The sequence below is a fragment of the Hemibagrus wyckioides genome, linkage group LG24 (genome assembly GCF_019097595.1).
Source record: "Hemibagrus wyckioides isolate EC202008001 linkage group LG24, SWU_Hwy_1.0, whole genome shotgun sequence".
Taxonomy (NCBI): Eukaryota; Metazoa; Chordata; class Actinopteri; order Siluriformes; family Bagridae; genus Hemibagrus; species Hemibagrus wyckioides.
The window spans coordinates 18,602,648-18,674,736 of record NC_080733.1 but is presented as its reverse complement, the minus strand read 5'-3'; the positions used below and the strand labels follow the sequence as shown (position 1 = coordinate 18,674,736).

General features: G+C 40.5%; 2 protein-coding genes and 1 long non-coding RNA gene across 11 annotated transcripts in view; 1 reads left to right on the top strand and 2 right to left on the bottom strand.

Moving 5' to 3' along the window:
• The window catches only part of LOC131344719 (NACHT, LRR and PYD domains-containing protein 12-like), a 42,669-nt gene extending 24,653 nt beyond the window's left edge, over positions 1-18,016 (bottom strand). For all 9 annotated transcript variants that reach the window (XM_058377177.1, XM_058377175.1, XM_058377176.1 and 6 more), the window contains exons 1-9: positions 17,876-18,016; positions 15,833-15,949; positions 15,287-15,403; positions 14,431-14,547; positions 9,938-10,054; positions 9,392-9,508; positions 8,536-8,652; positions 3,608-3,661; positions 1,619-3,412 (exon numbers count right to left, since the gene is read on the bottom strand). In XM_058377177.1, coding sequence (XP_058233160.1) covers positions 1,619-3,412; positions 3,608-3,661; positions 8,536-8,652; positions 9,392-9,508; positions 9,938-10,054; positions 14,431-14,547; positions 15,287-15,403; positions 15,833-15,900 — 2,501 coding nt within the window. In that variant the 5' untranslated portion in view covers positions 15,901-15,949; positions 17,876-18,016. The remainder of the gene's footprint in view (positions 1-1,618; positions 3,413-3,607; positions 3,662-8,535; positions 8,653-9,391; positions 9,509-9,937; positions 10,055-14,430; positions 14,548-15,286; positions 15,404-15,832; positions 15,950-17,875) is intronic.
• Positions 18,017-33,402: 15,386 nt separating this feature from the next.
• Positions 33,403-60,006, top strand: LOC131344725 (NLR family CARD domain-containing protein 3-like). The gene is made up of 12 exons (XM_058377187.1): positions 33,403-33,488; positions 36,694-36,792; positions 45,115-45,231; positions 45,952-46,068; positions 46,686-46,739; positions 47,684-49,465; positions 52,645-52,818; positions 53,811-53,984; positions 56,147-56,320; positions 56,996-57,169; positions 57,854-58,007; positions 58,190-60,006. Exons 2-11 carry the CDS (start codon positions 36,743-36,745, stop codon positions 57,990-57,992), a joined length of 2,955 nt encoding a protein of 984 aa, XP_058233170.1. The 5' UTR covers positions 33,403-33,488; positions 36,694-36,742; the 3' UTR covers positions 57,993-58,007; positions 58,190-60,006.
• An 8,057-nt stretch (positions 60,007-68,063) lies between these two features.
• LOC131344759 (uncharacterized) lies at positions 68,064-70,519 on the bottom strand. Its single transcript, XR_009203383.1, has 3 exons — positions 70,123-70,519; positions 68,436-68,548; positions 68,064-68,264 (listed from the first exon to the last, which is right to left on the bottom strand). It is a non-coding gene; the product is annotated as an uncharacterized LOC131344759 (long non-coding RNA).
• Positions 70,520-72,089: the final 1,570 nt, after the last annotated feature.

The following is a 72,089-nucleotide window of genomic DNA, read 5'->3' as shown; positions in this document are numbered from 1 at the left end:
GAACATACTGTAATGTGTTTGTTGTGTTTACTGAATGTATATTAGAGACATTTATACCACAGAACTCTTGATTTTAGATTCTGATCAGCTAATTCACCGTAACCGGATTCTTGGAAGATTTACATAACACTATGTTAAACATGAATACATTTAGAAATCTGCTATTATAATAGAAAACCTATTTTAAAATAAACCTGTATATAATGGTGATATGGTGTAGATTTCTGTATGGTGACATATATGTATCATGTATTATGTTAGATTTATGGAAAGAGTCTCCAGTTTCAGCACTTTATATTCAGTAAGTTTTTTCAAGTTTTAGAGACCTTTATACCTTCTTTTTTATCGTATTAATTTCAAATAAGAAACTCTGGGGTTGTGGCCTGACATGAAATAGTGTATCAACATACTGAATATTGTGTGTCACTACACTGAATATCGGCTGTGATTCGGCTGTAGACTTGCTGCTCATTGGGGCCCACAGTGATTTGTACATTTCCATAAATAGTTCTGGTGAAACTGACTTCACATCTTCCTTTTCATCTTCATCGGATGAGCTTTAATATTTTAAGTCAAAAGGTACACTTAAGGAAAATGAATGGCTTGCCATGTCCACTGATGATGTCACTAACTCTAATGTAGTAATGATTTCAGTGTAAAAAAAATCAGTAGACATGGAATGGAATGTGATGAACACACAAGTGGAATTATGTAGTTTTTTGTTTTATCAAAAGAAGAAAGGCAGCTGGTGCATCTACATCAGTTACAGCAGTAACTTGTTTAGTGGGTAATTTATTTTTGTGTAATAAAAATTATGTACTTTACTGTAAATAGTACCATAATCAATAAAAGATCATTTCAGTTACACTGCTGCATGTTGGTCTGCATCACAACACCCTTCACCACTACTTTCTTCTAATATTATGTAACACTTTGTTTTATTCCATATACAATTTACACTATTAAAACCCCACTGAACATATTTGGGATGAACTGGAACGCAGATTCTACCCCAGACCCCCTCACCATCGGTGTCTGATGGCTTAATGAACACAAATCCCCACAGACACACTCCATTATGTAGTGGAAAGTCTTCCAGAAGAGTGGAGCTCATTATGACATCTACAACACCAAGGTCATCAGGAGGGTCCACAACATTATCAAGGACAATACACATCCACAACACAGCCTTGTCACACTTCTGTTGTTGGGGAAATGCTACAGGATTGTGAAATCAAGGATAAAGAGCTAAAAACAGCCTCAGACTCCTGAACAACACAATCAACAATAATCTGTTTATATTTAAATAATTCTATATTTTCAAATATCATATTTCCTTTGTATTATTAATTATTTTTTGTGTAAAGGGAGAAGTGCAAATTAAGGATTTCATTGTATGGTCTAATCCACTGTGTTTTCACTGTGCACAATGTAATAATCCTCTTCAATCAAAGGGGAATGAATCTGGACAAGCATCTGTGATGTTCAGGTGCCCACAAACCATTGGCTATGTAATGTACTAACAATTCCTATGTTATTTTATCAGGTCTAAAAAAGTTGTTTCTTTTCTGTATGTATGCTGTAAGAATGTTGTAACAGTTTATTCAGCACTACTTACTCAGCTTTTCTGAAAGTTGCAACCACAGGCAGGAGCTTCAAAAGAACCTGGTCTGATGTACAGTGTTTGGTAATGTATTTATTCAATACAAACACATCCTGTTTCTGCACTGAGGTCAGTAACACAAACACCACAGCTGACCACTGAGATGGAGAGAGTTCAATTTGTTGTAAATTTCCAGACTTCAGGTAGTGTTGGATTTCCTCCACTAGAGAATGATCTCCCAGCTCATTCAGACAGTGGAGCAGATTGATGGATTTCTCTGTTGAGGGATTCTCTCTGATCTTCTTCTTGATGTAATGAACTGTTTCCTGGTTACTGTGGGAGCTTCTTCTTCTGGGTTTCATGATGGTTTGTAAGAGGATCTGATTGGACTCCAGTGAGAGACCCAGAAGAAAGCGAAGGAAAAGATCCAGATGTCCATTTTCACTCTCTAAAGCCTGATCTACAGCACTCTTGTGTACATCTGAGACTGGATTTTCTTTCAGCAGTACCTGCATTTTAGACAACAAACTCTGCTGAAGAACATTTCTCTTTTTATTCATGAATTTCAGATGCACATACAGAGCTGCGAGGTGCTCCTGAACGCTCAGATGAACAAAGCAGTACACTTTACTCTGGTGAAGTCCAAACTCCTCTCTGAAGATCTGAGTACACACACCTGAGTACACTGCTGCTTCTCTCACACCAATGCCACACTCTCTCAGGTCTTCCTCATAGAAGATCAGGTTTCCTTTCATCAGCTGCCTGAAAGCCAGTTTACCCAGTTTCAGAACCATTTCTTTATCTGCCTCTCTGCTCTCTGTGTACTTTTTCTTGATGATGTTTGTCTGAATGATGAGGAAGTGTGTGTACATTTGAGTCAGAGTCTTGGGGATCTCTCCACTCTCTGCTTCACCCAACATTCTCTCTAGAACAGTGGCTGAAATCCAGCAGAAGACTGGGATGTGGCACATGATGTAGAGGCTTCTTAATGACTTCAGGTGTGTGATGATTCTGTTGCTCAGACTCTGATCTTTGATCCTCTTCCTGAAATATTCCTCCTTCTGTGGGTCATTGAACCCTCGTACCTCTGTGACTCGATTAATCCACTCAGAGGGGATTTGATCAGCTGCTGCAGGTCGGGAGGTGATCCAGATGAGAGCAGAGGGAAGCAGATTCCCTTTGATCAGGTTTATCAGCAGCACATTCACTGATGCTGATTCAGTTCCATCACACACTCTCACTGTGTTCTGGAAATCCAGAGGGAAACGACACTCATCCAAACCATCAAAAATGAACAGAACTTTGTACAGGCCGGAAAGGTTTGTTTCTTTCATCTCCTTAAAAAAGAAATGAAGAAGCTCCATCAGACTCAGTTTTTGGTCCTTCATCAGATTGAGCTCTCTGAAAGGAAGTGGAAATATGAGATGAACATCCTGATTTGTTTTCCCTTCAGCCCAGTCTAGAATGAATTTCTGCACAGAGACTGTTTTTCCAATGCCAGCGACTCCCTTTGTCAGAACGCTCCTGATGGGTTTGTCTTCTTCAGATAAAGGTTTAAAGATGTCATTGCATTTGATTGGTGTTTCCTCTGTTGCTGCTCTCCTGGATGCTGCCTCGATCTGTCTCACCTCATGTTCATTATTGACTTTTCCACTGTCTCCTTCTGTGATGTAGAGCTCTGTGTAGATCTCATTGAGAAGTGTTGGGTTTCCCTGGTTTGTTATCACCTGATTTACATGCTGTAACTTCTTTATCAGATTTAATTTGCATTTTTCCTGAACATCAGTTCCAGCAGATGAAGGTTCACACCTGTAATATGATGGTGTGGGAAAGAAATATGGTGAGACTTTCAATCACAAGCTTGTATTTCAATCAAAAATACGGTGTAAATTTCAGTTATTCTCATCCATTGATGGAAATAGAGGTTTATTAGAATAGCAGAAAATGAATGGAAAGAAGCACAATAACAGGAAGTGATTGTCATGAGGATGGTCATGATCTTACCCTGGATCTGTGATGATCTTCTTCTCCTTTCTGTTTCCAACCCTCTGCAGAACACTGTGTACAACCAACAATTAAGTATTGTGTTTATTATCTTCAATATTAACATATTAGAACAAATTGTACATTAGAGTTAAAACTGATGTGTTTTGAAATGTTTTGAAAGGATCCCAAAGACCTTTTTTCATTTAGGTGGTAAGTTTTTCATTTGGGTGGTAAAAGCAATGCAGTTGTGTCATGTACATGTCAATTAGCCTAAAACACAGACACAAAAGCTATAATTCCCAGCACACATCACTGTCATGTTCCCATTCACCAGATAACCAATAACACACACCTGGTTTTAATCTTACACTTTGTGTCATTAGTCTAAGTATATAGTAAAGATATTTGAGTGTCACTAGAATACTATTAAGGCCACTCATCTCAGGATAAACTCGTGTTGTTTATCTGTAGTGGCTTAACTATAGGAAGTCATTGCTTTCAGAGGACTTCCCATAGTTGGTGGACTTCCCATAGAAGGTGTCCAGCTTTGATTTACAAAAGTATTATTCTTCATGGAGACAAAGTTTGCTAGTGGAGTGTTTCTTTATTTAAATCAGACTTAAGCAATAAGAAATGCCTAAGAGTGTGGTTACACTGCATATTAGCATGAATGTGATTCAGCTGTAGGTAATCACAACATTTTTAAAATGAAAAATTGCTTTTATACAACAGATCTATGAATAGTAAATTAATACTGCGTAACTGTCATTTCAGAGCCAATATGGCCACATGTATTGTTTATCCCAAAGAAGCTGCATTCCCATTACAGCACTGGTGCTTCCAGTAAAATTGGTTTCACTTTTTCCCTTTCATTTTCATATTATTTTGAAGTCACATTAAGTCACAGTGTAGTTACAAAAGTTATATTAGCCAAAAATGTATTGTTTGCCTTGTCTGCTGATGATGTTTTTAACTCTACTGTAGTAACTTTTTCAGTGTAACAAACTGCTAGAATTGGAACGTGATGAAATGTGATGTTCACTCTGAAACCTCCTTCAACTTACATTTCTTCTTCAATAATCATTTACATATCCCAGCTCTCACCACTAAATGGTGATCAAGGGGTGGAAGAACACTGGACCTACAAGACTCTGGATGGCTCAGACTGGGACATGTTTAGGTGCAGCTCTGATGATGTCAACGAGTTTATGGAAGCAATTGGGGGATTTATCGGAAAATTAGCAATCATCAGAACATTTCCCAATTAGAAGCCGTGGGTGGATAAATTCGTCAGCGACGCCCTGAGATCCCGCTCCACCACGTACAACATGGGGCTCACCAGTGGAAACATGGACAAGTATAAGGCTGCATCCTACAGCGTGCGCAGAGTGGTGAAGGAGGCGCTATGGAAAGAAACTAGAGTCACAATTTACAAGATACTTTGGTGGTGGGCCTGATCTCCTAGAGGAGATTGAAAACCTGGAGACATGGTGCCAGGACGACAATCTCCTCTTGAACATCAGCAAGACTAGAGAGCTGATAGTGAACTTCAGTACAAAGCAGGAGAGGAATTATCAGCCCCTGATTATCTATGGCAGCGTCTTTACCACCTCAGACGCCTAAAGGACTTTAAAATGCCCTCAGAGGTGCTAAAGACATTCTACACCTGCACCATTGAGAGCATCCTGACAGGAAGCATCACAGCCTGGTTTGGGAACAGCACCAAGCAGGACAGGCAAGCTCTTCAGAGGGTGGTGCGATCAGCTGAGCGTACCATCTGCACTGAGCTCTCAACCGGGAGACTATATACAGCAAGCGGTGCTGGACCAAGGCCAGGAAGATAATGAAGGACCTCAGCCATCCCAACAACGTGGTTCTCACTGTGCTGTCAGGGAAACGTTTCCGTTCCTTGAAGGCAAATACAGAGAGAATGAGGAGGAGCTTCTTCCTGCAGGCCATTCGGGCCCTCAACCAGAACACCTAGAACCTGGACTTCATGGACTTTTTCTCTGGACTTCCTCACACATGACATTGCACATACAATAACTGCACTACTCTGCACAGGTCACACTCACTGAGCATTATATGTATACTTGTTGTTGCACCGCCATTTTACCCCGACATTCCTGTTATAACCAGATATTTATGTTTATGTGTATGTATATATATATATACACACTATATTGCCAAAAGTATTCGCTCACCTGCCTTGACTCGCATATGAACTTAAGTGACATCCCATTCCTAATCCATAGGGTTCAATATGACGTCGGTCCACCCTTTGCAGCTATAACAGCTTCAACTCTTCTGGGAAGGCTGTCCACAAGGTTTAGGAGTGTGTTTATGGGAATTTTTGACCATTCTTCCAGAAGCGCATTTGTGAGGTCACACACTGATGTTGGACGAGAAGGTCTGGCTCTCAGTCTCCGCTCTAATTCATCCCAAAGGTGTTCTATCGGGTTGAGGTCAGGACTCTGTGCAGGCCAGTCAAGTTCATCCACACCAGACTCTGTCATGCATGTCTTTATGGACCTTGCTTTGGTCACTGGTGCACAGTCATGTTGGAAGAGGAAGGGGCCAGCTCCAAACTGTTCCCACAAAGTTGGGAGCATGGAATTGTCCAAAATGTCTTGGTCGTCCATCAGACTGCCAGATGGAGAAGCGCGATTCGTCACTCCAGAGAACGCGTCTCCACTGCTCTAGAGTCCAGTGGCGGCGTGCTTTACACCACTGCATCCGACGCTTTGCATTGCACTTGGTGATGTATGGCTTGGATGCAGCTGCTCGGCCATGGAAACCCATTCCATGAAGCTCTCTGCGCACTGTTCTTGAGCTAATCTGAAGGCCACATGAAGTTTGGAGGTCTGTAGCGATTGACTCTGCAGAAAGTTGGCGACCTCTTCGCACTATGCGCCTCAGCATCCGCTGACCCCGCTCCGTTAGTTTACGTGGCCTACCACTTCGTGGCTTCGTGTTCCCCTACCCCCTATCATGATCAAGTGCTTTTAAAGATTCTCTTATCTGAAATTTTGGCTTCAGCTATCACCATTTATATGCTTATATTTATATATCACTATAACAGATAAAAAGAGCAATCCATTACCTATGTCCTTAACTCTGCCCTGAGTCATTTTCCAGTCATAAGTAACAAAAATGGTCAAAGAGTGTATAAAAAAGTGACAGTGAAATAATGGAAATTAGATCAGTCCAAAAGTTTGCATGTCCTCCCTTTGCCTTTATAACCTCCTCCAACCTCTTTGGGTAACCTCTGAGCAGCTTTTGTATCCTCTCAGGTGTAATTTTAGCCCATTCCTCATGGACATACATTCCTCATGTATTTGTTACAAGTCTACCAGATTGCTTGGCTGGAGACTGGGAAGGCCATGGCAAAACATTCACCCTATTTTTTTTTAAACCATTCCATAGTTGACTTTGCTTTGTGTTTTGCATCATTGTCTTGTTAAAGGATCCACTGCCTCTTCATTTTTAGCTTTTTGACTGAGGGTGGAGGGGTTTGCTTTAAAATCTGTTGATATTGGGCTGCATTCATTTTCTCTTCCACTTTATGCAGAGCTCCAGTGCCTGATGCAGATATACACCACCAAAACATCAGTGAGCATCTGCTGTGTTTGACTGTGGGAATAGTGTTCTTCACCTTATAGGCAGAGTTTTTTTCACACCACACTTACCTCTGCAAATTTTGACCAAATAATTCGACTTTAATCTCATCAGACCAGAACTCATTTGGTTTGTCCACATGCTTTTTAGCATACTCTAAGCATGCTGCCTTGTGTCTAGAAGTAAGCAATGTCTTCCCGCATGCTTTTCTCCCAAACATTCCAGACTTGTGCAGACCGCGCTTGACAGTGGAGATTTTTTATTGCACTTGCTTCTAAGAACTTTTTTAGGCCCCCTGCTGTTTGTTTTGGATTCTTATGTAGCTCTCGCACAAGTTGCCTAGCAGCTCTTTCAGTTATTTTTCTTGATCTTCCACTCCTTAGTAGAGTCTTAGTGTGTCCATGTTTCTTCCATTTCTGGATTATGGTCTTCAAAGTTGGCACTGGTATCCCTAAACGCGTTGAAATTTTTTTCCAGTTTAATTTTAAGGTCTTCTGACAGCTGTTTTCCTGATCCCATTGTTGCTTGAGACTGCTCCTGGAGATCTACCCACTTGCAAATATAAAATTCATGCCTAATTTAACACACCTGGAAACACTCATCAAGCATCAAGGGTTGATGATGTTTTTTAAAGGATCAGACACCCAATTTTACATATTAAAGTTAAATACCTATAGGGTTTATCAAAGGGGATGTAAACTTTTAAGCTTGCTATTAAAGATAAATTTGGACTTGGACTCAACTATTTTAACATTGAGGCCATACCATAAAAGGTTTTCGGAGGGGAATGAGTGTGTGACTCATTCCTGGAAATCACATTCTCCTAAACCTTATACTTAACCCTGTGCCTTTTCGAAAAACACAGAGGTGGTTTGGCCATTTAGCATGGGATTAATATAAAATACTGTTAATAGTTTCTACATTTTGTATATCCACTGCAATTGCTTACAGCACCAATAAGCATAATACTGTATCAGGTCAGTGCACTGAAATTAGTTCCCCCATTAGTTCTGCCTGTCTAAAAGCAGTAACTAAAACAACAGGCTTGCTTGCTGTGTATGTGTAGACAAATCATTATTAAATAAAAAAAAAAAACTGGCTTTAAGATTAAAACAATAATTTTGCTTGTTTGTGTGGACAAATCATTATTACGTTTATAAAAATAACTCTAATCTTTGAGAGTTACTCTTAGTTTTCACTGCAGGATGGATAACATTTATTTGAAATTTATATTGTGTATGGGTAAGAAATGTTACACTACTGCACAGCACTGGATAATGCACGTTTTATTATACGACCCAACAGAGTTTAAGAAAAGTGATTATTACCTGTCACCAGGTGAGGGCGTGCCACCTTTAAATACAAGAGGAGGATCCATAGACTCACGACTCTTCATGGAGACACAGCTGGGTAATGGTGAGTCTGGTCTCTTTATCTGGGTTACACTGAACAACAATATACACACAATGTGGACAAATGTAGTTATTTTTTTACATTTTGAATATCAGTAACAGACACTGGAAAACAAAGACATGATTTAGCCATTTATCATGGGATTAATATAAGATTCTTTTAATAGTGTTGTCCATTTTGTATATCAACTGTAATTGCTTACAGAACAATTAACAATTTGGCATAGGTCCCCTGGTGGACCAGTTGCAGGATCTCACACTCTCAGTGTTATAGCCTGGGTTCATTCACTGGACAGTGAACTGACCCAGCCACTGAGGGGCTAACTGTCAGTGCCAAGCCCAGATAAAATCATAGGGTTGTGGCAGAAAGGGCACCCGGCAAAAAAACTGTTCCAGATCAAAGGTATGGATCAGATGATCCACTGTGGCAACTCCAAACTGGGTGCAGCCAAAAGAACATTGGATAAGCAAGTCAATTCACTAAAATGAATCCCCCAAATAAACTGAAAATAAAAACAATACCCACTGCCCGTGTCAGTAACTAAAACAATAATTTTGCTTGTTGTTGTGTTTTATGACATAAATTATCATTAAGTTTATAAAACTGACTCTAATCTTTGAGAGTTACTCTTAGTTTTCACTGCAGGATGAAAAACATTTATTTGAAATTTATATTGTGTATGGGTAAGAAATGTTACACTACTGCACAGCACTGAATAATGCACATGTTTTATGATATGACCCCACAGAGTTTAAGAAAAGTGATTATTACCTGTCACCAGGTGAGGGCGTTCCACCTTTAAATACAAGAGGAGGATCCATAGACTCATCACTCTTCATGGAGACACAGCTGGGTAATGGTGAGTCTGGTCTCTTTACCTGGGTTACACTGAACAACATCATACAACTCTGGTTGTTTCTTGAATTTTCATTAAGAGACAGAGGAAAACACATCTCAAACAACAATTCTGCTTGCCATATGTGTGTAGGGGAATTTTTTTTGTTTATAAAACTGACTTTTTTATTTTTTGATTGACTTCCACATGAACCAAAAGCAGGAGCATGGAGACTTTATGGCTAGACACACAACATTTATTAGAAACATCTACTGTGTATTTTAAGAAATGCTATTCTACTGCACAACACTGGATAATACACGTTTTATGACGTGACTTGTGTCATTTAGTGAGAAACATTTCAGCTCATTGACTGTTTTGCAATGTTTTCTTATAGGGCAGGGAAAATTGATAAATATGTAAATAAATGTAAGAGATCCCCAGAAAACAAGATAAAATAGGACAACTCAAAGACATGTTACCTTTGTTCAGGTGGAGGCTCTCCATCTTTGAATTTAAGAGGATGATCCATAGACTCATCACTCTTCATGGAGACACAGCTGGGTAATGGTGAGTCTGGTCTCTTTACCTGGGTTACACTTGTTGCAGGAGAGGAAAATAAGAGCTGTCACTTTAAGGGAAATAGTTGTGGGTACCATAATAACATGGCCACATGTATTGTTTATCCCAAAGAAGCTGCATTCCCATTACAGCACTGGTGCTTCCAGTAAAATTGGTTTCACTTTTTCCCTTTCATTTTCATATTATTTTGAAGTCACATTAAGTCACAGTGTAGTTACAAAAGTTATATTAGCCAAAAATGTATTGTTTGCCTTGTCTGCTGATGATGTTTTTAACTCTACTGTAGTAACTTTTTCAGTGTAACAAACTGCTAGAATTGGAACGTGATGAAATGTGATGTTCACTCTGAAACCTCCTTCAACTTACATTTCTTCTTCAATAATCATTTACATATCCCAGCTCTCACCACTAAATGGTGATCAAGGGGTGGAAGAACACTGGACCTACAAGACTCTGGATGGCTCAGACTGGGACATGTTTAGGTGCAGCTCTGATGATGTCAACGAGTTTATGGAAGCAATTGGGGGATTTATCGGAAAATTAGCAATCATCAGAACATTTCCCAATTAGAAGCCGTGGGTGGATAAATTCGTCAGCGACGCCCTGAGATCCCGCTCCACCACGTACAACATGGGGCTCACCAGTGGAAACATGGACAAGTATAAGGCTGCATCCTACAGCGTGCGCAGAGTGGTGAAGGAGGCGCTATGGAAAGAAACTAGAGTCACAATTTACAAGATACTTTGGTGGTGGGCCTGATCTCCTAGAGGAGATTGAAAACCTGGAGACATGGTGCCAGGACAACAATCTCCTCTTGAACATCAGCAAGACTAGAGAGCTGATAGTGAACTTCAGTACAAAGCAGGAGAGGAATTATCAGCCCCTGATTATCTATGGCAGCGTCTTTACCACCTCAGACGCCTAAAGGACTTTAAAATGCCCTCAGAGGTGCTAAAGACATTCTACACCTGCACCATTGAGAGCATCCTGACAGGAAGCATCACAGCCTGGTTTGGGAACAGCACCAAGCAGGACAGGCAAGCTCTTCAGAGGGTGGTGCGATCAGCTGAGCGTACCATCTGCACTGAGCTCTCAACCGGGAGACTATATACAGCAAGCGGTGCTGGACCAAGGCCAGGAAGATAATGAAGGACCTCAGCCATCCCAACAACGTGGTTCTCACTGTGCTGTCAGGGAAACGTTTCCGTTCCTTGAAGGCAAATACAGAGAGAATGAGGAGGAGCTTCTTCCTGCAGGCCATTCGGGCCCTCAACCAGAACACCTAGAACCTGGACTTCATGGACTTTTTCTCTGGACTTCCTCACACATGACATTGCACATACAATAACTGCACTACTCTGCACAGGTCACACTCACTGAGCATTATATGTATACTTGTTGTTGCACCGCCATTTTACCCCGACATTCCTGTTATAACCAGATATTTATGTTTATGTGTATGTATATATATATATATATACACACTATATTGCCAAAAGTATTCGCTCACCTGCCTTGACTCGCATATGAACTTAAGTGACATCCCATTCCTAATCCATAGGGTTCAATATGATGTCGGTCCACCCTTTGCAGCTATAACAGCTTCAACTCTTCTGGGAAGGCTGTCCACAAGGTTTAGGAGTGTGTTTATGGGAATTTTTGACCATTCTTCCAGAAGCGCATTTGTGAGGTCACACACTGATGTTGGACGAGAAGGTCTGGCTCTCAGTCTCCGCTCTAATTCATCCCAAAGGTGTTCTATCGGGTTGAGGTCAGGACTCTGTGCAGGCCAGTCAAGTTCATCCACACCAGACTCTGTCATCCATGTCTTTATGGACCTTGCTTTGGTCACTGGTGCACAGTCATGTTGGAAGAGGAAGGGGCCAGCTCCAAACTGTTCCCACAAAGTTGGGAGCATGGAATTGTCCAAAATGTCTTGGTCGTCCATCAGATTGCCAGATGGAGAAGCGCGATTCGTCCCTCCAGAGAACGCGTCTCCACTGCTCTAGAGTCCAGTGGCGGCGTGCTTTACACCACTGCATCCGACGCTTTGCATTGCACTTGGTGATGTATGGCTTGGATGCAGCTGCTCGGCCATGGAAACCCATTCCATGAAGCTCTCTGCGCACTGTTCTTGAGCTAATCTGAAGGCCACATGAAGTTTGGAGGTCTGTAGCAATTGACTCTGCAGAAAGTTGGCGACCTCTTCGCACTATGCGCCTCAGCATCCGCTGACCCCGCTCCGTTAGTTTACGTGGCCTACCACTTCGTGGCTTCGTGTTCCCCTACCCCCTATCATGATCAAGTGCTTTTAAAGATTCTCTTATCTGAAATTTTGGCTTCAGCTATCACCATTTATATGCTTATATTTATATATCACTATAACAGATAAAAAGAGCAATCCATTACCTATGTCCTTAACTCTGCCCTGAGTCATTTTCCAGTCATAAGTAACAAAAATGGTCAAAGAGTGTATAAAAAAGTGACAGTGAAATAATGGAAATTAGATCAGTCCAAAAGTTTGCATGTCCTCCCTTTGCCTTTATAACCTCCTCCAACCTCTTTGGGTAACCTCTGAGCAGCTTTTGTATCCTCTCAGGTGTAATTTTAGCCCATTCCTCATGGACATACATTCCTCATGTATTTGTTACAAGTCTACCAGATTGCTTGGCTGGAGACTGGGAAGGCCATGGCAAAACATTCACCCTATTTTTTTTTAAACCATTCCATAGTTGACTTTGCTTTGTGTTTTGCATCATTGTCTTGTTAAAGGATCCACTGCCTCTTCATTTTTAGCTTTTTGACTGAGGGTGGAGGGGTTTGCTTTAAAATCTGTTGATATTGGGCTGCATTCATTTTCTCTTCCACTTTATGCAGAGCTCCAGTGCCTGATGCAGATATACACCACCAAAACATCAGTGAGCATCTGCTGTGTTTGACTGTGGGAATAGTGTTCTTCACCTTATAGGCAGAGTTTTTTTCACACCACACTTACCTCTGCAAATTTTGACCAAATAATTCGACTTTAATCTCATCAGACCAGAACTCATTTGGTTTGTCCACATGCTTTTTAGCATACTCTAAGCATGCTGCCTTGTGTCTAGAAGTAAGCAATGTCTTCCCGCATGCTTTTCTCCCAAACATTCCAGACTTGTGCAGACCGCGCTTGACAGTGGAGATTTTTTATTGCACTTGCTTCTAAGAACTTTTTTAGGCCCCCTGCTGTTTGTTTTGGATTCTTATGTAGCTCTCGCACAAGTTGCCTAGCAGCTCTTTCAGTTATTTTTCTTGATCTTCCACTCCTTAGTAGAGTCTTAGTGTGTCCATGTTTCTTCCATTTCTGGATTATGGTCTTCAAAGTTGGCACTGGTATCCCTAAACGCGTTGAAATTTTTTTCCAGTTTAATTTTAAGGTCTTCTGACAGCTGTTTTCCTGATCCCATTGTTGCTTGAGACTGCTCCTGGAGATCTACCCACTTGCAAATATAAAATTCATGCCTAATTTAACACACCTGGAAACACTCATCAAGCATCAAGGGTTGATGATGTTTTTTAAAGGATCAGACACCCAATTTTACATATTAAAGTTAAATACCTATAGGGTTTATCAAAGGGGATGTAAACTTTTAAGCTTGCTATTAAAGATAAATTTGGACTTGGACTCAACTATTTTAACATTGAGGCCATACCATAAAAGGTTTTCGGAGGGGAATCACATTTAAATAATTATGGAAGGCTATTTTGAAGATGAACTGTACAACAGAGGCAGATGTTTTGATTATTCACCCAAGGTGTAAGTGGGATGCAAACTTTTGCATCTCACTTAATCAGAGAATATCACCTTAATTCACCCCTGTGTGTGTGACTCATTCCTGGAAATCACATTCTCCTAAACCTTATACTTAACCCTGTGCCTTTTCGAAAAACACAGAGGTGGTTTGGCCATTTAGCATGGGATTAATATAAAATACTGTTAATAGTTTCTACATTTTGTATATCCACTGCAATTGCTTACAGCACCAATAAGCATAATACTGTATCAGGTCAGTGCACTGAAATTAGTTCCCCCATTAGTTCTGCCTGTCTAAAAGCAGTAACTAAAACAACAGGCTTGCTTGCTGTGTATGTGTAGACAAATCATTATTAAATAAAAAAAAAAACTGGCTTTAAGATTAAAACAATAATTTTGCTTGTTTGTGTGGACAAATCATTATTACGTTTATAAAAATAACTCTAATCTTTGAGAGTTACTCTTAGTTTTCACTGCAGGATGGATAACATTTATTTGAAATTTATATTGTGTATGGGTAAGAAATGTTACACTACTGCACAGCACTGGATAATGCACGTTTTATGATATGACCCCACAGAGTTTAAGAAAAGTGATTATTACCTGTCACCAGGTGAGGGCGTGCCACCTTTAAATACAAGAGGAGGATCCATAGACTCACGACTCTTCATGGAGACACAGCTGGGTAATGGTGAGTCTGGTCTCTTTATCTGGGTTACACTGAACAACAATATACACACAATGTGGACAAATGTAGTTATTTTTTTACATTTTGAATATCAGTAACAGACACTGGAAAACAAAGACATGATTTAGCCATTTATCATGGGATTAATATAAGATTCTTTTAATAGTGTTGTCCATTTTGTATATCAACTGTAATTGCTTACAGAACAATTAACAATTTGGCATAGGTCCCCTGGTGGACCAGTTGCAGGATCTCACACTCTCAGTGTTATAGCCTGGGTTCATTCACTGGACAGTGAACTGACCCAGCCACTGAGGGGCTAACTGTCAGTGCCAAGCCCAGATAAAATCATAGGGTTGTGGCAGAAAGGGCACCCGGCAAAAAAACTGTTCCAGATCAAAGGTATGGATCAGATGATCCACTGTGGCAACTCCAAACTGGGTGCAGCCAAAAGAACATTGGATAAGCAAGTCAATTCACTAAAATGAATCCCCCAAATAAACTGAAAATAAAAACAATACCCACTGCCCGTGTCAGTAACTAAAACAATAATTTTGCTTGTTGTTGTGTTTTATGACATAAATTATCATTAAGTTTATAAAACTGACTCTAATCTTTGAGAGTTACTCTTAGTTTTCACTGCAGGATGAAAAACATTTATTTGAAATTTATATTGTGTATGGGTAAGAAATGTTACACTACTGCACAGCACTGAATAATGCACATGTTTTATGATATGACCCCACAGAGTTTAAGAAAAGTGATTATTACCTGTCACCAGGTGAGGGCGTTCCACCTTTAAATACAAGAGGAGGATCCATAGACTCATCACTCTTCATGGAGACACAGCTGGGTAATGGTGAGTCTGGTCTCTTTACCTGGGTTACACTGAACAACATCATACAACTCTGGTTGTTTCTTGAATTTTCATTAAGAGACAGAGGAAAACACATCTCAAACAACAATTCTGCTTGCCATATGTGTGTAGGGGAATTTTTTTTGTTTATAAAACTGACTTTTTTATTTTTTGATTGACTTCCACATGAACCAAAAGCAGGAGCATGGAGACTTTATGGCTAGACACACAACATTTATTAGAAACATCTACTGTGTATTTTAAGAAATGCTATTCTACTGCACAACACTGGATAATACACGTTTTATGACGTGACTTGTGTCATGAAGTGAGAAACATTTCAGCTCATTGACTGTTTTGCAATGTTTTCTTATAGGGCAGGGAAAATTGATAAATATGTAAATAAATGTAAGAGATCCCCAGAAAACAAGATAAAATAGGACAACTCAAAGACATGTTACCTTTGTTCAGGTGGAGGCTCTCCATCTTTGAATTTAACAGGATGATCCATAGACTCATCACTCTTCATGGAGACACAGCTGGGTAATGGTGAGTCTGGTCTCTTTACCTGGGTTACACTTGTTGCAGGAGAGGAAAATAAGAGCTGTCACTTTAAGGGAAATAGTTGTGGGTACCATAATCATAAGCGAATTGCAATATGGGTGATGTATTTGAGAAGAAGCATGTTCATATTTTTGGTTGAACAGTGTGTGCTCACTGTGCAATTTATTATAACAATAACAATTTATTTTTAACTGAATGAGTAAAATGGTTTGCATCGGCAACTTTGTCCCTCTCATCACTGCTCGAACATGAACTAATAACAAGTTGTTATGCTAGCCACGGAAGTTCCTAAGGCAGCGAAAGTAACACACTGAACAATATACACACAATGTCTACAACTGGTTTGAGTTTCTGTTCTTTTTGCTCACCTCCTCTGACTCTAAAAAGTTTACACACTTTATATCCCCTTGTAGTTGCTTATAGAACAAATAAAATTTAAAACAGAAAATTGTATACCCAAGTCAGTGCACATTAGTGTGTCTTTGTTTTATCTGGTTAATCTGATGGTCCGGACTCCTGCTTAAAGTAAGATCCCCAAGTAACAGCATCAAAAGTCCTTTCCAAAGTCAGATGACAAAAATGGTAGCGTCTTTCAGCTAAGCTGCTAATTAAGTAGCTCAATTTCACTAAAGCTGGTTGTGACAACTAGACATATAGGCCTTTAAATAAACAAAGATCTTATTTTACATAAATAAAACTGTTGTACACAACATGCTAGCTTATTTTATCAGTGTAAATGTTGTAAGTAAATTAGCTATAAAGTTATGCTTGAACTTCACTGAGCCTCCAGAATAAGGGGAACCTAGCTCAAGAGTGGAAAGCGTTGTGTGTCTCAGGTTTACATTGCAGAATTATGATTGTCTGGGAACTAGATATATTTTTGCAGTTTTCAAACTGTTTTCATTTTTTTAATACACATTTTATTGCCGTTTCTATATCTCAGCTCCAAGTTTTGGCCTTTTCAAGAGGTCTTTATATGGTTATGTATATTATCAGTATATATGTGATTCTGCAACATATGAATTTGAGTATGAAGTAAATCAGAATTTCTGAAACTTTCACAAATCCAATATTGATAAATGAGACCCAGAAACTACACTATTTATGCACTTTTATATTTATTGTGATGCAAGAGACAACATGGAGGGCTGTGATAAACACAAGGCTAAAGTTGGATATAACAGCACCGCTCACATGAAATCACATGATAACATTTCAATCAATGACTTTCAAAAGTAAAATATGTAATGTACATAATGTTCAGCTCTTTTTCTGGTATGTTGGTGACGTGTGTATGGGGCTGCAATATGCATTTGAAGCTGTTCTTATGTTGTGCTGCTGCTACATGATTGGCTGACTGGATAACTGAGTAATTGAGGAGGTATACAGACGTTAGTAATTATTATTAAATCATTCATTTATTAGTCCCTGCATGAATTAGGTTTCTTGTTTGTTAAATAATGCCAGATGATATAATAAGCCAGTTAAAAATACTAAGTAAAGATAATAGTTTTCTAAGTAAAGATAATTAATTAATTAATTAAGTTAATTAGTTGATTAGTTTCATTAATTATTAGGAAAACACTGAGCTGTGTAGGACAGGAGATTTTCTGGGACCAGGACTAGGAATTTGTGGGCTAGTGATCGGAGGCTCACAGGTGAAGGTGTTTTAGTTGTTGTATTAATTCTCCACATTCCTTCCCCTAAAACACATTCCACGTTTGTGAATATAACGTCTCTGAATTCATTTATATTTTGTACTGATAATCCTGTAAATGTCTATTATTATTATTTGGGGCATTTCATATTCCCCGTGTCCTTAACCAAAATAATACCAACTACTTTCACATTGTGCCTTAAGAACCACTTCTTGTGTCCTAAACACACACTGACTATAACCGGATACTTCTTTTCTAGTGTTTCCTACAGAGATCACTCACCTTTAGTCAGCAGTCGATGTTTTGTGGAATAAAAAACTTCATGTTTTCTGGTCTATAAAATGGCGCTGAGACTTCATAAACATTTTCACTTTCTGACCTGGAAACTCCTCCGAGGAGCAGCATGGAATTCTGTTAAACCAGTTAAACCAGTTCTTCTTGAAAGCTCGGTTAATGAGACGCACGTAAATTTTATGTGCACAGCTTTTAGACACTTAGCGGTAATAGCACCTAAAGCGGGGAGCGCGCGTCGGCGAGCTCATAAACAACCAAAGTACCGTAACTTTTATACAAACTGATCATTTTAAATAAATAAATAACAAATAGAACACATCAATTTACAGATTCATGAGTAAACATGCTAAACGGGTTTTTTTTTTAAATAATTTACGTAAGGTTTAAAGAGCGACTTTATGAAATATTAAGATGTAGAAGACAGTATACCTAATTTATTTTTGAACATTATTTCTGTTACTAGACGATTTCGAGTTTATAATAAATATAATACCCCCCCACCGCACAAAGCCATGTATTTGAAAACAATGTGTGAAAGGGTGCAGAAAAGGTGGCAAACCTTTAATAACGTTGTCTATTTTTATTTATTCAAGTTTCAAAGGTTTGTAATGGCATGTTAAAGAAGCCATTTCCATTTATCAGTCATGGGTGATTCTCACGAAACGAAATAGATAGATAGATAGATAGATAGATAGATAGATAGATAGATAGATAGATAGATAGATAGATAGATAGATAGATAGATAGATAGATACTTTATTCATCCCAAGGGGAAATTCACAGCTTCCAGCAGTATCCACAAACACAGGTAATAGATAAAATAGGAAGGAATATAACAAAAATTCTAAAAAACCCACATTAGGGTACAAAAATATAACAAAAAATATATCAAATAACAAAATATTACACAATTTAACAAAATATAGCAGAAAAATAGTAAATACAGAGATTTAAGGAATAAATATAGAGAATTAGATGAAAAACAAGGTAAGTAATGTGACCTACTTGATGTGCAAAAACTGCGTGAAACACCACGGCACTAATGATTTTAAAAATAAAATGTGTAATTCAGTAATATAAAAAAGCATCAGATTAAAGACAGTACTGTTCTCTGCCTTGCACAATGTGTAATTTCAACATGAGAATGAATTATTTTTCTATTTTTCTGCATTTTCTGCCGAAATTCTCATTACTGCAACGCGTCCGGCTGTGTCTGAATGTGTTATGATTAAATTTAAACAAATTAACAAAACAATTTAGAAAAAAAAATAAATGAATGTTCTACTAGATTATTCTAGATGACAGAAAAAAATTATTTACTGAATATTCATGTATAATAATCATGGAAAAAAAGTATGAAAATGATGTGTCCATGCCGGATGTTCTCCACAACACTTTTTGAGGACTGTTTAAACACACATACAGAATGGAAATAAAGTTTGATTATGAGTGATGGAGCACATGGGACAGTTACTTCAAGATGGTGACCAGGGAAGATCATCTCTTTATATCTCTCCAGTTAAATGTTAAATATTCTACTGTCAGAATTTTAACACCACTTTTTGATTCTCATTACCCAAACAGGACATTTTCTACATTTCTACATTGAGTTTTTTATGAAAATGTACTTCATTAAGGTCTAATTATATGCACTGAGAAAAAAATTAGTAAAGCCATCATGGCTTCTCTATTGTTAGCAAAACATCCTGAGGCATGTCATCCTCCGACAACACCATTCTCATACACCGCAACCAAAGGCCAGTTGTGGTAAAGAGAACTTACATAACGGGAATGAGAATTTAAGCATATTGTGAATAACTTTTAAATATCTAAATATTTCAAATTTCCTAAATGTTGATATTTTTGCTTTATGATTTGTTTCGTTGTAGACAATCAGCAAGTGAGAAAAAAAAGCTTTAGCAAAGGCCAGGGTGACAAAGTTCAGGGAAAAATTCTACAGAAACCCAGAACTGCTGGAGGAGTACAGAAGGAAGGAGAGAGGTTAGGTTTGGAGATGTTACAGCAGGTGGAATTAGCAATAAACACACACACACACACACACACACACCTTCAGCCACTGCTATAACAGGACTTTGGTGCTGGACTGAGTGTACTGGTCATACTGGGGGAAATTCCCGCCACACTAAGGCATGGAGGTCGTCTGATTCTTAAAGTGACAGCAGCCTAATAAATTTGCTGCACTCTGTCATTAATTTTAATAAAAAACAAACTTCAGTAGTTTAAATTGTTAATAATTTTGTTATAATTTAGTAATAATTTAATTACATAATAAATAAACAGTTATTTGTTCTTCTATTTGTAATTTGTTTTTTTTTGTTTTTTTCTTGTTTACTTTACTTTTCAATTCATTTCAAAGACTAAAATTAAGCTCTACCCCACCCCACAACTTCAGGCCCGGTATAGAACACACACACACACACACACACACACACACACACTTGTCCTCTGATCCTCGCTCTGCGATGCCGCAGTCTGTGGATTGAAGAACGCGCTGAAAGACGGGGAGGAGCCGAAGAGCCGCTGTGTTCATATGAAATTTAAAGGGGACTGAGGAGATCACCAATTTGTGTAGAGTTTATGGAGAATCGCAGAATTTTAGGGGGGCTGAGTAGAAAATGTTAGGGGGTCTAAAGCCCCCCTAAAAATGGCCTAGCGACGCCCATGGCTATAAGGCAGGTTTCAGTTAAATGTATGAAAGACGAAATAGTCTACTTTTACATCAATAAAAATAGATGAATTTATAGTTTTTTTGTTACATATCAACCTTCCGGCTCACAACCTTCTTTTGCATGCTGAAGACAAACGGCAATATTTTAAACGCTGAGGACATCTAGTGGACACAATCATTACTGCAGTCTCTAGTTTAGTTACAGAATGTGACGCGGAAGTCCACCTATTTGTGCAGGTTGTATGTTTTCCCCCCAGTACATTATGTATCGGAAAACATGAATCGGTCCATCCATTCTGACGTTTATAAAAGATTACAATGCCTTGTGGTTATTAGCTGTCTGTTCGGCTGGCGTTTTAAGGTGACTAGACCTATATTCAAATGCGCGTTCACGCGAAGGCGGTGCTTCTCACGGCAGGTGTGGGCGTGTCTGTACAACACCGGAAAACATGACGCTTCAGTCAAAATGAAGTTTATAACTCAACAGAAAATGACTGCTGTCTGAAGGTGAGTGATTAATTACTCTAATTAAGACTTTTAGACATTAAACATCTGTTTATAGAGTTTGGTAAGGAGAGGAGAAACAAGAAATCCCAAAGAGGATAATAGACACGAATAAACTGTGAAATCAGTAAAATAGAACTGAATTAACGATCGGAACATTTACAAACGTGGAATTTATTCTGTATGCTAAAGTTCACAAAGTAAAACAACAACAACTAAAACACCTTTGTATCCTTCACCTGTGAGCCTCCTGTCGCTGCTTCACAAATTCCCAGCCCTGGTCCTACTAGCTGTGTTTATCACAGCTCTCCATGTTGTGTTCATTATAGATACTATGTCAAATAAAATAAAGATAAGTGTTCTTAAGAGTGCAGTCTCTGGGCCTTATTTATCAGTCTTTTATTACTATATGGTGGAAATGTCTGGACCAATAATCTTTATTTATTACTAGTGAAATATGGATCACTCGAGTCCTGATCAACCTCCCAGATCACCACAATTAAGAAAAAAGAGGTAAGCCATTGTTTTATTTAAGGCAGGAATATTTGTTATTGTCAGATAATTATCTAAATCATCGGACAGTCCACACAGGTATTTATACGATAGCAAGGAACTGTTGAAAAAATATGGTGACCGCTAATAGTCACAGAATCTACTGAAGGAAATAGACAACAAAGTAAGTAGACTTGGGCTTCTCTGTACACCAGGCTCGGCATCCACTACCTTGTCTAGGTGGTCTTTCAAAATGAGGAAACAACAACAACAACAGGTGTGAGAGGAGAAGCCACTAAGATTAGGCTAAAGCATATTCTACTAGATTGTCAAGTCCCACAATATTCCTGGTGTTGGATAATAAAATGGACCTGCTATTTAACCATCTCAGTCTCAAAAAGGCTCTTCTTGCATGCCATCAATATGTTTCCATACCAACCAGGGGCAAGATCACACTCGACCAGGACTACACTAACAAAAATGAGGCTGAACCTCACCCACACCTCAGATTATAATTAAGTGCTCTTGACTTTAACATTCAAACTGCTTCTGAAGTTAAGGCTGTCATCAAAACCAATAAAATATGAAGGAAAAACAAACTACAAACTGTGTATTTGCATTGTGATTTGTCTGCTTTATGTCTCCGTATATTGTTTGTATATTGTATTGAAGTATAGAGCACAAATTTTGGGTTTTCTCACAGTGTCCTGCAGGACTCAGAAAACAGGAAGGACCAGAATATCATCGCGGTTGTACGGTAAGCTCACAACCAAGAACATGATCATAACAGTTCCTTGTTGGCATTATAAGCTTATTTGTAGTCACCATCTACTACCTGAGCATTTCTATGAATTTATTAGCTAAAAGAAGAGTTAATATGTTATGTCTCACATGACCATGTTTAATGCCGACAAATCCTATATCACAGGTGTGAACTTTCATCTGCTGTACCTGCAGTTCAGAAGAGATGCAAATTAAATATCCTAAAGAAGTTTCAGCACATGAACGAGGTTGTAATAAACCAGGGAAACCCAACACTTCTTAATGAGATCTTAGATAATGAGCTCTACATCACAGAAGGAGTCAGTAATGAACATGAAGTGAGACAGATCGAGGCAGCATCCAGGAGAGCAGCAACAGAGGAAACACCAATCAAATGTAGTGACATCTTTAAACCTTTATCTGAAGAAGACAAACCCATCAGGAGCGTTCTGACAAAGGGAGTCGCTGGCATTGGAAAAACAGTCTCTGTGCAGAAATTCATTTCCACTTCCTTTCAGAGAGCTCAATCTGATGAAGGACCAAAAACTGAGTCTGATGGAGCTTCTTCATTTCTATTTTATGGAGATAAAAGAAACAAACATTTCCACTCTGCACAAAGTTCTGTTCATTTTTGATGGTTTGGATGAGTGTCGTTTCCCTCTGGATTTCCAGAACACAGTGAGAGTGTGTGATGGAACTGAATCAGCATCAGTGAATGTGCTGCTGATAAACCTGATCAAAGGGAATCTGCTTCCCTCTGCTCTCATCTGGATCACCTCCCGACCTGCAGCAGCTGATCAAATCCCCTCTGAGTGGATTAATCGAGTCACAGAGGCACGAGGGTTCAATGACCTACAGAAGGAGGAATATTTCAGGAAGAGGATCAGAGATCAGAGTCTGAGCAACAGAATCATCACACACCTGAAGTCATTAAGAAGCCTCTACATCATGTGCCACATCCCAGTCTTCTGCTGGATTACAGCCACTGTTCTAGAGAGAATGTTGGGTGAAGCGGAGAGTGGAGAGATCCCCAAGACTCTGACTCAAATGTACACACACTTCCTCATCATTCAGACAAACATCATCAAGAAAAAGGACACAAAGAACCAAGAGGTGGATAAAAAAATAGTTCTGAAACTGGGTCAGCTGGTTTTGAGGCAGCTGATGAAAGGGAACCTGATCTTCTATGAGGAAGACCTGAGAGAGTGTGGCATTGATGTGACTGAAGCATCAGTGTATTCAGGTGTGTGTACTCAGATCTTCACAGAGGAGTTTGGGCTTCACCAGAGTAAAGTGTACTGCTTTGTTCATCTGAGCGTTCAGGAGCACCTCGCAGCTCTGTATGTGCATCTGACATTCATGAATGAAAATTACACCTTACATCTCCTTGATGGAATGAACTGCTGATGTTGGATCTACTTCCTGTCTGTGTAGATCGAGCAGTTCATTACATCAAGGAGATGATCAGGGAGAATCCCTCAACAGAGAAATCCATCAATCTGTTCCACTGTCTGAATGATCTGGAAGACCATTCTTTAGTGGAGGAAATCCAACACTACCTGCAATCTGGAAATTTTCGGAAAACCAAACTTTCTTCTTCTCAGTGTTCAGTTGTGGTGTTTGTGTTACTGACATTATTGCAGAAACAGGATGTGTTTGTTCTTAATAAATATATCAACAAACACATTAAATCAGATGAGGTTCTTTTGAAGCTCTTGCCTGTGGTTGCAGCATCAAGAAAAGCTGAGTACGTAATGTTAAATAAAACTGTTACACTGTTAGAACATTAAAGATGTAAGACTACTTGTAAGGCTTCTTAAAATAATTATTAAATACGAGGCTTTCCACTAGATTAATGGCTTTAACAGCATTAATGGCTGTGTGTTGAGCTATTTTGAGGGGGCTGTACACTCACTACTGTATATTGCAGCAGAGTGTCATTTCTTCAGTGTTGTCACATGAAAAGATATAATAAAATATTTACAAAAATGTGAGGGGTGTACTCACTTTTGTGAGATACTGTATATGCCTAGTGTTTAGTTTAAATTATTTTGTGCATTGTAGTTGGTTTCTATTTATTATCAATGAGGTCTGTCTAAATTAACTATTGCGTTCTGAATAATTTAGATTTATGGAGTTAACTAATTGTGACCACACTGAAAGTGGCCTTTTACGAGTTTATCATAAATTTACCACACAGCAATATATTTGATTATATAGATTACAATGCAAACCGAATTAACAGATCAATTAATTATATGCAGGATGTGGTGTTCTTGCTCTATTGGTCAGGGCTTCTCACTCCACAGTGGTGTACTGCTGTTCTGCCAGGGATTGGTTTTCTGCTCATGTACAGCACTGGGTGTTCTTATCTGTTGGGGGGAGTACAGTGCCCAGATCTGTTAGGATGGGGAGAACCTGGTATTAGATGTGGCCGCTGGCGGTGTCTGTTTTAAAATGGAGCTAGACCAGGGGCTGGCAGATTCCTGGATGCCAGGCACTTGCAGGTAGGGCTGGGTAGAAACCTGATCCAGGACGTTTCCTGTGTGGGAGGGCAGCTGTTGAATGTCAAGGAGAATGAATTCAAAATGTCAGAAGGCAAAACAATTGAAGCTTGTTGGAGGGGGTGGTTGTAGTTTGGTTGTACTTCATCTTTCTGGTTGCAGCCACCTCTTGGTCATGTGCAACAGTGTTTATGTTTGGTGCTTGGGAATTGCCCCAGTACTGTAGTTCCACTTATGGAACTCTGCCCCCATGTAACTGTATTGTATGTTGTATCACTTGGATAGTATGTTTGTACACTCATATGTTAAGGAGAACATATTATTGTACACTCTTATTGCATAATGTTTTTCTGTTCTTTTTTTTTTAGGTTTGTTAATTGTGACCTAAATGAGAGAGGTTATTCCTCAGCTCTGAATCCTCCAATCTGAGAGAACTGGATCTGTTCTGGAATAAACTTAGTGACTCCGGAGTGAAGAGTCTCTCTGCTGGACTGGAGAATCCTCACTGTAAACTGGAGACACTGAGGTAAGATCGTCTCTCTGAGAGTCACATGCCAGCCATACAGGACTGGGAGCAGTGCTTGCACAGGAGGCTGACGGTAAGGTCAGACCTATTGCTTACTAGCCATAGTCTTCGGCCAGCCGAGCGCAATACTGCCACCTATAGCTCTATGCGTCTGGAGTTTTTGGCTCTTAAGTGGGCCATGGCCGAAAAATTCTGTGAGTACTTGTTGGGGCACAAGTGCATTGTACGCACCGATAATAACCCACTGAGTCATTTGGCTACAGCCAAGCTTGGGGCTACTGAGCAGAGGTGGGCAGCTGAATTGGCTCCTTTCGATTTTGTGGTTCAGTATCGGCCAGGAAAAACTAACCAAAATGCAGACGCACTGTCACAGTTACATTCTGGTGAGGAGAGTAGTTCCTTGGGAGTGGTAGTTCCCGAGTTGCTGAGGCAAGCAGTTGCTGTAGAACCAGCTCAGGCGTCCACAGTAAGGTCTATGCAGGCTTGGTCGAGTCGGTCTGTGCCTGAACTATTACAGGAGAGAGACCCAGACATAATGGAAGCCCTAAGGTTTTGGCAGCGTGGACAACATCCAGTGCCACACGAGCGGCAGTCTCTGTCTAAGTCAGTGGTTATGCTCCTCAGGCAGTGGGATCAGTTGGTAGAGCGCGAGGGCCTGTATCGCAGGGTACTTCATCCTGATGGTGGTGAAGTGGTGCTCCAGTTAGTGCTGCCAGCAACTTTACAGTCTGAGGTACTGACCCAGTTACATCAGAACCATGGACACCAAGGTACGGAACGTACCCTTGAGTTGGTCCGTCAGCGGTGCTATTGGCCAGGTATGTCAGCTGATGTTGCCCGCTGGATTCAGGTGTGTGAGCGGTGTCAACAAGCTAAAGATGTGGCACCAGTTGCCCGCAGTTATATGGGGCATTTGTTGGCCTCTCGCCCAAATGAGATAGTGGCCATTGATTTCACCCTGTTGGAGCCGTCCCAATTGGGGCAGGAGAACGTATTAGTGATGACTGATGTGTTTAGTAAATTTACAGTGGCAGTACCCACTAGGGATCAGCGGGCCGAGACTGTAGCCCGTGTTTTGGTGGAGGAATGGTTCTTCAAGTTTGGTGTCCCTGGGAGGATTCATTCCGACCAGGGCCGTAACTTCGAGTCCAATTTGATACAGCAGGTGTGTAGCCTCTATCAGGTGGGTAAGTCCCGTAGCACTCCCTACCACCCGGCTGGTAATGGTCAATGTGAGAGGTTCAATCGGACCCTGCATAATTTGCTTCGAACTTTGCCCACCGGAAGAAAGAGAGACTGGGCGTCTTGCCTAACGCAGGTGGTGTTTTGTTATAACACAACTCCACATCAGGCCACCGGTGAGTCTCCCTTCTTTTTGATGTTTGGGCAAGAACCAAGGTTGCCCATAGATTTCCTGCTGGCTCGAGTCCAAGAGCCTGTGGCAGGTACAGTCCATCATTGGATGGTTGAACATCAGGCACGATTACAGGTTGCTATAGAGGGTGCTCGAGAACGGTTACAGGTGACTGCAAGTCGTCGTAAGGCTGGACATGATCAGCGGGTGAGGGAGTTACCATTAAGAGAGGGTCAATTGGTCTACCTACGAGACTATGGGGTTCGGGGTCACCACAAGATCCAGGATCTGTGGAATTCCACGGTACATCAGGTGGTAAAAGCTCCTCAGAATGGTGGCTCGGTGTATACAGTGGCCCCAGTGGATGACCTGGGTAAGGTTCGTCATGTACATCGTACGGCCTTGAAGCCTCGAGTCCAGTGGTTTAATCCACACAAATTTGTATCAACATAGAGCATGAAGAGTGTGTCATTGTCTCTCTGCAGGTTGTGTGATTGTGAAATCTCACATGAAGGCTGTGATGCTCTGACGTCAGCTCTGAGATCAAACCCCTCACACCTGAGAGAACTGGATCTGTCTGAGAATAACCTCAGAGACTCAGAAAAGAAGCTGCTCTTAAGCGTTAGACAGGACTTGAGGTGAATTGCAAGTATAAATCTAAACTCTGTAGACTGATTAACATTGATTCATTGTTTGATTTTTGAAGAATTGTCACCTGATGCAGAATCCAGAAAAATATTTCTAATGAAATGTATGTGACTCTAAGTGGGGGTTACTGGACACATTGGGGAATAAAGAACATCTTCCTCATTTTGCAAAGTAATTTGCCCTGTGGCACCTTATTCATATGATATGGCTATAAGCACTTACTGGTAAATCAACATGGCAACTTCTTAAGTTTTTACAATAACAATAATCACAAGTCATTGCATTAAAATTAGTGGATTTTAAGGCTCTTATCTGTTTTGTGTATTTCCCAGGATATGACTCGTATCCTCCTAAAATCTTCATGGAGAGAAAAACCTAAGATGTTAAGCCTGGAGGTTTCCATTTGTTTAGGCATGATTCATGAAATGTGTGGTTTCTGTATTTCCTTAGAAAAATATTCACAATTAATGATAACATGATACTGTAGCAACTACAAGGTGAAAGACGCCTGGAAAATATTTTGTTTTATTTTTAACTTTTTTTTTAATCTATTTGGAAATGGGTTTTATTTTTCCCAGGCCACACTGCTGCTGATCTGCAAAAGAATACAGAAGTACAACGACAATCACATGTCAGTCTTAATCGCAGTCACTCTTACTGTAAAGCATGCACCGGAGATTTCTCTTCAATCATCTGAATAGAAGCCATTAAAGATGGCTGATCGGGCTTTTGATCCTTTTTTTTTTAGTAGCAGCCTTGAAGAAAATAATCTAAAAAGAATTTTTAATTTAATTTGCATGACTTTTTCATACAGTACATCACTAAAAAGAGCATCATACCAGAGTGCAAAAGAGTCTCTATTTAGATTTGTTTTAGAATCTTGAAGTTTTGAAAACAGGAACATTTGATAATGAAGAGTTTTTATCTGTCTTGATTGAGGAAGTGCAGTAGGGTTTTGGAGAGTTCATTCTGAGCTTCTTCTCTCTTTCTTTTTCTCTTGTTAGCCCACTCATGGCTTTTTGTGTGTATCTTGTTATCCTTATTTATTTTTTTTTATTTTATTGTTTGGTTGCAGACTTTCTCAAAACTCTGTATGGAGATCACTGAGGTCCTTTTGAACATGGAGCAAAGCATCTTATAAGTGTTATTGTCATCATCATTCCCTTTAAAATTAACTAAAAAATTGGCTTTAATTCTCTTGTCCATTTTAAGTAATGTGAATCTGCTCTTTAGCCCATTAATGTTGGTCCACATGGCTTTTTGTGAATTTTTATTTAATTTCACTCGAGTTTTAGAAAATCAACACTGACATGAAAACCTAAAAGCCAAGGTTTGTCTTCTTTCTCTCAGATCTGGACCTTAGTTGTTTTTTCTTTTTATCTCTTCTTTCATGGTTCTTGCCCATGTACACCAGCTGCACACTTGTTGAAGGAGTTGAGGTTTAGATTTCTAAGCTCCACCATATCCCTCTGCTACTTGAGATACTACCTAAAAGCTGCACCTTTTGATAAGCGTAAGCATGGCAGATCATAAAATAAGATTGCTCAGATACTGTGGTATTTTTATTAATACTTATGGCACAGATTGAACACAAAATTAAAAAAATAAAACAATTTAATTCAATTAAATTCATTTGTATAGTGCCTTTCACAATGGACATCGTCTCAAAGCAGCTTTACAAAAGAAGAGAAACAGAGAAAGGAGAGAAAAAAATAAATTATAAAATTTAATTATTAAACTTTTTTATCCCTATTTTATTTTATCACTAATGAGCAAGTCTGTGGCAACAGTGGCAAGGAAAAACTCCCTGAGATGAAATGAGGAAGAAACCTTGAGAGGAACCAGACTCAGAAAGGAACCCATCCTCATTTGGGTAACACTGGACAGTAAATAACGTAACTGTAACTGATTAATGTCCTTCTACAACAGCAATCATCTGCCCATGAGGAACTATTAGGTCACTCTAGGTTCTGAGTTCATTATAGGCACTAATTCCTTGCTGTCAGAAGCAACAGACAGATGTAATGGCAGATCTGTGACAGTGTGAAAGTCCCCAAGTGGCTCTGTCCATGGCTGTCTCCGGGGTCACTGGCTGTCCACACAGATCCATCCACAGCATCAGCATCAAACAAAAAAATAACTCAAAATACTAGGAATTAAAAACAAACTTTTATTTTCCATGCTTACTTTACTCGGATGTTCGTTCTTTCTGCTACTTTTTGCTCGTTATTTAATTTTTTTACCAAATAATTTGATGCAGTATTCACTTGCTAAATAATTAAAAATTCCCTGATTCAGCTAATGGATTTATTGCCTATGTCGGCAAAGTAGCTTACACAAAATGGTCGACTTTCTCACTAATGGAGGCCACTGCACAGGGATTTAGATGTAAATTCAAGATGCAAAATGTTTTTTTTTTCAGCTTAAATCTTCTTCTTTGGGCTTTTCCCTTCAGGGGTGGCCACAGCGAATCATCTCTCTCCACCTATCCCTATCTTCTCCATCCTCAACACTTACACCCAATAGCTTCATATCCTCATTTTTTTTTAACTTAAATACAAATTAGAATACAATATATCAACATGCAATCTCAGCTTATTTTGCAATGAGCAATTTAAGTTTCATTGTATATTCCCAGTAATCAGTGATGCAGTAATCCATCCAGATGATATAAACTGAGAGAGTGAAGAGTGTGTCATTGTCTCTCTGCAGGTTGTGAGATTGTGAAATCTCAGATGAAGGCTGTGCTGCTCTGACTTCAGCTCTGAGATCAAACCCCTCACACCTGAGAGAACTGGATCTGTCTGGGAATAAACTCAGAGACTCAGGAGTCTCTGAAAGAACTGGACCTGACTAGGAATGACTCAGAAGTGACTCAGAAAAGAATCAGCTCTTCAGTCTAAAACTATAGAACTTGAGGTCATTTCAAGTGTTTCACATAAAAAAATAAATATTATTTATACAAATATTTAGACTTGTTTGATACCTATTCTTTAGTGAAGAAAAAGTTTCAGTAACCTGGTCCTATTTCTATAAACAGCAACTGAATTTAAACTGGTTCAGATTTTAAAGAGGTTCAGTGAGTTACAAAAACTTTTGTTTTTGTTTATTTTAGTGTTTGAAGAATTTTCATCTAAACCAGTCTGGCTGTTTCCCTCTGATCTCATCAACAATTAATGGAAACCATTAATCAGCCGCACATAAATTTTATGTGCACAGCTTTAAATACAGAAAGTATAAGCAAGCATCCACAAGCAACTTTTATACAAAATGATCATTTTTAAATAAATAAGTAACAAACAGAACAAACAACAATTCACATTATTTATGAGTATACAAGCTGAAATTCAAGGAAATCTCAAACCCTCTCATATCAGTCTACAGTGAGCTACTCTATACAATAAAATGTACTGTAGAATTTCGAAGCTATTTTAACTCATTATGAATCGGATGATTCAAATTAGTAGATGATTAAACCCACTCATGTTCACCATGAGGTACAGTATGCTGAAAAAGTGATCAAATCAACAAATGAATTCAGACAAGGCAATTTTAATCTACTCTAAAATGCTCGATTCTAACGATAAACTATATTTTCTTCTCTGACCCCCTAACACCACTCATATTGATAGGACAGACAGTATTGAAGGCTTTGTCACAGTCTTCACCTCACACTTTAGCACAGACAAATAACCCAAGCTGAAGATCGTACCCTGGACCCTGGGGCTGAGGTGCCAATAATGATCATTATTATTATTATTATTATTATTATTATTATTATTATTAATTGCCTTAATATTTGTAATATGACTATTGGTTAATACTTAATTTATATTACATAAACAATTAATTAGGAAAAACATAAGAAATGTTTAATAAATTATACTACTGACATATTGTATAATTGTGTGTTTTTTTTTATTTGGGTTGTTAAGCTGGTAAAGACTGATATTAAATTTAGCAACACTGGTGCTTTTTAGCAAGAAGGTCCTGGGTTCGAATCCTGGGTTCGAATCCCAGGTTTGAACAGACTTTCTGTGTGGAGTTTGCATGTTCTCCCTGTACCTGCGTGGGTTTACTCTGGGTACTCTGCTTTCCTTCCACAGTCCAAAAACCTGTACATTAGGTTAATTGGTCATTCTAAATTGCCCATAGGAGTGTGTGTGTGGTTGTCTGTCTATATGTGTGGCCCTGTGATGGACTGGTGACCTGTCCAGGGTGTACCCCTGCCTTTCACCCAATGTGCGCTGGGATAGACTCCAGCAGATCCCCGTGACCCTGATTAGGAATAAAGCGGGTATAGAAGATGGATGGATGGATGGATGGAGCTGTTTATAAAAACCTATTGAGCTGTTTTTTTGGTGTGATGGTCTATCAGTCTGAACTGAGCGGATCTGTAGTGGATTAAATTTCTCTTAGTTCGATTCACTGATATTTTAAACTTGATCTTTCTAGAATATTAGAATACCTTACCTTAAACTGGTAAAAGTTAATTTTATCATCTGACATTTTTTTGGACAAAATTTTCCTTTTATAATGCAACAAAGTAGTGGCCCAGTTAGATTATAATGAACATTTCATTCAGCTCTTTTTATGTTGGTTGCTGCCATGTGCTGTGAACATTAACTGTTCATGCTGAGGTTTATTATAAATGCTTAGATTTTTCATAAATGCTTCGATGCAAATAGGAAAACAAAAGTACTTGAATTTAAAGATGTGTTTTTACACTATTTTTGATGTCTTGTAACACACTCACATAAACAGACTCTCTCAGCACAGAGGTTTTTTCTTCAGCAAGCTCCTTGTTTCCTTCAATTCTTTTAAGTGTTTACAACACACATGTCTTCTGAACTGTCCTTAATGATGCTCTAGATTCATCATCCAACAAATATTCACCAGAACACAATAACACTTCACAAATTAATATAAAAATATGATATAATGCATACATATAGAATAGAAATTACCCAGTTTTGTAAGTGTAGGGGAGAGTAGGGATGGCTAAAACACTTTTTGCATTTATTTTCAGTTTGTTAGAGACTGTTTGTATTGGAAATACAAAATGTTAATACATTAATACATTAATCTGTAAGATACCCACTAACACTGCTGTAACGGGTATATATTACAATAAACATACAATTTACACTTGAATAAACAAAAGTCAAATTCATTAAAATGTATTAAAATCTTTTTTAACATCAATTTGCAGTTTCTTTATTTTATTGTGAACAGACAGTGTCTTTTTCGAAGTTAAATTAACTGTATAAAGACAATGCCTAGTAAAAGGGGGGAAACAAAATATTTTCAAGGAGGTAACATCCATGTTTCGATCATTATTACAATCCATTTCAACTACATTTTTTAAATCAAAATAAAGCCTCTGAAATGTTATAATACTTCTGTGAAATTCTGTGCAAACTCACTGAACTGAACTCAAAAAGCTGAAAGTCTGTATGTGTGCATGTTTATGTAATTGTTCTTAAGTGTGTATATGAATATGCAAGTAAGTGTGTGTGTGTGTGTGTGTGTGTGTGTGTGTGTGTGTGCCCATATGTGTATGTGATGTTGCTTAAGTGTGTGTGACAGAGAGGGGGTAAGAGAGGTGGAAGAGAGATCCTTTTTCAAGCACATTTTAAACAGAACATTCCTGAAAAATAGGGATTATAGAATAATGTAAGACAATTATGTAGTTTTTGTTTATTAAGGACTTTATTATGCTTACATATATTATATTATGTAGGTTGTTTCATGGGGAAGGTGTGCCTGTGTGTGTGTGGGGGGGGGGGGGGAGTGACGTAACAAGATGTGGTTAAGATTTAGTAATCAATGTCGCCATCTGGTGGTGTGATTTGGTAATGACAGTTAGGAAAATAAATATATTCAGAAAACATAATACAGAGATATTATTTTTGTAAATGTGGTATCGATTATAGCAGAAAACTACACAACAGAAACAGATAAAGACATACACATTTAATCGGTGGATAAGTTTCAAATTTGTGGTCTGTAAACTTTTATCATAGCAGCTCACACCTCTTGAAAAAATGAAAGCGAAAGAGTTTCTTATAATTCTCCTTAGAACTCCAGTTCTGACGGGCGAAAAGAGCCGTTTACGAAAGGTAAGGAAGATATCTCTAAAAACCTTTTAGCCAATAACAACTGGATTAGTTTTGTATACTGTGTGTATTTGTAAAAAATAAAATTAGGAAAAATGAACTAGTTCTTGATTTCTTCTGCTTCAGTAAACGTTTTCTCTCGAACAGGTAGGAGGTTTGTCGTAGTGGAAAATAGGTAAGTGTTAGGAGTGTCACCTGAGCAAAATACCATCTTATATTCGAGCTAATTTCTCTCTCCAACAGTAAAATAAGAATAATGAAATGGAATAAACTCCGCCAGTGGCTTTACCAAGTAATCGGCTTATACTTTAAAACCTTTGTACAATTTGTCAAACATTGACCTATTCACAGCAGAGCCGTGCGGATTCCCGGGGCAAAGATATGATAAAAATGTTATAACGTTAAATACATCATAGCTTGGTGAACTGGGAACTTTTATATTTAAGAAGGTTTATTTTATACGGTTTTTACCTATATTCTTTGTTGAGCACGAAACCAGATCACATGGGATATTTATTTATTTAGTTATTTCTATCTATCTATCTATCTATCTATCTATCTATCTATCTATCTATCTATCTATCTATCTATCTATCTATGTGTTTCTTTAGTTAGTTTATTAGTTAGTTAGTTAGTTAGTTTATTAGTTAGTTAGTTAGTTAGTTAGTTAGTTATAGGCATAAGCTGAAACTGTTGTGTGTGAAAATCCCAGGAGATCAGCAGTTTCTGAAAATTTCATACAAGCTCATCTGCCATAAAAAAATATGCTCGGTTTAATCATGATTAAAGGCACAGAAATCAGACATTTCTTCATTCTGATGTCTGATGTGAACATTAACTATAGCTTATAACCCTGTATCTTTATGATTTTATACATTCTGCTGCTGCTAACCTTAACCCTAGTAAATTGGATGTTGAATGTAAATTTCTAACTTCATTGTTAAGGAAAGCAGCAGGATATCAAATAATCAAGTTGTGTCTTTGAATGTTGAACCATTAATTTTTTAAATGTTTTTAACAGCCCAGAATATCTAAACCAATATGAGTTGTTACCAAATTAAACTAGTAATGGAATAAATAACCCAACTAAACTACCTATATGTGTAGGCCAGTGGCTACATTTAAAAGAGCAACCCAAAATTTTGTACAGTATACAATGAATGGTGGCCTGTCATTTTGCCACTTGCTTCTGTGAACGGAGATTTGTTGGAACTCAGAGCCCCCTCCGAGTGGACGTATCACTGGGTGGAATTTTAGTTTGTGGCTATTTCTCTTAGCTTTCCGTGATCTTACCCAATGAACTCAATAAACTAACAAAAACTTGTAAATAAAAGAGATCTCAGTCAGCAGATGAGAAGAAGCAGGTTTCTTTACTCAGCCATACAGTCAATCACATGCATTTCTGAAGAGAGCAGCTGGTTTGAAAAACCCAGAAAATTCCCTTCTACTTATACCTCGAGTGCCCTGTGGCGCCATCTTCCTTAATTTGCATATGTTGAGCAGCTTTCCCATTATTTTCATGTTTAGAACCATTTTGGCCCCTCCTTACTTAATTTACATACTTTTACCATTTCCCATTATTTTCCTGTTTGTCCCTATACCGTCCCTAAGTTGAGATCATCCTCCCCTTAATGTCACTTTTTCCCCTCTCAAGTTCCCCTTATTTTTAGGCTAATTTGGAAAATTTTTAAGAAAAATAGCGCCTAGATATAAGCGCCCACTTCCTCATCAACTTCATTTGACCGTGACCTCTCAAGTTGACCTCTGCCTTCCACAATCATGTGTAAGTACCCTGACCTTTTCTCTGTTATCTTGACATTTCATTAAATGATTGATCTTAGTTGCACTTCTATTTTTATCGTAAGTAAGCCTTACCATTATACTGCTTCACATCCTCCACGCTTCATTGCCATAAGTTACTGATGTACCAATGCTGTTGATTACCATAGACCGGGTCACAATACCCTAACAGCCTACTACTGTTTTGACTATGTCACAGTGACCCATCTAGCTTACTGCCCACACTGCCTGCTCCAACCTTGGTGCATATTCTGAGGCCTAAGCCTTTAAGCGTTTCATTGCCTTTCCTCGCTGCCTGCTAAGCCTTGTTTAAGATTACATAGTCACATGATATGCACCTCACTCATCCCATCCTGTTTTTCCCTCTAGCTCAGTCAGCCCGCTGTGCTATCTTCCTAAGAGGTCCCAGGGGTACTCTGTGATGCTATCACCGATATCAGCTGTCTTGCCTAGCCAGTGAGCTTACTGGTTTCCACCTATCTGAAAACTCTATTCCTGAGTCTCCCCACCTTGCTCATCACATCATGAGAGATACCATCTGTCTGGATCAGAGCACCCAATTTCACCTGAAAACCTGTGACCAGTCCACCCAGACCTTCTACTGGCACTGGACACGCACCACTTCTCAAGGCATCCAGACTGATGACTTCCCCATTGAGATCTCCTCTGAGGACCCCTCTTCTGACACTTCTTCGCCTCCTAGCTCTCCTGACTCTTCTCCTGGCTTTGTGCCTTTGCCTTACAGTACTCCTTCTTCTCCTGTGTATTCACCTCCAGTTTATCCCACTGATTATTCTCCCACTTCTCCTCAGCAGCCTGAGGTCCCTTCTTCTACTACTCACCCTCCGGTCCCACTGATCCCATTGGATAGGCTGACTGATCTGTAACTTCTAATGTTTTAATAAATTTCTCTTTCCTTCTTCCAGTCTCACTGTGGTTGTTACACTAGTACACTAATATTAATGGCCATGCATGATTATTATAAATTTGCATTAATCAAAGCCAGCTACTAATCAATAGCTAAATAATTTTTGATAGATAAACACTACTTTTAGGCATAGTATTGCTAATTTAAAGCAAAGCATAAACTTTTCTCCGACAGCTTCATGTCAGATATTTACTCAGCAGTCTATATAATGGAAACAGCTCTATTGGTAAAACATAAAATGAAAATTTTATGAAAATCTTATTATTATCTATTATCAGTGAAAAAGCTAGTTAAATATAACAGTTTAAAAAAAAACGCCACTGCAAAGCAAATGCACTATTTGGATAAGCTGTTAAAGCTTCACAGCTCCAGGTTCCTCAGTTTGTGAAAATTGGTGAAGTCTTACATTTTATGTGTTTTTGGTTTCTAAGTATTTGTATGTAGATGTAAGTTGCTAAGGGTATGTATGTGTTTTCCCAGATTTCTGGCTTTTCACTATCTAGCTGTGTCTCCATGAACAGTGAGTGCCATGGATCCACTTCTTACATTAACAGAGGGAGACTTCTCATCTGGACACAAGTAAGAGCCTCTGTATAAACAAATATCTGTGTGAAAATCAGTTTACACATCAGGATCCATTTTCAGAGAATGAATATTTAATAAACTAGGGTGACCATATTTCAGTTTTCAAAAAAGAGGACAGTGGGGGCAGGAGGCGGACAGACACCCACTGTGGGTGGAAGGATCAGGATGGGGTTGGGAGGGTGAAATTATTTTACTGATCTTTAATACATAAACTAATAACATCATTTTCATTCAACTTTTGGCCCTCACCAATAGAAAAATAACAAACAAATAAAAAAAATAGATTAGCATTTAATACCTTTTACATGACACTGTTTTTTTCAAGGCCATAAGTTAAAGTAAAATGAAAAAAAAAAAAAATTAGTTGAAATTAAAAAAAGAAAAAAAAATCCACTATATCAGTCAAAAATCATTTCAGTCCTCATGATGTTCTCTACTATACTTTCCTGAAGAACGAATCTTTCCCAGTACTTACTGATTACCAATCAAATAGGCATGAAAGTCTCAGCTGACTCATTTGGGGTGTTTTAAACTTTGACTAATTTACTTTGCACTCCACCATTCTTCCAATCAAAATACTGAATAAGCAGAGGAAATATTTTCACAGCACTGTGATTGCTTCCATCATTAGAAACACCACAATAAGGTGTCTTCTAGATGTCTTCCAGTGCTTTCAGAGCTATGTCGACCGAATGTGGCACTATCACAGCGTTAATAATTGCTTCAGTCTTTGTACGAGAGCTTGAAAAAAATCTTTGCGTTGTCTCGGAAATAGGGGAAAGCCTTTTTTTCAACAAAGCAGACGTGCAGTCCATTGATCTATAGCTATTGTGATGCTTCGTGGTTTGGAATGTAAAAACTCCCTCCGCAGCAGTAACAGCACCATCTGTTTTACCTGGTCTCACAACATCATCAGTTAATTTGCCTGAAGAGCTTTCTCCTTTAGCTGCAACTGAGAGTTTTGCGGAGCTTATGTGGGCTTCTAGGTCTCTAGAACATTTATTTGACACTGGCATGTACATGCCAGCTTTGCAGGTCTGCCATTCTGCCTCAGACAGATCCCAACCCAGACGAAACCAAAGGAATTTTCTTTGTAAATCATCTGTCAATTACATTTACATTTACATTTACATTTGCGTTTGGGCATCTTTTATGCTATTCAGGAGCCACCCACTGACAGGTAAACTGCTGCTCTCTCTCTTGGCTGTTGCCGTGGTGCTGAGGGATTTAGACGAACTGGCCAATGGTGGCGTGCAACAAGGTGTGGCCTAAGGAGAAAGGTCAAAGTAAAGCCAAAACGCATACAAATAATGACGAGTGTAGAAAGCAAAAGCCAAATCCTGAACATTTTAGAAGATTTAGAAATCCCGCCTGGACGCATTTTTTTAGTCCCAAAAAGAGGACATAACAATATTCCATTGTTTCCCTTCTTCTACCCATCCCGAGGCATACAGAGACTGTGCCGGCTCCAGTGGCATCCGGAGATGGACCAGCTCTAGCCAAGTTCTGCTTGTGAGCATTGGGGTATTCAAGCAGCGCTGTGGACAACAACCTCCTTATTGATTTACATAACACATTATACACATACTGTATCTGCATCACACAATTGTCACCCAAATGAAGATGGGTTCCCTTTTGAGTCTGGTTCCTCTCAAGGTTTCTTCCTCATACCATCTAACGGAGTTTTTCCTTGCCACAGTTGCCTCAGTCACCTCAGGCTTGCTCACTTGGGATAACATCTAGGACTGTCTGTCTGTTTGTCTGTTCATATGTTTGTTGTTTTCTTATGTTGTTTCTCATGTAAAGCTGCTTTGAGACAATGCTCTTCAAAAGCGCTATACAAAAATAAATTGAATTGAATTGAATAACATCACCCTAAATAAACCAAGCAAACAAAGGCAAAGGCAAAACGTGATCAAACAAGCAGATAAAACAGTCAAAAGAATCAAACAGAGTCAAACAATCCAATAGGGCAAATCCAATACACAGAATAAATCCAAAAACAGAAACATGTCAAGAACAAAAGGCAGACAGTAGAATAAACCAAGGCCCGGTATGTGGTGAAAACACTGTAGCGCACTGAGCGGGGACAGAGAACAACACAGAGCCCGGGAGCACGTCAACACCAGCTTTTAATTACTCCGAACTGAAAGTAGAGAAGACAAGAACTCAGGTTAGCAGGAGGGCAGAGGAAAAAAAAAGACAAAAAAAAAAGGATAGCCAACTAAGGAGATTCTTCCCTGAAAGGGCACCTAGGCCAGGAAGGGCTAACGGCGGCAGCAGCGTCCTGGCGAAGGCTGAAAATGGCTGGGGACGGCAGGTGCAGATCCAGGAGGGGCTGAGCTTCAGTGGTTCCACGAAGGCCTTGCTTTAGTCTGAGCTGCCTGCAAAGCAAAACACACCATCCCTATTAGTCCAGCAGGAGGTTTCCCCCTACCTTCTGGGGCTGGCGGGGCCAGCCTCTCTGTTATGTTGCTCAGCTGGAGGGTGAATAGTTTAGCGGCACTTCTGATTGGCCCAGAGCGTTTTGGCGCGCTTTCTCCTGCTCCGCCCTGCACTCCAATTTAGTGGCGCTAGCCATGGTGCTGATCCGCTTCCGTCTATGCGGGCGCCACTGTCCAGGGTGCTGCACCACTGCAGGTTGTGTTTTCCAGGGAGAGGGAGGGGGCGAGGAGCGACTCTCTTCTGCATGCGTGTGGTGGTGTGCACAGCGCCGTCACAGGGCCCCCCCCTTAGCCCCGAGCGCCCACCTGGTGGTCTTTGGGCCAGAGGGAGTGGGCGCGAGAGAGACCATCCGCATTCCCATGTTGGCTCCCGGCTCTGTGCTGGACCTGGAACGAGAAGTCCTGCAAAGAGAGGAACCACCTAGTTACCCGTGCGTTAGTGTCCTTGGCTTTGGCCATCCATTGCAGAGGCGCGTGGTCCGTGACCAGCGTGAAGTGCCGCCCTGCCAGGTAGTAGCGTAGTTCCTCCATGGCCCATTTGATTGCCAGGGCTTCTCGCTCCACTGCAGCGTAGTTTCTCTCAGCAGGGGTTAGCTTCCTTGAAGTGTAGAGGACCGGATGCTCTTCCCCTTCAAATACCTGGGACAGAACCGCCCCGAGACCTGTCTCGGAGGCGTCAGTATAAAGGGTGAAGGAAACTCTGAAGTCAGGATTTCGGAGCACTGGGTGGCTGGTGAGCACTGTTTTCAGCTGTTAGAAGGCTCGCTCGGTTTCCTCCATCCAGCGCACTTGGTCCGGTTGGCCCTTTTTTGTGAGATCTGAGAGAGGGGAGGCTACAGAGGAGAAGTTAGGGACGAATCGTCTATAATACCCCGCCAACCCCAGAAAGGCTCGCACCTGTTTTTTGGTGGTGGGCCGGGGGTACTTCCTGATGGCCTCGACCTTCTTTTCTTGGGGTCGTAGCAGCCCCCGTCCGATGCAGTAGCCGAGGTACTGTGCCTCGGTCAGCCCCAGGTGGCACTTACGGGGGTTGGCCGTCAGTCCTGCCTTCCGGAGGCCGCTCAATACCTCCTTCAGGTGGAAGAGGTGGTCTGACCAGGTGGAGGAGTGGATAAGGACGTCGTCTAGGTAGGCGGCAGCGAAGGCTTTATAGGGCCAGAGAACGATGTCCATAAGACGTTGGAAGGTAGCTGGGGCCCCGTGAAGACCGAAGGGCAGGACTCTATACTGCCAATGGCCTCCAGAGGTGGTGAAGGCGGTTTTGGGTTTAGCGTCTGGGGTTAGGGCCACCAGCCAGTAGCCTTTGGTGAGGTCCAGGGTGGAAACGAACTGGACTTTTCCCAGTCTCTCCACGAGATCATCCACCTGGGGTAGGAATCGAATTCCGAGATTTGGTTGAGCCTCCGGAAATCATTACAAAGGCGGAGGGACCCATCCGGCTTGGGCACCACTACAATGGGGCTGGACCATGGGCTGGTGGACTCTTCAATGACCCCATCTCTTAGCATTTGCTCCACTTCTTTTTCTATAGCCTGACGTCGGGCTTCGGGGACCAACTGCGTTGTTGCACCAACTGCGTGAGCCCTGGAGTGGCCGAGAACACATCTGTGATCTGGTCGATGAGCTTGGTGAGATCTTGCTGTTGGGCTGGCGAGAGCTCCTCTCCCCTCCTGACTAAGGTGCGCTCTTGGGGATCTGTGGCGGCAGAAGCAAACGCAGACACAGCCGGCTGGGCCGGCAACCACCTTTTTAGGATATTGATGTGGTATAACTGTGTGTCTGCGCGCTTACCTGGCTGTTGGAGGCGGTAGTTTACAGGTCCCACCCGTTCAAGGACTGTGTAGGGCCCCTGCCACTTGGCTAGGACCTTGCAGGCGGTATTGGGGACTAGGAGCATTACTTGGTCCCCGGGCTGAAACTCCCGGGGTTGGGCTGGCCGGTTATAGGCTCGCTGCTGGTCTCTTTGGGCTGCCTCCATATGCTCTCGTACGATAGGACCCACTCGGTCTATTCTCGCCTGCATGTCTTGGACATAGTTGATCACAGAGTGGAACAGTGAGTGCTGTCCTTCCCAGGCTTCCCGGGCCACATCTAACAGTCCTCGCGGTTGCCGACCAAACAGGAGTTCGAAGGGGGTGAAGCCTGTTGAGGCCTGGGGTGTTTCTTGAACAGCAAAGAGGATGTAGGGGAGGAGGAGGTCCCAGTTCCTCTCCTCCTCATCTACCACCCGGTGCAGCATCCTCTTGAGGGTCTGATTGAACCGTTCCACCAGCCCATCAGTCTGTGGGTGGTACACGGACGTCCTCAGGTGTTTGACCTGTAAGAGCCGACACAGATCTGCCATTAGTCGTGAGGTGAAAGGCGTACCTTGATCAGTGAGAATGTCCTTGGGGATTCCCACCCGACTAAAGAGCGCGAGGAGCTCTCTGGCGATGTTGCGGGAGGTGGCTTTTCGAAGTGGCACTGCCTCGGGGTATCTGGTGGCATAATCCATCATCACGAGGATGTATTCGTGACCTCGGGCGGACTTCGGCAAAGGCCCGACGAGGTCCATGCCGAGCCGCTCAAAGGGGACGCTGATAATGGGGAGCGGAATGAGAGGGGCCGGTGCTGGCTTCTGGGGGGCTGTCTGTTGGCACTTGGGACAGGCCCGGCAGAAGGCTTGGACTTCTGCCTGCATTCCAGGCCAGGTAAACCGGTCCTTGAGTTTCTCTAGGGTGTTACGCGGGCCCAGATGGCCCCCCAGTGGATGCGTGTGGGCCAGATGCAGGAGGAGGAGCACAGGGACTGGGAGATTTTGGATTACTCCTGCGATGACAGGCCACTCCACGGCTGGGCCCCGGATGAGGACCTGAGCGGATGGGACGGACCGGACATCCCCGTGGATACAGGAGACGGGTATGATCCCTGCCGGTTTTGCTGTCTTGGGGAGAACGCCGGGTCGGACCAGGGTGATGGTACTCCCTGAGTCCAGCAGGGCAGGCACTGAGTGGCCAGTGAGCTCCACGGTGACCCTTGGGGATTCCGGGATAGTGGTCGCATGCAGGACACATCCAGCGAGCCAAGGTTTGGGAGCCCGACCTGGCGGGGTGGGCTCGGGCTCGGTAGGCATGGGCTCGTCCACGGGACCTCGAGGGGGCCGCTCTTCTGGCCTCCTTTTCTCTCCATAGGCCCCTGTGTCTGGCAGCCGGGTGCCCTGGGGCCGGCGGGGAGGTGGTCAGAAATCTGCCTTCCGTAGGTCCCGGCCGATCTCAAGGGTTGCCAGTGCACACTCCAGCCCATCGAGGAGCTCTCTCGGGGAGGTGGGATTACGCAGCCCCATGGCCTTGCGCTCCTCCGAAGGGAGGGCTCGCAGGAACCGGTCCATGGCCACCCGCTCGGTGACCTCTTTGGCCGACAGCTGGTCTGGTTGTAGCCACCGGCGGCAGCAGTGAAGGAGGTCATCCATCTCAGCCCGGGGGTTGGCGCTGGGGTCGTACCGCCATTTATGGAAGTCCCCGGCCGCACTGACTGGAGATCGGCCGCACCGGGTGAGGACTTCGGCCCTTACCAGCTCGTAGTCCTGTGCTTCCTCCATTTCGAGAGCATAATAGGCCAGTTGGGCAGCCCCAGTGAGAAGGGGGGCGAGCACGTTGGCCCAATCATGCCATGGCCACTCTTCCCGTTCCGCCGTACACTCGAACGTCTTGAGGAAGGCCTCCACGTCATCCTCTGCTGTCATCTTTGTGAGGAGGCGCCGGGCAGCGTGGCCGGGGTCTGGGAGAGGGAACGCCACAGCATGGGGCCCTATTCGGAGCTCCTTTAGCTCTTCAGTGGTGGTTATCAGGCCCCGGGCTAACTCCCGTGTAGCCTCCTACTGGTGGATACTTGTCTCTAGCAGGTGCTTTAGAATGTGCTCCAGGCTGACCGCAGGAGCCTGTTCTGCGTCGCCTGCCCGCAAGCTCCACCAGTGTAGTGCACTGAGCGGGGACAGAGAACAACACACAGAGCCCGGGAGCACGTCAACACCAGCTTTTAATTACTCCGAACTGAAAGTAGGGAAGACAGGAACTCAGGTTAGCAGGAGGGCAGAGGAAAAAAAAAGACAAAAAAAAAAGGATAGCCAACTAAGGAGATTCTTCCCTGAAAGGGCGCCTAGGCCAGGAAGGACTAACAGCGGCAGCAGCGTCCTGGCGAAGGCTGAAAATGGCTGGGGACGGCAGGTGCAGATCCAGGAGGGGCTGAGCTTCAGTGGTTCCACGAAGGCCTTGCTTTAGTCCGAGCTGCCTGCAAAACAAAACACACCATCCCTATTAGTCCAGCAGGGGGTTTCCCCCTACCTTCTGGGGGCTGGCGGGGCCAGCCTCTCTGTTATGTTGCTCAGCTGGAGGGTGAATAGTTTAGCGGCGCTTCTGATTGGCCCAGAGCGTTTTGGCGCGCTTTCTCCTGCTCCGCCCTGCACTCCAATTTAGTGGCGCTAGCCATGGTGCTGATCCGCTTCCGTCTATGCGGGCGCCACTGTCCAGGGTGCTGCACCACTGCAGCTTGTGTTTTCCAGGGAGAGGGAGGGGGCGAGGAGCGACTCTCTTCTGCATGCGTGCGGCGGTGTGCGCAGCGCCGTCACAACACACACACAATACTTCACACTAAAGCAGTGGTGTCCATGTGTTTAAATGTCTATACAGGTCCCTCTGCTGGATGATGGGGGAAACAGCGGGCAATGTTGTAACATATTCAGTGCTGTGCAAATGTTTTAGTCAGATATGAAATGAAATGCTACAATGTAATTTAACTTAATAATTATTTTTTATCAATTTACAAAATGGAAAGTGAGCGAACAGAAATGAGCATTTTAATGTGACTACCTTTTGGCTTCAAACCAGCATCATGCACATATTTTACACTTGCACAAAGTCAGGGATTTTGTAGGAAAAGTCAGGCACCTGATTAACCAGTTATACCAAGCAGGTGTTAATGATAATTTTCATATGAAATTTCATATGTAGGTTGAAATACAGTTGTTACCTGAAACAGAAACAGCTGTGTAGTAGCTTGATACTCTATGTGGAACATCCAAAATCTGCCACCACGGTTAGATTGTGGAAGATAGTTTCATGTCACAGGTTCTACACTATGGCAAGATTGAGCACTACAATAAGACACAAGACTTATCTGTATAACAGTTAAGTTTTGTGTCATAATATATAATAACCAGCCTGTCAAGTCTATGATTTGAACTCAGCAGGAAAACACAAGGGAAAAGGGGAAACATTTGGAGTCCAGGCCATGTCAAACAGAAATTCTAACACATTCTTTTCTGAAATGTCACATTTTAGAAGAAACAGAATACTTGTTCCGAAAGCATATTAAATGACTGTTCTGTAAACAAGTAACATAGGCGTAAAAAGAAGAGAGTTTAGTCTGAGGGTGTGAGAGTAAAGAGAAAGCTTTTAATGAAAGTGTAAAGTGTTAGCCAATTTGAACCTCTGGGTTTATGTTCTGCAGTGTCTGTTCATGTTAATGAACATGTACTCAAAAAATACAGTTGTTGATATACAATATGGAGAAACTATTTATAATCAGAGTATGTGAGCAATAAGAACAGGAATTAATTTGATAAATGTGCAGCATAATGAATGTTACAGTACAGTACCTTATATCAAATATACAATATGTAGAAACAAATTTATTTAATGAAAGACTAGTGGAATGTATTGTGATAATACAATATTGTGAATGTGTTCAGGAACAGTACATTAGCTTATATTAATCTCATGTTCAGTGGCCAAATCACATTTGTGTTTTCCAGTGTCTGTTACTGTTAATGAAAAATGTAAAATATGTCTTAAAAAAATTTAAGAAATCACTAAACTGTTTCGATATTGTTGTTCAGTGTAACCCAGGTAAATAGACCAGACTCACCATTACCCAGCTATGTCTCCATGAATAGTGATCCGTCTATGGATGTTTTTCTTACATTCAAAGATGGCGAGCCCTCACCTGGACACAGGTAATAATGCCTGAACTATGTTTTATGAGTAAACCAATTGAGGCAAGTGCAAAGCTTGTCTGTGAAGCAGATTTACTGTATTCTCTCAAGTAACCTCTTTTAGGATGTAACCTTTCACCACTATCACTGAGATACATTAAACATATAATATAACAGGAAATATAATAAGGAGACATGGTCCAATACTCATATGGAGGTCTGTAATAGCACTTTAGCAACAGGAGGGTATGGAGATTTACTATATTGTTATTTATAAACTCTCAATTTGTTGATTAGGGTAAAATCTAAACTCTTATTGATCTATAGAACATACACATCAGAATAGCAGATCATGAGAATTCTTTCAGGAAGCCACGTTTAGGACATAGTCTTTCACCAACAATTCTGAGGTACATTAAACATATAACAGTTAAGTGTTTTGCCAAAAAATATAAGAACTAGCCTGTTGAAAATATGATTTGAACTCCAGTCAGCAGGAAAACATGAAAGTAAAGGGGAAACCTCATAAATACAGCTGTGGATATACAAAATGAAGAAACTATTTAGAGTCAGATTATTTTATTATTATAATATATAATATCTATCTATCTATCTATCTATCTATCTATCTATCTATATATATATATATATATACATATATATATTATAATAATAATATAATATAATAATATAATATATAACTTAAATTTTCAATGCTGTTTCCATATTTTTCTTCTTCAGTGTAACCCAGGTAAAGAGACCAGACTCACCATTACGCAGCTATTTCCCCATGAAGAGTGATGCGTCTATGGATGTTTTTCTTACATTTGAAGATGGAGAGCCCTCACCTGGTAACAGGTAATAACAACTCTGTGCACTTTGGGTTTTTTTTATGAATAAACCAATTTGGTGAAAGGGCAAAGCTTGTGGGCACTATGGATTAGGGTGAAACATATTATCTTCTGAAACATTTTTTAGAAGAAACAACATATGTGGGCTGGTAGCACATAAAATGACATGACTGTGCTGTAAGCAAGTAACACAGGTGTAAAAAAGGGAGATATTTTATTCAGAGTAGATACAAATAAAGTGCGTCACAGCACAATACATGCCACAAAACATGTTCATTATCTAGTACTGGGCTGTGGGGTGTTAGGAAACAGCCTTTGAAGTTGCAGATGCAAATGCAGGTCAGTTTATTAGAAATGTTCCAAAAGGTAAACCGGCAAATAGGAATGTGATAGTGAGCATGTGTGCTGGGAACTGTAGTTTATGGCAGCCATGTTTGTAGGCCAATTGACACTCACATGACACATTCACATTGCTTTTTTGTCTACCTCTAAATGAAAAAAAAAATAATTTGCCTAAAGTATTTCAAAACACTTCTGTTCTAACTCCAACATGTACAATCTTGTTCTAATATAATTTAATATTGATAAAAATAAATATAACACTTAATTCTGGGTTTCATACAGTTTCCTGCAGATGGATGGGACCAGAAAGGTCCAGAAGATTATCACAGATCCAGGGTAAGATCATGACCGTCCACATGACAATGACAGTTTCATCCTGGTATTGTGCTTCTTTCCATTCATTTCCTGCTACAGCGTTCCAGACCCACCTGCAATAAACGAAAATCCGCGATACATGGACGCCACCCCCAAATGCTTTTTATTTTATTGTTTAAGCCATAAATTACCCTCCCACACTCTTTACACACACAGAGAAAACATTTGCAAAAATATAGCGAGATGAATTTTGGGTAAATTCATAAAAATATCACATTCATAGTGAGTATCTGTATGTATGTACTGTATGTATGTATGTTCCTAGCCAGAAGCCTTAGAAGGTGCAGAGTGTTTGAGCGACATAATTGGGCTTGCAGAAAAACTGTAAAAATACAGCATACCCAGAACAAACCGAAACACGGTACAGTGACACACGAAGAACTGGGATGCTGGAGAATTCTGCTTCCCTTTCCCCAACTGCACGCATAGCCAGCAACAGCCAATCACAACCATGATTAAATGAATGGGGCATTCCGATTGGCCAGACTCGTTCCTCCATCCATACTGTATTTTGATTTTCAGCATCCCTAAACAATGCTTTCCTAAACAATGCTATGCTGTACAGTATTTGATATATTATTAAAATTTTACTTTACTTTAATTAGTGTTTATATTTTGTAATTAATAATTATATTTTTATTAATAAATTACCATATTTCAACATAAATACAATTCACTATAAGGTTTGCGGATACCGTGATATACTGGAAAAATCCGCAAAAAAAATTTGTTATGTTCCAAATAAAAATATGAACCGTGATATAGAGGGGGATTACTGTATTCTAAACAAACTGTATTTCCATAAATGGATGAGATTATCTAATGCTTAAACTGTAGTTTGGACTGAAATAAGAGCTTGTAATTGAGGTCTTACCAAATTTCTTTCCCACACCATCATATTACAGGTGTGAACCTTCATCTGCTGGAACTGATGTTCAGGGAAACTACAAATTAAATCTGATGAAGAAGTTTTATCATGTAAATGATGTGATAACAAACCAAGGAAACCAAACACTTCTTAACGAAATCTACACAGAGCTCTACATCACAGAAGGAAAAAGTGGAAAAGTCAATAATGAACATGAGGTGAGACAGATCGAGGCAGCATCCAGGAGAGCAGCAACAGAGGAAACACCAATCAAATGCAATGACATCTTTAAACCTTTATCTGAAGAAGACAAACCCATCAGGAGCGTTCTGACAAAGGGAGTCGCTGGCATTGGAAAAACAGTCTCTGTGCAGAAATTCATTCTAGACTGGGCTGAAGGGAAAACAAATCAGGATGTTTATCTCATATTTCCACTTCCTTTCAGAGAGCTCAATCTGATGAAGGACCAAAAACTGAGTCTGATGAAGCTTCTTCATTTCTTTAAGGAGATAAAAGAAACAAACTTTTCCAGTCTGCACAAAGTTCTGTTCATTTTTGATGGTTTGGATGAGTGTCGTTTCCCTCTGGATTTCCAGAACACAGTGAGAGTGTGTGATGTAACTGAATCAGCATCAGTGAATGTGCTGCTGATAAACCTGATCAAAGGGAATCTGCTTCCCTCTGCTCTCATCTGGATCACCTCCCGACCTGCAGCAGCTGATCAAATCCCCTCTGAGTGGTTTAATCGAGTCACAGAGGCACGAGGGTTCAATGACCTACAGAAGGAGGAATATTTCAGGAAGAGGATCAGAGATCAGAGTCTGAGCAACAGAATCATCACACACCTGAAGTCATTAAGAAGCCTCTACATCATGTGCCACATCCCAGTCTTCTGCTGGATTACAGCCACTGTTCTAGAGAGAATGTTGGGTGAAGCAGAGAGTGGAGAGATCCCCAAGACTCTGACTCAAATGTACACACACTTCCTCATCATTCAGACAAACATCATCAAGAAAAAGTACACATCGAGCAGAGAGGCAGATAAAGAAATGGTTCTGAAACTGGGTAAACTGGCTTTCAGGCAGCTGATGAAAGGAAACCTGATCTTCTATGAGGAAGACCTGAGAGAGTGTGGCATTGGTGTGACTGAAGCATCAGTGTACTCAGGTGTGTGTACACAGATCTTCAGAGAGGAATTTGGACTTCACCAGAGTAAAGTGTACTGCTTTGTTCATCTGAGCATTCAGGAGCACCTCGCAGCTCTGTATGTACACCTGAAATTGATGATTGAAAAGAAAAATGTTTTTAAAAAGACAACAACCAACATACTGAGGCCAAAATTTACAATCTCAGATGTACACAAGAGTGCTGTAGATCAGGCTTTAGAGAGTAAAAATGGACATCTTGACCTTTTTCTTCGCTTTCTTCTGGGTCTCTCACTGGAGTCCAATCAGTCCCTCTTACAAACCATAGTGAGACTCAGAAGAAGTAGCTCCAACCATAACCAGGAAACAGTTCATTACATCAAGGAGAAGATCAGAGAGAATCCCTCAACAGAGAAATCCATCAATCTGCTCCACTGTCTGAATGAACTGGGAGATCATTCTCTAGTTGAGGAAATCCAACACTACCTGAAGTCTAGAAATTTACAACAAAACAAACTTTCTCCATCTCAGTGGTCAGCTGTGGTGTTTATGTTACTGACCTCAGTGCAGGAACACAATGTGTTTGTCCTGAATAAATATATTAACAATCACTGTACATCAGACAAGGTTCTTCTGAAGCTCCTGCCTGTGGTTGCAGCATCCAGAAAAGCTGAGTAAGTAATGTTGAATAAACTGTTACAACATTCTTACAGCATACTGTACATACAAGAAACAAGTCTTTGTCAGACCTGAAAGATAAAATAAGAGTTTTTAATGCACGACATGGCCAAAAGTTTGTGGGCACCTGAACGTCACAGTTGCTCATTCCAGAATAATTCCCCTTTGAACCACTCCAGCCACAGGGCTCAAGCCAGAGACAGGCTGACCATCCATGCAGCTTGTTAAAAGCCAAGGTCCCACCCAAGTAGAGGGGTTTGGGTTGGCCCTAAATGCAGCCCCTCATATGTCAGGCCTGTTTCTACCGGCCACCCTTCGTTGGGGCAAGGACAGACAAGCGGGCCTCCAAGTCGTTATTGACTCAGGGGCTGCAGGTAATTTCATTGATGAAAAACTAACCCGCCGGCTGGGCCTACCACTAGAGAATCTCTCACATCTACTGCCAGTTGCCGCCCTGGATAGCCGGATAATCTCCCAGACAGCCCAACTTACCCTGCATATTGGGCATCACACAGAGCTCATTACCCTGTTTGTCACTATGGTCCCTGAACTCGGCCTCATCCTAGGTTTCCCCTGGCTGCAGCTACATAACCCCCCACATAGACTTGTCCATGTCCTTCAAATGCCTGACCCCGGGTCCCAAACTATAGTCGAGGTGGATGCCTCCAACATTGGGGTGGGAGCAGTCCTGCCCCAATGCTCAGGCCCAAAAGGGGAATTGCATCCATGCGCGTATTTCTCCCATTGGCTGACCGCCCCTGAGAGGAACTATGATGTGGGGGATTGTGAGCTCCTGGCTGTAAAATTGGCCTTGGAGGAATGGAGACACTGGCTAGAGGGAGCCAGCCAACCATTCCTCATCCTCACTGATCATAAAAACCTGACATGCATCCAACAGGCCAAGCATCTGAATCTGCGACAGGCCAGATGGTCCTTGTTCCTTTGCCCGCTTTGAATTCATATTGTTTTTTAAACCGGGGTCAAAGAATCTTAAGCTGGATGCACTTTCACGCCAGTGGGATCCTCCATCTCCTGACCCTGCCCCCCAGCCCATAGTTCCAGCATACAAGATAGTGGCATCTTTACGCTGGGGCTTGGAGGAGGTGGTCTGCCGCGTGCTCCAGCAGGAGCCAGATCCAGGAGGAGGTCCACCAGGCAAGCTTTATGTTCCTCGGTCTGCCTGACCACAGGTTCTCACCTGGGGTAATACCTCTCCCTTTGCAGGGCACCCGGGGGCAGTCCGGACTCTGGAGTTCCTACGGCGTAGGTTCTGGTGGCCTGCTATGGACAGGGATGTCCGGGCCTATGTGGTAGCCTGCCAAACTTGTGCTTGTAATAAGGAGCCTTGGGCCTGCCTGCAGGGCCTGCTTCACCCACTCCCCATACCATCTCGGCCTTGGTCCCACATTTCTTTAGACTCTGTCACCGGCCTGCCGGTATCTCAAGGGATGACAGTCATCCTTGTGGTGGTGGACCGGCAGAAGGCCAGGGTGGCACTGCAAGCTGCTGTCTGGAAAAGCGCTTGTGCGGCCAACCGCAAAAGACATATGGCTCCCACATTCCGTCCCGGCCAGCGGGTCTGGCTGGCGACTAAAGATCTGCCACTGTTGGTGGAGTCCAACTATATCAGAACTATATCAGTTCATTTAAGGTCCTAAGGCGGATAAACCCGGTGGCCCACCACCTGGAGCTTCCTCGCTCCATGAGAATTAATCCAACTTTTCATGTGTATAGGCTGAAGCCGTTTCTCTGTAGTTCCCTGGCGCCTACTGCTGAACCAGCCCCCCCACCACCGCGTATCATTGATGGATCCCCTGCCTTTACGGTTCGGCCAATCTTGGACTCCCATCGTCATCGCCGGGGCGTACAGTATTTGGTGGACTGGGAGAGGTATGGTCTAGAGGAGCGCTCATGGGTGCCAGCTCGCCACATCCTAGACCCTGACCTGACTTCCGGTCAAGGACCTAGAGCCTTTCTGTTATAACAAGCACCACTCTTCTGGAATGTTTCCACTCAATATTGGATTGTGGCTGTGGGGATTTGTGTTCATTCAGCTACATAAGCCTTAGTGAGATCCCAAATATGTTCACTGGTGTTGAGTTCAGGGACACTCAGTTCAATACAATCCATTTCAATTGTATTTATAAAACACTTCAAACAATGGACATTGTCACAAATCAGCTTTGTTTTTATTCCCTGTGTTTAATAAGCAAGATGCGTTGGTGGAGTTCCAACTTTGTAGTAACAGTTTAGGGGAGAAGAACATATGGGTGTGATGGTCAGGTGTCCATATACTTTTGGCTATATAGTGTACATTGCATATGGAAAAAAACAAAGTGTTAAATAGTATTAGAGGAAAATAGTGGAGAACGGTGTTGTGATGCAGACGAACATGCAGCAGTGTAACTGAAATGATCTGTAATTGATTTTTTTTTACAATTAACAGTAAAGTATATTATTCCTCTTACACAAAAAGAATTTGTTCACCAAACAAGTTATTACTGATTTAGATGAGACAGCTGCCTGCCTTTCCTCTTTTGATAACATACACACACACACACACACACACACACACACATGCACACACATGCACAAAAAAACTGTTCATATCACTCCACTTCACTGTGTTCACAACATTCCATTTCTACTGAGAGTTTGTTACACTGAAGTCATTACTACAGTAGAGTTAGTGACATCATCGGTGGACATGGCAAGCAATACATTTTTTATGAGTATAATTTATGACTTAAAATATTAAAGCTCATTAAATGAAGATGAAAAGGAAGAAGTGACGCCAATTTCACCAGAATTTTGAATGGAAATGTTCAAATCACTCTGGGCCCTAATGAGCAGCAAGTCTACAGCCGAATCACAGCCGATAATCAGTATAGTGACACTTTCATTTACAACCCCAAAGTTCCTCACTTGAAAATAATAAGACAAAAAAAGCACAAAGCATATTATATTGTAAAAAAAAAAAAAAAAAGAAGGTGTAAAGTTTTCTTTTGTGGAAAATGTTCTGAATATTAAAAGGTGCTTGAACTGAAGACTTCTTCCATAAATCTGACATAAGTCACCATACAAAAATCTATACCGTATCACTATTATATTCAGGTTAGAGGACATGTTATATTGTACACTGTTAATGTATCATATATTTTGTTCTTTTCTGTAGGTTTAATAATTGTGGCCTAAATGAGGAAGGTTTTGCAGCTTTGGTCTCAGTGCTCAGCTCTGAATCCTCCAATCTGAGAGAACTGGATCTGTCTAGGAATAAAATCAGAGACTCAGGAGTGAAGTGTCTCTCTGCTGTACTGGAGAATCCTGACTGTAAACTGGAGACACTGGGGTAAGATCATCTCTGCTGGATGTCTACTGGTCTCAGCCAGTGGTGGAAATGTCTTCAATAAAAAGGAAAATTGTAAAAAGCAACAATTTTGATTTTACAGATGTCAGGTAACATCCTGGTAATTCAATTCAATTCAATTCAATTTTATTTGTATAGCGCTTTTAACAAAGAGCATTGTCTCAAAGCAGCTTTACATGAACCACATAAGAAAACAACAAACATATGAACAGACAAACAGACAGACAGTCCTAGATGTTATCCCAAGTGAGCAAGCCTGAGGTGACTGAGGCGACTGTGGCAAGGAAAAACTCCCTTAGAATTAAACTATCAGGGATTTTCCTCCTGCACTGAGCACTGTGTGATGAAGAACTCAACATTCATAAAGACTCTCGCAGTGCTATGGCCCGCACTTCTGTGTTGTCATGTGCTTGTTTGGTTTATATTGCTGATTGTGTTTTTGTTTTGATTCATGTCTTGTCTCCACCCATGTCCTGTCATTGGTTGTCTCCCTCATGGTTACGATCTCCTGACCTCTGCCTGTTTCCTGTTCTGATTTTGGATCATATTTTGGATTTGTCTGCTCTGCTTTAAAACTTTAAGATAAAACCATAATTTAATATAAAACCAAAATTAACTTTAAAGTGCATTTTCTGTAAAAAAAACAAAAAAAAAACAGAAAAAAACAGAAAAAAAAAGAATAAATCTTCACTGGAACCAGCTAAATGTCCAAACAAAAATAAAAAATATTGAAATATGTCATATATTCCTCAAAATATTAATACATTTGGTCCCACTGAAGACTGACACACACACACGCTTATGCACAATAAACAAATTTTACTGACTTACGGCTTTCATATATAAATCATGATTAAATACTAAGTTTATAGACTAATTAGATTAAAGACTATTGTAACTCTTTGATGAATAAGTTCTTACTGATCTGTGTCCTGAACTGAGAGAGTGAAGAGTGTGTCATTGTCTCTCTGCAGGTTGTCTGGTTGTGAAATCTCAGATGAAGGCTGTGATGCTCTGACTTCAGCTCTGAGATCAAACCCCTCACACCTGAGAGAACTGGATCTGTCTGTGAATAAACTCAGAGACTCAGGAGTGAAGTGTCTCTCTGCTGTATTGAAGAATCCTCACTGTAACCTGGAGACACTGAGGTAAGATCATCTCTCTGAAAGTCACATGATCTGATCCTCAGTAAGACACATTCTCTAATAGAGAGACTGAAACAGGGGTTTTAGGTTCAGTATCAAATATCCTGAGGAGGAAAATCATTTCAGAGCATGTTTAATCTTTTTTCCTACTGATATGATCACACTATTTATGTAATCAGCCATTCATGGCTGAGTTTCCCGAAAGCATCGAAATACCTTATTGTTTAATGGTAATGTGAGCATGACTTTGAACTCTCTCTTTCCGAGAATTTGTCATTTTTCTGATGTAGATTTTTCAAAAGTAAAATCTTTCGATAATAAAATAAATCATTTTAGTCTGGCAGAAAAATGTCCAGGAATATGGTAGAGTTGTTAGTTTTGTCATTTATACTTTTTCATGGTTTGAGAAATTCTGTTCTGAATCAATTATGTAACTTTTTCAGATCTTTTCACACACTATAAACAAATAACACAATCTCTATTCATTTTTTTGTTACTGCTGTTTAAAATGTCAAACATGATTCACAGTAACACACAATGATTTAGACCAGCTCAACAGGTTCTTCTGAAAGTTCTTCATCCTCTCTATGACACTAGCCACCATCCCACCCTGTATGAAATCAGCTACCATCCTTTTTTCCTAAAAACCAATAGCCTTAATGACTACAGACCATTTACACCTTCACGAATATTCATGAAGCGCTTTTGAGAGACTGGTCTCACAACACATGAAATTCAGTCTGCCCCCTACCTTTAACCCACATCAGTTTGCAGACAGTCAGACCCACAGAAGAAGCCATGGCCATAGACCTTCACACTGCACTGAGCCACATAGAACTCCAGGGAACTTATTTAAAAATGCTCTTCATAGACTACAGCTCAGCTTTTAACATGATCATCTCAGATATCCTATTCAGCACACTGGCTTTACTAGACCTGTCTCTTCTTTATAACTATGTAAAGGTCACAATCTGCCAAAAATCTGTTAATCTTGGTTCTCACAACTTTTTACCATTATGCACAGCATCGGCTCTCCACAAGATAGTATGCTGAGCCCACTACTCTGCTCTTTGTATGCATACAGTATGACTTTACTTCTGCCCATCCCACCAAGACCATCAATAAATTTGTGATTGACACCAAAGTGATCAGACTCATTTCAGGAGGTGATAAATCAGCTTACAGAAATGAGGTCCAGAAACTGGCAGTGTGATGCTTAGATAACAACCACCATAAAAACAAAAGTAAAGGGAAAGGGTCAACAGCTTAAAATTCCTGGTAGTTCACATATCCGATGATCTCTCCTGGTCTGCCAACACCAAAGTAGTCATCAAAAATGCACAGCAGTGGCCACACTCAATCTAATACATTTATATATTTATAAACAACACTATTCAACCCCCTGCCCTAATCCCCAAACCCTATTCAGTCTGTTCTCGTTTTTAAATCCATGCAAGTAGAAAGTCTGGAAATCAAGATCAGATATCCAAGTTGAAGAAGACTGAGTTCATAGATCCAAGTATTTATCCAGTGGTTGCTCAGAATGCAGAAGCATGCTAGTTCCAGTCTCATGTGTCAGAGACAGTGAAAAGTCTAGAAAAACAGAAACAGTGTCAGATAGATCCTGTCCACAACTGAACAGGAATCCCCACTGTAAACTGGAGACACTGAGGTAAGATCATCTCTCTGAGAGTCACACGAAACATTCTCTAATAGTGCAATCGAAGCAGAGGTTTTAGGCTCAGCATCAAATATCACGAGGAGGAAAATTTTATTCCGTTTTCACTGATGTTTTTCCTGATCTGATCACAGTATTTCTGTATTCAGTGTGTTTAGTAGTATAAACAGATATGGACCGGGTTTAATGGTAGAGCAAGCATCATTGAACACTCTCTCTCTACCAGTTAACATGATCTTAACTTTGAAATGTTTTAGGAACCTAAACCCTGATTGTTCTTGTAAATATAACTAAATTTGAATTACACATGTGCACACACAAACACAATAAATCTAATTTGTTATTTGGTGATTATTCTCATATCATTTATAAGATTTTGTATTTAATTGTGATTTACGACTGCAGTGACTCTTTAATGAAAAAGTTCCTGCTGAACTGATCTGTGTCCTGAACTGAGAGTGAAGAGTGTGTCATTGTCTCTCTGCAGGTTGTGTAATTGTAAAATCTCAGTTGAAGGCTGTATTGATCTGGCTTCAGCTCTGAGATCAAACCCCTCACACCTGAGAGAACTGGATCTGTCTGTGAATAAACTCAGAGATTTAGGAGTGAAGTGTCTCTCTGCTGTACTGAAGAATCCTCACTGTAAACTGGAGACACTGAGGTAAGATCATCTCTCTGAGAGTCACATGACCTGATCCTCAGTAAGACACATTCTCTAATAGTGAGACTGAAGCAGAGGTTTTAGGTTCAGCATCAAATATCCTGAGGAGGAAAATTTCATTCTGTTTTCACTGAAGTTCTTCCTGATCTGATCACAGTATTTATGTATTCAGGGTGTCTAGTAGTATAAACAGATCAGGACCAAGTTTCGGAAAAGCATTACCAAACAAACATCATAGTTTAATGGTAGAGCGAGCATCACTTTGAACACTCTCTCTCCCAGTTAACATGATCTTAACTCTGAAATGCTTTTTACGAAACTCAGTCCTGATTGTAAATTGTATTAAATTGAATGTATCACACACACACACACACACACACACACACAGGGCCACAATTATGAATCTTTTAGTAAAGTTGTGTGTAAATGTTTGTGTAAAATGTTATGTTTGCCAAACTGAACTAAACATTTCTGACAGAAAGTCTGATTTTCTTTGTTCTCGTGTGTTTATGTTGATCACAGTAATGTTTCATGTGCGTTCCTGACACAACTCATTTACATGTAGTGACACACACACACATAAACGCCACAGTATATTCCACATATATAAGAGCAGTAATCCATCCAAATGATATAAACTGAGAGAGTGAAGAGTGTGTCACTGTCTCTCTGCAGGTTGTATAGTTGTGAAATCTCAGGTGAAGTCTGTGCTGCTCTGACTTCAGCTCTGATATCAAACCCCTCACACCTGAGAGAACTGGATCTGTCTTGGAATAAACTCAGAGACTCAGGAGTAATGTGTCTTTCTGATCTACTGGAGAATTCTTACTGTAAACTGGAGACACTGAGGTAAGATCATCTCTCTGGGAGTCATGTGACCTGCAGAGGTTTTAGGTTCAGCATCAAATATCCTGAGGAGGAAAAGCATTTCATTTCAGTCCACACTGAAGTTCTTCCTGATCTGATCACAGTATTTATCTATTCAGTGTGTGTAGTAGTATAAACAGGTCAGGACCGAGTTTCCCAAAAGCATCAGAGCACAAACATCATAGTTTAAAGGTAGAGTGAGCATCACTTTGAACACTCTCTCTCCCAGTTAACATGATCTTAACTCTGAAACTCAGACCTGATTGTTCTTGTAAATTTGATTAAATTGAATCTAACAATTCCATTCATTTGTATAGCACTTTTAACAATGGAGATTGATTCAAAACAGAATACACAAACATACACACACACAGAACCCCAATTATGAATCTTCAGTAAAGCTATGTGCAAATGTTTGTGTAAGCCAAACTGAACTGAACATTTCTGACAGAAAGTCTGATTTTCTTTGTATTCGTGTGTTTATGTTGATCATGGTAATTTTTCACGTGTGTTCCTGACACAACTCATTTACATGTAGTGACACACTCACACACACACACACACACACACATAAACTCCACAGTATATTCCAGATATAAAAGTACAGTAATCCATTCAAATGATATAAACTGAGAGCGTGAAGAGTGTGTCATTGTCTCTCTGCAGGTTGCGTGGTTGTGAAATCTCAGGTGAAGGCTATGCTGCTCTGACTTCAGCTCAGTTATCAAACCCCTTACACCTGAGAAACCTGGATCTGTCTGGGAATAAACTCAGAGACTCAAAAGAATCAGCTCTTCAGTCTTAAGCTACAGAACCTGAGGTGATTTACATTTATTTCAGAAAATCAAAACTTAAAATATCCAAATATCTAGACTTGTTTGACACTTTTTATTTACTGAAGAAAAAGTTTCAGTAACCTGGTCCTATTTCTATAAACAGCAACTAATTTTAATCTGGTTCATATTCAGTGAGTTACAAATTTTTGTTTTTCTTTACTTTTAGTATGTGAAGAATTTTCACCTGAACCACTCTGGCTGTTTTCCCCTGATCTCCCTCATCAACAAGGAGTTTCCACACACACAACTGTGTCTCATTCAGTTTGTGTGTAAAATCTAGAGACTGTTGTGTGTGAAAATCCCAGGAGATTAGCAGTTTCTGAAAAACTCCAAGCAGCTCATCTGCAAAAATCAGACTTTTTCTTCATTCTGATGTTTGATGTAAACAATAACTCAAGCTCTTGACCTGCATCTGTATGATTTTACACATTGTGCTGCTGCCATCTGATTAGCTGAATATAAGCAGGTGTACTGAACAATGTGAGTGTAATATACTGAGTACAGTGGGTGGATGTCCAAGAACTTTCTGTAAGTTATTTATTTATTTAGTTGTTTGTTTGTTTGTTTATTTATTTATTTATTTATTTATTTACAAAGTACAAAATATTAACACTACTCTGCTCTAACTCTTCAAATCCAACAGGTTATTTTTAATTCATTATAAAATATACATTTTTAATTGGTAGATGCTCAAACCCCATGTAGTTTAGGGTTAGGGTTACAGTGAGCTGTTCTATAGAATAAAATGTACTGTAGAATTTCTAAATCATAAAAATCTGTCAGTTTCAACAGAGCCAGGATGCTATTTTAAAGCATTATAAAATGGACATTTTAAATTAGTAAATGATTAAACCCACTCAGCTGATCGCCATGAGCTACAATATGCTGAAAAAAGTTATTCTTTTGACATTAAATTTAAAAGATCTATTAACTGAATTAAGTTAAGACAAGATTAATCTAATATAAAATGCTCACTTCTAATGGTGATCTATTTTGCTCTAATAGAGGATTCACAGTGTTGCAGTGGGTAGCATTGGTACTTTACAGCACCAGGTTTCTGGGTTTGATCCTGTGCTTGGTTTAAGAGTTTCACATGCTCATGTGGGTTTCCTTTGGGTTCCTTTAAACTTGAAATTGAAATGTGTTAACCTTCTAGAAAAAAATAAAAAATTATACAATTAAAAAATTTAATTAATACAATTTTATTCAGCTCTGAACTGATATAAGTGGGTTTGATCATCTACCAATTTGAAATGTCCATTTTATAATACAGTAAATTAACCACCTGAAACAATTATACTGACTGATCCAGTGGCTTATAATTGCAATTGCTTTAAAATTCTGTAGAAAAGTCAATCATCTGTACTGTAAGTATAGAGTAGATTATTCATGGGTGTAGATCTGGTTTAGACATTTTGGGGTCGAAGTGTGAATCGGTATGATTTCCCATATTTTATCTAATTCAATTAAAAAACAAAGTAAACTGAATGAAGAAACTGTTTTTGTTATATCTGTTTATCTCTGTTTATCGTTGTTTATTGCTAATTTGCTGTATTGATTGTTATGGTTATACTGCAGTGAATTAGCTAGCTAGCTACAATATGTGTGGAGTGTTGTTAGCTAGATTACACCATATTATCCTAACTCCTCCTGAGTACATTTCTACTGAGTATATTTTACTCTCCCACTGTGTCCAGCGATGCAAAATAGTGTACTGAACAGCTTTTCTCTTCCTCTTTAAAGCTAGCTGTGATCTGCTCCCACAGTCACATGGTTCATGCAACATGCTGCGAGGAGACAGTTGCAAGATACCAACTAGTGTGGGGCGGGGGGATGGGGGGGTTTGGCTTTTGGCATTCTTACATCTTATTTATTGTGACAACTCGAAATCGATTAGTAACATCAATAATGTTACAAAATAAATTACTTCTACAGTCATACACGTCTTAATATTTCATAGCGTTGCTCTTTAAACCTCATAGTTTTTCGCCATTTTTAATGTACAATATTATTTAAAAAGGTTTAGCCTGTATATTTATAAATATTAAGTGTTGTTTTGTTGTAACTTATTTATTTAAAATGATCAGTTTGTGTAAAAGTTATGTTGCTTTGTTTGTTCAGAAGCTATTACTGCTAAGTGTCTAAAAGCCGTGCACATAAAATTTACATGCGGCTCATTAGTAGTTCTTTAAAGAAGAATGACTGGTTTAACGGCAGTTCGCAGCTGGCCTGGATCTAGAGTAAAGTGGACACCGCCTGATTAGACCTTTGACCGCAACAAATGCAGTGATATTCTGCGAGATGTGCTGCTGTTCCTCCCCTGAGGATTTTTCCAATTATGAAAGAAACCACAATGCTATGTTAAAAAGCTAAATAAAAACATTCCACAAAACAACGACTGCTGACTGAAGGTGAGTGACCTCTCTAATAAACACACAAAAAAGAAGTATGTGTTTATAGTCTGTGTGTGTCTAGGTAACATAAAGAATTGCTTATATTTTTGCAAGGACAGTAGAAATATGAAATCATCAAAATAATAAGACTTTAATAGGCTGTAATTAATAAAAATAAAAATGAATTCATGAATGAAAATGAATGAAACCTTTAACATTTACAAATGTGAAATGTGTTTTATTAAAAATGGAGAATTTTTACTGCATGCTAAAGTCCACTCAGTACGATAACAACAACTAAAACACCCATGTATCCTTCACCTGTGAGCCCCCTATCGCTAGTTCCCAAATTCCCAGACCTGATCCTGGAAAACCTCCTGTCCTACACAGTTCAGTGTTTTCCTGATAATTAATGAAACTAATCAGCTAATTAACATCTTTACATTAACATTTGAATTACCATCTTTAGCACTAAACTGTACAGGACAATACAACTGTATTTTTTTAAAAAAAAAAGGTTATTATATGATCATTGTTTAAGAAACAAGAAACATAATTTATTCAGGGACTAATAAATGAATAATTTAATAATAATTAGTAACACCTGTATACCTGCTCATTATCTCACTTATCCAATCAGCCAATCATGTAGCAGCACAACATAAGAACAGCTCCAAATGCATATTGAAGCTTTAGGTGGAGAGTTAAAACATCACCACCCAGACCTGTAGTATTATGTTGAATTAAGTTAGCAGACACACATCACCAACATGCCAGAAAAAGAGCTGACATGAGAAGTTATGTACATTACTTTTGATTGTCTCTAAACGAGATGCTTAGGTCTGGTTTTGTCTGTTATCAATTTGATTTCAGGTGAGTGATTCTGTTATATCCAAGTTTAGTCTAGTGTTTATCACAGTCCTCCATACTCTCTCTCACATCACAATAAAGCTAAAGACTGCATAAATAATGCAGTCACTTGGCCTCATTTCAAGGTTCAAGGATCACAGAAGGTTTATTGTCATTCCAGACCATGTGGTACATGACAAGAAATAAAACTAAATACTGAGGTCCCAGTGATTGCAGCCAAAAATGTACAACTTAGAAAAAACTATAAATATATAACTGTAAAAGTCTAACTTAGAATGACTAGACAAGAGTAACAATGAAGAACAATCAATACAATGTGAAACAGTAAACTGTACAATGAGTGAATAATAAAAGTGTATATTCCCTTTGTTATTGCACATTACGGTCTGGTGTAGCAGTTATTGCACATAAAAGTCTGTGGTGTATGCACAACAGAATTCACAGTGTAAGGGTATTATTACACGTGAAAAGAGTTGAGAAGGAAGGAAGTTGTTTTTGTTCTGGCCCTAATGCTGCACAGCTTTCTTTCTGAGGGGAGGTAGGTAAACAGACTATGTGCAGGGTGGAGAGGTGGACCTTTATAATACAGGCAGTCCTATTTCTGCATCTGTTGATATAGATGTTCTCAACTGTTGGAAAACTGCTTTCAGAGATGCTCTGTGCAGACTTAAAAACCTGCTGCAAAGCCTTTCTGACTGCATCAGAACACTTTATTTATCAATATTTTTTCATGTGTAGAAATGTTTGCATAAGTCAAACCAAACTAGGATTTTCTACTGGATTTGTAAGTTTCAGAAATGCTAATTTCCTTCATACTCAAATTCATTTGTTAAAGAGTCATCCATAAATTGCCAGGCAAGTGCTGATCCAGGTAGATTTGAACTGACACCCACAAAACCCTGTCAAAGGCAAAGCTCACTCAGTGGAAATTACGTGTAATTGACAAAAACAGGATTTCTCAGGAGTATAAATGAAATTTATTAAAAGAAAATGGGTTAAAAGCTGCAAAAATATACAGTATCTCACAAAAGTGAGTGCACCCCTCATGTTTTTGTAAATATTTTATTATATCTTTTCATGTGACAACAATGAAGAAATGACACTCTGCTGCAATGTAAAGTAGTGAGTGTACAGCTGTCACAGATCTGCAGGACTCTGTGACGTCACCACGCACCAATCACCTGAGCGCCGCCGGTGCACCTGCTGACAATTGCCCATAGACTATTTAAAGGCCATATTCGTCAGAGACGGTGTCAAGTATTGAAGACTGTTTTGAGTTTGCACGTTCGTGATTATGCTCTATGACCTGCTATCCTTAGTTTCTCCTGCAGTTGCTAGTTTCTAAGCGTTAATACGTTTTTCAGTTTGCTTCCTTGCTTTATGTTAAATAAAGCCTCGGTCTGTGTGAGCACAGCAACCTGAGTCCCCAGATTCTTCCCTCTCAACCTCTGACAACAGCCTGTATTACAATGTAAATTTGCTGCCCCCTCAAAATAACTCAACACACAGCCATTAATGTCTAAACTGTTGGCAACAAAAGTGAGTACACCCCTAAGTGTAGCCATTTACCCTCCCCAGTGTCATGTGACTCGTTAGTGTTTCAAGGTCTCAGGTGTGAATGGGAAGCAGGTGTGTTAAATTTGGTGTTATCGCTCTCACACTCTCTCATACTGGTCACTGGAAGTTCAACATGGCACCTCATGGCAAAGAACTCTCTGAGGGTCTGAAGAAAAGAATTGTTGCTCTACATAAAGATGGTCTAGGCTATAAGAAGATTGCCAAGACCCTGAAACTGAGCTGAAGCATGGTGGGCAAGACCATACAGCAGTTTTACAGGACAGGTTTCACTCAGAACAGGCCTCACCATGGTCCACCAAAGAAGTTGAGTGCACGTGCTCAGCGTCATATCCGGAGGTTGTCTTTGGGAAATAGACGTATGAGTACTGCCAGCATTGCTGCAAAGGTTGAAGGGGTGGGGGGTCAGCCGGTCAGTGCTCAGACCATACACCGCATACTGCATCAAATTGGTCTGCATAGCTGTCGTCCCAGAAGGAAGCCTCTACTAAAGATGATGCACAAGAAAGCCCGCATACAGTTTGCTGAAGCCAAGCAGACTAAGGACATGGATTACTGGATCCATGTCCTGTGGTCTGATGAGACCAAGATAAACTTATTTGGTTCAGATGGTGTCAAGCATGTGTGGTGGCAACAGGGTGAGGAGTACAAAGACAAGTGTGTCTTGCTTACAGTCGAGCATAGTGGTGGGAGTGTCATGGTCTGGGCCTGCATGATTGCTGCCGGCACTGGGGAGCTACAGTTCATTGAGGTAACCAAGAATGCCAACATGTACTGTGACATATTAAAGCAGAGCATGATCCCCTCCCTTCAGAGACTGGGCCGCAGAGCAGTATTCCAATATGATAACTACCCCAAACACACCTCCAAGATGACCACTGCCTTGGTGATGGACTAGCCAAGCATGTCTCCAGACCTAAACCCTATTAAGCATCTGTGGGGCATCCTCAAACGGAATGTGGGGGAGCGCAAGGTCTCTAACATCCACCAACTCTGTGATGTCATCATGGAGGAGTGGAAGAGGACCCCAGTGGCAACCTGTGAAGCTCTGGTGAACACCAGGTATAATGGTGGCCAGCTTTGCTGGAAGACCCTACCATTTGTGTCATCTGACTTTGGAAAAGGCTTTTATGCTGTTACTTGGGATCTTACTTTAAACCGGAGTCCAGACATTCAGATTAACCACATAAAACAGAAGATACACTAACACACACCGACTTGGGGATACAATTTTCTGCTTTAAGTGTGCTATAAGCAACTACAATGTATATAAAAATGTGGAAACTGTTTAGAGTCAGATGAGGTGAGCAGAAATAACAGGAATTCAAATCAAAGTTGTAGAAATTGTGTGTATATTGTTGTTCAGTTTACCCGGGTAAAGAGACCAGACTCACCATTACCCAGCTGTGTCTCCATGAAGAGTGATGCATTTATGGATGTTCCTCTTAAATTCAAAGATGGAGAACCCTCACCTGAACACAGGTAATATGTTTTAAATTGTTCTATTTTATCTTGTGTTCTAGCTATATCTCACATTTATTAAAATATTTATCAGTACTTCATGCCCTATGAGAAAACATTGCAAAACAGCCAATAAGCCAAAACGTTTCTCACTTCATAATGCAAGTCATGTCATAAAACGTGCGTTATCCAGTGTTGTGCAGGAGTTTAGCATTTCTTAACATAGTGTATGTTTCTAATAAACGTTGTGTGTCTAGCCATCAGGTTTCCATGATCTACACACACATGACAAGCACAATTGTTGTTTCAGATGTGTTTTCCATTACACAGCTGTGTCGCCAGTTTGCACACACACCAATTCATTGGCTCAAATAGGACATGTGACGGAGGAATATGTGCCAGCATGTCCATATAAGGGCATCTACCTCACATCCATTCAGGTTGCCTTTTGTCTGAAGGAAGTGCTGTGTCATGACTATGGGAAAGTCAATACCATGCTGCCACACAACTGTTGAAGTCTGTCCCAGGGGCCACGAGAAAGCACGAGCGGACCAGGAACAGGACACCCATTAGCCCTGAAGGACCTGAGATGCAGGAGTGGTGTCCAGGTCCAGGTTATAAAACCTGATAAAGGTGTGCGGAGAGGACCAGCCAGTGGAGTGAGTCCTGACCCCTAGAGGCGAAGCAATACCACACGCATCATAGGCCTGGGTAATGGCCTCTACCACCCAATGTGCCAAGCGCTGCTTGGAGACCGGATTACCCTTGTTCTGGTTCCCAAAGCAGAGGAACAAGGAGGGGAACTTGCGGCATGAGCTGGAGCAGTGGACATAAGTCTTAAGGGCTCTGGCTGGGCAGAGCAAGTGCAGCCTCTCCTGTTCTGCCGAGTCACGGGGTGGAAGACAGAAGGCCTGCAGAATGACCGGACGACTAGCCATTCTGCACACCTTCAGGACATATCAAGCCCTGGGATGCAAGATAGCCTTAGAAATGCCAGAGGTGAACTCCAGGCAGGTGGGAGCAACTAATAGAGCCTGCAGATCCCCTACCCTGTCTAAGGCAGGCCAAGGCTAAAAGCAGAGCCATCTTAGTGGTCAGAAACTTGTGACTCCATGGGGGTTTCCAACAACGTGTTCAGGACCACTGAGAGGTCCCAGGAAGGGAGGCATGGTCTGCAGGAAGGCCTCAGCTGTGAGACTGTAGGAATCCCAGCACTGTACTAATCAGGCAGTGCACCGGGTCCTGCTCACAGTGCACCAGAGACTAAAATGCCTCCACTTTAGAGCATACAGCTTCCTAGTGGTGGGAGCCCTATCATTCAGCAGAGTCTTAACCTCTGATTACAGGCATGCCTCTATGAACTGGCCCCTCTCAGGTACCAGACTCGGAGCTTACACATCTCTGGGCGGGGGTGGAAAATCACCCCTCAAGCCTGAGAGAGGATATCTTTCCTGAAGGGAATCTCCCAAGGACCGCAGTTTAGGGGAGAGACAAGATCCACAAACCAAACTTGAGCGGGCCAGTGAGGAGCCACTAGAAGAAGGTGGACCCTGTAATGGCACACTCTGGCTAGGACTTCTGGGAGCAGTCGTACAGACACAGCCTCTGCCAGGTCTGTACCAGAGCATCCAGGCCTAGAGGGGATGGATCAGAGACTACAGCGGACAGTGTGTTAACTCCATGTAGGCAAGCAGATCGACTTCCACTCGGCCATAAACCTGCCAGATGGTCTCCACCACCTGGAGCCACCACTCCCCAGGCCTCAGCACCTGTCTTGGCAGGAAGTCTGCCTCCCGATTTTTTGTGCCCTGGAATGAAAATCGCTCTCAGTGAAAGAAGTCTCATCTCTGCCTTGAGCAGGATCTGCTGCGCCAACTTGAACAGAGGGTGCAAACGCAGACCACCCTGATGGTTGATATGAGCAACCACTGTGGTTCTGTCTGTGCGCACCAGCACATGGAAGCCCCTGAGGTGTGGGTGATAATGTTTCAGTGCTAGAAATACAGCCCTCATCTCTATGCAATTTATGTGCCACAAGAGTTGACGGCCTTCCCAAAGACCCTGGGCGGGATGGACATTCAAGACCGTACCCCAGCCGGGAAAATGAGGTGTCCATCTAAACAGTCCTATGACGGGGACATGCCCCTAGAGTGGGACCCAAAACACCAGAGGCGGTGGGGTAGAGTACAGGGCAAGGGACCATGCAAAAAAAAAAAGAACTCTTGTAGTAGTCTGGTCAGTACTACATCTAGAGGAGGAAATGTCTGCCTTAAGGATGAAACAATGTCAGAAAGAGTGGAGAGAGAAACCGTATCGAAATATTCAAAAACAACTGAGCACAGAGGAGCCTCAGTGCTCTCAGGGACCTGTCCTATAAGGCTCTGTCTCACTGATGCAATTTTGTCAACAAAATATTTCAGAAATTTTTCACAATAATCTTGGGAATTCATGGCAGGACGAGTTAGTTCAGGGTGAATTACAGAGCTTATTACATTAAAAATCACCTGTGGGCAGTGACAGTTACAGTTGATCATTGTTGACAAATACTCAGATTTTGCTGTTTTTAAATTTTATGTTCATATTGTTGTTCAGTGTAACCCAGGTAAAGAGACCAGACTCACCATTACACAGTTATGTCTCCATGAAGAGTGATGCATCTGTGGATCCTCCTCTTGCATTTAAAAATGAAGAGCCCCCACCTGGTAACAGGTAATAATGATTTTTCCTAAACTCTGTCGAGTCAAGTCATGTGCATTATTCAGTTTTGTGCAGAAGTGCAACATTTCTTACCCATACACAAAATATATTTTTTTAACACAAATGTCCATCCTGCAGTGAAAACTAAGAGTAACTCTCAAAGCTTGAAGTCAGTTTTTTAAAATTAATAGTGATTTGTCCACACACAAGCACCAAGCAAATCTGTTTTAGTTACTGCTTTTAGACAGGCAGTAGATATTGTATATATTGTGCATTTGTTTGGGGGAACTAGTTTCCAGTGACCTGATAAAATACTGTGCTTTAATAATTATTTGTGCATTAAAGCAATTACAGTGGATATACAAAATATATAAACTATATATCTATTGTCTGTTAGTGTTACAGAAAATGTAAGAAATAACTAAATTTGTCAACATTGTGCGCATATTGTTGTTCAGTGTAACCCTGGTAAAGAGAGCAGACTCACCATTACCCAGCTGTGTCTCCATGAAGAGTGATTTGTCTATGGATGTTCCTCTTAGATTAAAAGATGGACAGCCCTCACCTGGACAGAGGTAATATTTCCTTAACTCTGTAGGTTTTTTTTAATCAGAAAAAATAATAACCAGTCATTGTTCAATATACAAATGAAGGCCTGTAATAGTTCTTCAGAAGCAGGATTTATAGTCAAAAAGTTTTGATTAGGGTAAAAGTTTAGCTTTTACTATTGTATTCAAAAATTTCTATCCTACTTATTAATTTTGCACTATGTCTGGGTATTAGTGTGCCATGTTACGACCCAGTATAGGGTTGGGACACAGACTGTACAGAAAGGCACATAGTGAAGTTTAAGGTTTAGGAGAATATGTACGTTCCTGGAATGAGTCTCACACACAGGGGTGAATTAAGGATTTTGTGATTAAGTGAGATATGTACGACACAGTGAGACACTTCTCAGAGAGCTTCTCATTTTCTAAAGGTCTCAGGGCAGAGTGAAGAATGGAGGTAATAGATTGCTCTTACCTCTAATGATGAGAAGCATATTATTGGGAACCAGTGATGGCTGAAGCCACAATTTCAGATGAAGAGAAGACCAGTCTTTCAAAGTACTTGGTGATGATGGGGGTACATGGCACTAGATGGAAGTTTTGAGTGGAATATATCTGTAAACACTAACTGCTCCACATGTGCTCAGATGCCATTGTGGCCAGCAACAATGTGTATTTCCACCCTGCTAACACATCTCTGGTGGAGGAAGAGAACTGGGGTCACCAAGTGAAAGCTCAGATTTGGTAGATGCTATTTTTTTTTTGACAAAGCAATCATTAAATGTATTTAACTACTCCAAGAAGGAACTCTCACTGGTTGAGGAAATATTGTTGGCTGGATTAGTCTGTGAGAACCTGGATGCCTTACCTTGTGCACTGAGGGTCAGAGCTGTAAAATTGTCCTCTATCAGAGTGTTGACATCCTGGATTGCTTGCTTTAGACTGGTCCTGGGTACACTGCATGCTTCACAGTATCCAGACCTGAAAGAAACATCTTGTACATTCAGTGGAAAACAGAATTCTTTATTCATCCAAGGCTTTTGATTGAGATATGTTTAACTGTCTAATGAGCAGTGACTCAGTCAAAACATCTGTTGATATAGTGAAAAACAGTTTTAGTGTAGATCTCAATGTCTGTATTGGAGTCTTGTGTGGTGGAAGCAACAAACAACTTTCAGTCTGTGTGTTGGAAAAGGTGTTGTAATGAGGTGTCTAGCCAAACTTTCACAGTTCTCACTGATGATTTAACATGTTTTATGACAGGCTATACTTTGGAAGTAGCAGCAGGGATAGGTGACCAGATTGGCAATGTTCCGTCGGAACATTTATTTAATATTTCTCCTTATTAGATACTTATGAATCAAATGTAATATCACTCAGTCTGTGTTTAAATTATTATTTCAAGTTGAAATTTTTTAAGTTTTAATTCTATTGGTAGATAATTCTCCAAAATAATCTGCTAATAGAACAAGACTATTTTCATCTTGCATGTAGTGAAAATGTTTAGAAGATTCAATTATCTTATTTGTTTTAGTGTAATGTTATAATTGGGAATACTTAATCATTTCAATTATATTCAGTATATTTTAATGTGATGTCAATGTTTCTGAAAAGGCTCCACTGAAATTTTGTGTATTATTGCACTTACAATACTATACAATATTTATACAAATCTATACAAAACTATACAATATTTATTTACAGTCCAATAATTTGATTGCATCAGCAGAGTTCCGTTTCATCACATTCCAACTCTAGTAGTTGATTACACTAAAAAAGTTACTATATTAACATATAGTAGAAACATCATCAGCAGACATGGCAAACAATGTTTTTCACTAATATCACTTTTGAACTACACTGTGACGTGATGTGACTTGAAATAAGTTGAAAAAAATTAAAAAGTAAAAACCAATTGTAAGTACCAGTGCTATAATGTGAATGCAGCATCTTTGGGATCTAGTTCCACTAACAGAGCAAAAATAAACAATACATTTGGCCATATTGTGTCTGAAAATTCAGTTTCTCAACATTAATTTTCTTTTCATAGAACTGTTGTATAAAAGCAGTTTTTCATTTTAGTAATGTGGTGATTACCGACAACTGAATCACATCCATGCTAATATGCAGTGTAACTATGCTCTTGCTCATTTGTTATTGCTTAAGTCTGATTTAAATAAAGAGACTCTCAACTACCAAACTGTGTGTCGATAAAGAATATTAATCAAAGCTGGACATCTTGCATCTGAAAGCAAATACTTCCCATAATTAATCCAATACAGATGAAAAAGACAACAGTTGAATTTATCCTAAGATGAGTGGCATTAATAATATTCTAGTGACACTCAGGTATCTTTACTATATCCTTAGACTAATGACACAAAATATAAAATTAAAACCAGGTGTGTCTAATCAGTTATTTGATGAATGGGGACATGACAGTGAGAATGTATGCTGGGAATTGTAGTTTGTGGTGGTCATTTTTGTAGGCCAATTGACATTTACATGACATAATTGCATAGATTTTTAAAAAAATACATTTCAGCTGAACGTACCATCCACACCAAGCTCCCTGACCTACAGGACATCTACAGCAAGCGGTGCCGGATCAGGGCCAGGAAGATTGTGAAGGACCTCAGCCATCCCAACGATGGACTCTTTTTTCTGTTGCATTCAGGGAAGCGCTTCCGCTCCATGAAGGCAAACACAGAGAGAATGAGGAGGAGCTTCTTCCTGCAGGCCATTCGGAGTCTGAACCAGGAAACACCTAGAACCTGAAACAGATACCGGGACTCTCTCTGCTTTTCATCACTTGCACAACAGTTATGTCTCCATGAAGAGTGATGCATCTGTGGATCCTCCTCTTGCATTTAAAAATGAAGAGCCCCCTGATACTTTAATGATTTTTTTTGAGGTGAACACTGGATCACCTCAATATATGCCATATACACATACATCCCTTCATGTTCATGTCTGCATTTATGTGTATATATGTGTATATACCACTTTGTTTAGTGTATATATATATATATATTTATCTACTTACACCTATATTTTCATATTTTTATTTTATTTATATTTATTTATAGTATATTTTATTTTTACTTTTTTTCTATTTTTATCTTTATTTTTATGGATCTCTTTTTTTCATATAGTGAAAATATGTTATATATAGTATATAGTTTCATATATACAGTGAGGGAAAAAATGATTTGATCCCCTGCTGATTTTGTACGTTTGCCCACTGACAAAGAAATGATCAGTCTGTAATTTTAATGGTAGGTTTATCTGAACAGTGAGAGACAGAATAACAAAAAATCCAGAAAAACACATTTCAAAAAAGTTATACATTGATTTGCATTTTATTGAGTGAAATAAGTATTTGACCCCTTTGCAAAACATGAGTTAGTACTTGGTGCCAAACCCTTGATGGCAATCACAGACGTCAGATATTTCTTGTAGTTGGCCACCAGGTTTGCACACATCTCAAGGAATTTGGGCCCACTCTTCTTTGGAGATCCTCTCCAAGTCATTAAGGTTTTGTGGCTGACCCTTCAGCTCCTTCCACAGATTTTCTATGGGATTAAGGTCTGGAGACTGGCTAGGGCACTACAGGACCTTAATGTGCTTCTTTTTGAACCACTCCTTTGTTGCCTTGGCTGTGTGTTTTGGGTCATTGTCAGGCTGGAATATCCATCCACGACCCATTTTCAATGCCCTGGCTGAGGGAAGGAGGTTCTCACTCAAGATGTAACGGTACATGGCCCCGTCCATCGTCCCTTTGATGCGGTGCAGTTGTCCTGTCCCCTTAGCAGAAAAACACCCCCAAGGCATAATGTTTCCACCTCCATGTTTGATGGTGGGGATGGTTTTCTTGGAGTCATAGGCAGCATTCCTTCTCCTTCATACACGGCGAGTTGAGTTGATGCCAAAGAGCTGGATTTTGGTCTCATTTGACCACAACACTTTCACCCAGTTCTCCTCTGAATCATTCAGATGTTCACTGGCAAACTTCAGATGAGCCTGTACATGTGGTTTCTTTAGCAGGAGGACTTTGTGGGCGCTACTGGATTTCAGTCTTTCATGGTGTAGTGTGTTACCAATTGTTTTCTTGGTGACTATGGTCCCAGCTGAGATCATTGACAAAATCCTCCAGTGTAATTCTGGGCTGATTCCTCACCGTTCTCATGATCATTGAAACTCCATGAGGTGAGATCTTGCATGGAGCCCCAGACCGAGGAAGATTGACAGTCCTTTTGTGTTTCTTCCATTTGGGAATAATCGCACCAACTGTTGTCACCTTCTCACCAAGCTGCTTGGCAATGGTCTTATTTCACTCATTAAAATGCAAATCAATGTATAACAATGTATAATGCATTTTTCTGGATTTTTTTGTTGTTATTCTGCCTCTTACTGTTCACATACACCTACCATTAAAATTACAGACTGATCATTTCTTTGTCAGTGGGCAAACGTACAAAAGCAGGGGATCAAATAATTTTTTCCCTCACTGTATTTACTT

Coding starts and splice junctions, on each gene's coding strand:
- LOC131344725 (XM_058377187.1), top strand. CDS start 36,743: ATGGATCCACTTCTTACATTAACAGAGGGAGACTTCTCATCTGGACAC. Junction 45,232..45,951: donor GAGCCCTCACCTGGACACAG/GTAATAATGCCT, acceptor TTTCTTCTTCAG/TGTAACCCAGGTAAAGAGAC. Junction 56,321..56,995: donor TGTAAACTGGAGACACTGAG/GTAAGATCATCT, acceptor GTCTCTCTGCAG/GTTGTATAGTTGTGAAATCT.